Raw genomic sequence first — 70,423 nt, forward strand, 5'->3', positions numbered from 1 at the left:
TAATGGTGCACTTTTATATGGCTCTTTGTAGTATTACGTATTTAAAGCTAATGTACTTACACTTACTACTTGTCTGGAATTTGCACCTTCAAGGTTGAACGCACTTAATTGTAATTTGCTTTGGATAAAAGTGTCAGCTAAATGACATGTAATGTAATGTAGTATCTCACAAAATCGCCAAAAACAGTAAGCCATTTTCTGAAAGGGAGTTTAGTATTAAAGAGTGTTTGGGGGACTCTGCTGCGCTAATATGCCCAGAGAAAAAAAAGAGATGTTTGAGCAGAATTGAGTTTAACCTATTGGTCCGCGGCCCTCCACAACAGTCCCTGTTTCTCATGTGGCCCCTTGGGAAAATGAATTGCCCACCCCTGCCGTAGGACAACGTATGTAGGAGACTGGCTAAATTAATTCACATACATCTAATTAGCTCATACGGGCTACTTAGGTGTGTAGAAGCTAGCTGCTAGTCTGGGCTGTGAACATTAGGTTCTAACCTATTGCAGTCCTTCCAGAAAAATGTGTTTTTTTGTGATTGTCGCAGGCAAAAATCCTTGATTATGCGGTACGTTTTCTTAAAAAATGCGATGGAATATGCGGGATGTTTATGCAATTTTATGCGATGAAATTGCGGGAACTTGCAAAAACTATGGTTTGATGAAAAAGAGAAAAAAAGTGATTCCCATAGACACCCTGCTTTTCGATGATGTTCACATCCTGTAATTACGTCACTTCATAACGTTCCCATGGCAACAGGGGAAAATGGCTGCTCTTGTGGGACGTAAACGCAACATTTTTCAACTTTCTGCTAAGATATATGTGACTTTTTTGCAACGAAAATGCGGAGATTATGAAATCATGCAAGCCCCACATATTTTGCGCGGGAATCGGCAATTTATGCGGTGAAAGTGCGGCGTATTTGAAAAAATGCGGCCCCTGCATAAATATGCGGACTTTGGCTGATTATGCATTGAATTATGCTTTCGCATAATCACGTTTTTCGGAGTATGGAGTCAAAACACGTGATTTGGCCTCGATTTGCATTATAACTGTTGTTATGTTTGTAAAGAAAAGAAGGATGGCCCTCAGAACTAACAATGTATGGTACTTTTACTTTCAATTGATTGTTTGAAAACGTTTTATGGGATGGTCTGAACTAAAATTGCACATTATACCTTTCTAAGGGTCTTAAATGTAATGTGTGACATGTGTTATGTTGTTATTACATGTGTATACATTTGTATAGATGTTTATACATTTGTATAGATTTTTCTTTAATTAAAAACAAAATAGTTTGGGATTTATGACCCATTGTCCTATTTTCACTACATGGCCACAAGAGATCCCCCCCGTCCCATTTTTTTTTTATAGTAATAATAGTATAGTATAAGTAACTTTTACTTAAAGTACATTTTAAATGAACTACTTATTACTTTTACTTGAGTCATTTTTCAGATAGGTAATTTCACTTGTACTAATATTTCATCGAAGTATTGGTACTTTTTAGCCTAGAAATCTAGACGCTTGATGTGGGTCTGGCTTGTCAGGCTAGGTACTTTTACTGGAGTACAATATTTGAGTACTTTTTCCACCTCTGCTCCTACCAACACTTTTATCACTCAGTAATTAACACACGGTATCTTGTTTATGTGTTTTTTTATACGGATTAAACAAACCAGACAGCAACATGTTAATTAGCTTAAGAGGTGTTGGTGTTGAGCTGTTTAGGCTAGCGGTTTCCCCGTGTGCAGTCTTTAAGCTAGCTAAGCTAACTGTATTTTGGTTCCAGCTCTGTACAAACATGACAACGGCGTGGATCAAATCATCTAACTCTCGGAAAGAAAGTAATTTAGCATATTTCCCAAAATGTTGAACTAATAAAGTCATTTAATTAAGTCAAACTTTGCGATTACAGTTAAAGTTATTGGTCTATGAAATGCTATTCACTCAAACATTTGTCACATCATATTTTTTTTTTTTTTGAAAGGAAAAAGAGTTAAGTGCTGAGAGAAATAGCCAGTTCATCACAGGAAAACAAGTATGATCTGTATTAGATGTGGACAGTTCTCTGATCACATTACTGTAGGGAACACCATGTGTAAAGTGCCACAACAAAGTCTTTGCTTCTGCTGGCACCAGTTGTACAACCACATCTGAAGTCACTGTCTGTTACTGACTGTTCTCTTTAATGTGGGAGGAATATGAGGACTAGGGATTTTATTACCTTGTTTAATTTCTTGTCTATGTATCACGTTAAGAGACCTTCAGTGGTATAACAGAACATGAGCACCGATTTTAAAGTCACACAGTATTAGTTCAAGAGAACATGGCAGCATGTCACTGTAATCAAGTGAACTGCGAAGTAAATAAAAACAAGGATAAAACCAGGCTATCTGGACACTTCAGGTGATTTGTATGTTTTTGTTATTACCACGAACCGGTTAAGGCTACTGTAATGGAATTTGTCATTTTCAGATCTTTTGTTTTATCATCTGTTTGGACAACCCTCAAATATGAGAAGCAAGACTAAAGACAGAGTAACTTAAAATAAGCAGATGTTTTCCCTCTTTCCTGCTCATATGGGGAGCGTATGCACACTTTGTTTTGAGGCCTGTTTTGTGGCCATGACGGCTTGCCAACAAAAATGAACTAAGTTCAGCATGTCTGTAAGTACAAATAATAATGCTGCTAATCTCATCTTCTTTTCTCCTTTATGAGTCTTAAAAGGTGGGAACAAATGGAAATGCTTGTTCAGTGTTCTGCCTCTTTAAATACGATACACTATACTGGACAGGCCTATGACTTTTATAAACCCAGCAGTATTGGGAGCTAAGGATAATTATTGGGTGGTTGTTTGATCAATCTGTCCAACCCTCCAGGCAACCATTGGCTATATTAACACTTCATATTAATTGTCCCCACAGGATAGCAAATAAATATCAAAATCTAAAGGATAGCTATTTTCTGTGTAGATGCATGCTCCTCTGAGGTTGAACCTTTTCTACTTTGGAAAACCAGTTTCTCTCCAGCACTATACTCTCAGGCCAAAATGTCAACTTTGCATATACAATACCTCATAATCTAACAGGGATGATGTCATGAGATCTCCTTGATATCGAGCTCTATGGGACAAACGCTTTTGACTTTAATGATTCAAATGAAGGAATTAAATATTTGCTGCACTCTTGGTAAGGATCTAACAACTGCCAAATTATCACTACTTTTTTTGTTCTTCACATCTAGTACTTTTTTTTTGCATTTTGCTGGGTTTGATGTTCATTGCAACTCCAAAGGGCCTTTACAAATTAATTTGGTACAATAACTACAAAGCAAATACAGCTGTGCACTTTCTAATACATTTTACAGTTAAATACACTGCTACCAGTAAACAAAAACACACACACACACACACACACACACACACACTTTGTCATCCATGACCAAGTGGATAAAGCCAGCTCTTTTCTAGAGAAATTGAATACGTAATGCTCTCTAAGGTAATTAAGCAAGAGCATCGCAAATGTCTGACGTAGTCTTTAATGAACAACCATTTGTTTGAGACACACATGAATTCAGGATGGACCTCCTTAAGGCCAGCTGGTTGTAGTTTATGGGGGACAAAGCATCTGTGCAACTTTGACCCTTGAGACTTTTCCTCCCAGCTTGACATGTTGGGATAGGGCTGTAATGATCCAGAGGAGAGACCCGCTTGAGAGAAACTCAAGTTGTGAGGATCTCAGAAGGGTGGGAAAGGTTACTCAGAACTCTGTTATTCATCTGCTTAGTGAGTCAGAGAGCTCAGCATTTTTGCCTTTGGTAACTACTTATTGACTGAAACTGATCTATAAGGAGTAGGCCAAAGGTCTGATCTGCTAATTTGTCCTTCAATGCCACAGTGATTGTGGGGTTAAGATTTAATTCCCTTCGGTGGGAGCCACTTTTTTTGCTCCAGAAAAGGTAGAAAAAAGGACCAAAACAGTGTTGCATAGTAACTGTTCATGAAACATTTACACAGGCCATGATCACAAATGTTATCCAATAGGTCTGTCAGGCCTGCATATGATGAGATTTACATGTGTATCTGTGTGTATTTTTTGGCAAGCATGACATGATTTCTAATGGAATTAATGATCTGTTCAAGAGGGGGTGTGTGCATTCAAAGGCCTGAGGGGAGGTGGGGGAAGTGGCAGAGCAGCCCTGCAAGGTCCCGTGGTCCTGTCAAGAGTCCACAGGAGGTTTCCTGTTTGAGCACCTCTACCTCGGTTTTGTTCCAAAAACCCGACTCACCGCAGGACTGAGGTGGTATAGACGCACAGAGACTCAATTGTTCTACATTCTGTTCATCCTTCACACAGGTCTCACCCTCCGAGGCCTGAGACCACATCATGTAAAAGCACATTCAAAAAGGCTGGCGCTGTGCAACTGGACATTTTCTGTAGATTGCATTGTCTACATATGGTAGAGAACTATGTGGAAGCCAACAAAGAAGAACATTCAGTACGATGTCCTACAAGTGCCCTCTGCTGGGTTTGGTTTTATTTTTTAAGAAAGTGCTCCACCTACTGGCAGTAACAGGAAGTGTCAGAATTCATAGACTGGGGGAGTGGGGGGGGGTGAAGATGCATGTTTCCATATCAAAGTTTATTGCTGACGTGCATGTAGAGATTTGATGAAGTAGAAAAATATGTTATTTATACAAACGTGTTTTTCATCTGTACAATTACGCAGTTTTTCTGTATCTAGATGCCCATGTCTGACCAAGCAGCTTACAACACATTATCCCATTGGGTTTAAAGTTAACTACACCACATGTCATATCCTACACCAACGTTCCAGTTGAAACAGTCAGCAATATACTGGTTATATACTGAACACTTCGGACTTTAGAAGCAGGGTGAAAATCATCATAAAAACAAAAATTTTGAAAATGAATAAGATTGTACTACTCATCCAATTAAAGGGTATATCTATTTTTGCTTCCTGTATGAACCAAAAGGATTAAATTATCTTCAAATTCTCCATCAGTTGCTCTAGCACACCTTGCAAGTTTAAAATCATGCAACAGTCACATGTTTTACACAGAGTTACACCTCATACTATGTCCATGCTTTTCAGTCCACATTGCAGTCTACCAATACAACTCTGTTAAACAAACATTGAATGTGGTACAATCCACTAGCTAGGAAGTGAAACACTTTTTGATGTGGGGGGGGGACACACACAAAATAACATCTACATGAAGGCTCTATTGAACCTGTAGTTACTAATCTGTAATTGGGCATCATGGAAGATGGCGTAAGACACTTTCCACAGACAGATCACTTAAAGTCAGTATTCATCAATGGCTATGGTGTTCATGAATCACCCTTTTCTGATGAACAACCTAGACTACTACAATACTGCTGTTTACCCATGTAATTCACATTGAGGTGGGAGAATGCCAACTGCTCTCTTTATATATAATTTTAGCCTCTGGATGTGGTGGTTGATGGCCAACGTGGCCTATAATGCACGTCAACCGACATGTGTTGAGAGTTGGTATCTCACTGGGTGGAACTAAATACAAGATGACTGCCACAGTCATGATGGTACATATTTACATACTGACCAGAGAGTGCAGCCTTGTGTGGGGTAAATCACAGGAAAAAAAAAAAAAAAAAAAAACAGAAAAAAAAAAAAAAAACACACAAAACAAAAAAAAAAAAAAAAAAAAAACTGTCCTGTAAATCAAGATAATGTGCGAGTATCATTTTGTTTTCTGTAAAAAATATAACTATGCAACGTCAGTCTCGTTATTAGTGTAGCTTAAGTTGACCACAGACTTTGTGGTAAAATGGCAAGAAAATTATTTAGGGATCCAAAAAGTCAAACACAAAAACAGATGCTACGCTTTCGTAAATGTGGCTGAAAAGGATCAAAATGAGACCCACTGTTGGAGTTAACACCTTTTCTTAAAGCTGAGAGAGCAAAGAGTTTTAGGGCCGGTTTCACTAGCATAAGTTGTGCCTAGTCTGTGACACAAGCCCCAGTGGTTTGGGGAAGGGGGGAGGTCTACACAAGTGAATAAATAAATCAACATGAAATTACAAGGAAAAAACAAAACAAAGTAAAGACATTTGAAAATATTCCAGAGCCTATGTTCATGCAATCAGTTTGATATAAATAGGAAGAAGTCTAGATAGCATAAAGCAGGTACCAATATGCAAAGGCAAGTTGCAGTGTACAGATGCCTAACAGTCACTGGTTAGTAGCTTTGCCATGGTTTTAAAAAAAAAAAAAAAAAAAAAAAAAAAAAAAAAAAACTTTGATAAAAGACAAGAATGAATCAACAGCCAAGAAGACCCAGCAACTAAACATAAAATCTATGAGTCTGTTCTCATTTCTCTATTAAATATTACAAGTGTCGATTACCGGCCACCAGCTAGTCTCTCTGTATAGAGAGCTACATGGTGAGATAATACAAGCCTGTACAAGTTGAGCTGGAGAGAGGGCTTGAGAACGTCAATAGTAATAATAATAATGTGATATTTTTCAATCTTAAGAAAGCATTCCTGACAATCGTGACAAATCGCTAAAACATTCAGTCAAGCCCCATCCCAGCAAAGCCTGCTCTGGTTTTCACAGTGTCTGCCACTGAGGCAGGCCAGATAACAGAACACAAATGATTGGAGGATAGCTTAAAGGGTCTGTGGCTGTCAGAGGTGAACAGCTCGACAGCTCCGCAGACTCCGATTTTGCCTGGCCCAAAAACACACACATGCACACGCACACACTCTTGGATACTGCGGACTTATCAAAGTGTAGAATGACTGTTCACATTCATACTGAAAAACACTTGCCCCATGATCTGTCTTGATAAAGAGAAACAGGGAAGTCGGAATACCTGGAAGCCATTTGATTCTGAGTGAGGCTGTGTGTACCAGTTTCCTTGGCTAAAAGTATGTATAAGACGTGATTTTTGGCAATAGAAACGTGACAGTGCCCGATCTCCACTACAATGGCACTGAGGAAGCGTTACCATCAATATGCCTTGGCAGGGAGTATCCAACAGTGTTTCCCATTCATTTCTTGGCATTGACTTCCAGGTACCTCACACTAGCTGCCTAGATGCTAAAAATAGATTTCCACAGGGCTGAGCAAAAGCAGGAGACAATGCAATCTGCAAATATCAAAAGGATGCATGTACGCATACTTTGATATTCAGTATCTTCAAAAAAGGTAGGGATGAAATGCTACTTAAGGTAAATATGATGATTAAAAAAAAAAAAAAAAAAAAAAAAAGCTTATTCAGAGTTTTTTTTTTTGAAACCACTGAGGAAGTTTCAAAAAAGCATTGTCACTGACAGAAAACATTAATGCTTTATGTCACTGGTGGCATCAAGACTCCATTGTTACAATCCCTTGTCTCAGAACAGTGAGCATGGTTTACCAACAGAGAAGAGAGACAGAGAGGTAGATTGATTTGAAGTCAGAGTTACAGACGGGACCAGTCTGGATAATTTTTTCGGTGCGGGAGAACAGTAGAGGAAGAGGAAGGAGTGAGAGGAGGAGGGTGGAATGGAGGTATAGAGAAGTGACATCTGTGATCAGGGCTTCTGACTCGAGGCAATACCATTTACCACTTGGAATAGAAGGGGGTTGCTACATGATTCTGGTCCTGTATTGCTCAGGGGGTCCAGAGTTGACGGGGGAAGGGTTACGGTAGGGAGATCTCAAAAGGACGAGGAGGAATATGGGGTTAATGGTCTCTTCAACACTCCTGACCGAGCCCTGTGTGAGCCCCATGTGTGAATGTGCCATCAGGTTGGTTGCACAGTGAGATCTGACTGTGGGTGACCTGAAAGCAAGGAACCTTTGGTTCATATCTTCCTTTCGGGGCTTTTACAAGTTTCACTGGAGGATCCAGACACGAGGAGGGACGTCTTTAAACTGACAGTTTGTTCCGGTGCCCTCCTCACACCTGCTCCTCCTAGCTTGCCCAAAGCCCACCTACGCATGGGGCTGTTTGCACCCTGGATCAGGCTGGGCCTGCTGTATGCCAGTTCAGTTTCGGGGCTTATCCTCCTCGGTCCTCTCTGAACTCCACAGGTCTCTGTACTCCCTGGGGAGGTGGTCAGGGAGGCCGCCGTGGGTCGTTGGGGGACTACTTCCGGAGGAAACGCTGTGCCAGGATGGCAGCATCTAGCGGGCTGACAGGCTGGGCGTCATGGCCCAGACGCCTTACAGGTGGGATGCTGCCAAACTGGCGCTTGGTGAGAAAGCTCTTGGTCTCATGGATAGTGTTCTTCTCTTCAGCCAACAGCAGCTGCTGGCGCATGTAGTTCTCAAACTCGTACTGTGAAGACTCTTCTATCACCTTGGCCTGAGGGAAGAAAATGTAGTCTGTTCAATGTGCTGCAACATCTGAGCTGTTTGAAGTAAACCGGATCTCAAAGTGCATCAAAGAAGCAATGTAAAAAGGCAAAACCACAGAAATACATAATTGCATCTATATATCCTATATATATAGCTATAGCTATATCCTAAAGTAGCCGTATTTTAGCTTCAGGCTCCATATTCAGATCTGTGATGTCATGCTTCTCCAATAACTTACCTCTTGCAGATGTTCTGAGTGATTGACCTGATCGTCAATATCTGGCACCACCTGCAGAGGGCCACTCAACGAGGAAACAGACTGCCTGTGATGAGGAGAACACAACAAAGACGATGATTAACAACAGTGAGCTTGTCAATTTGAAAGGACCTATGTTGAATCATTATGGCTCTAAGTGCCTACGTAATCTAATCATAAATGTGAAGCCAACCAGTGGAAAGGTTTAAAGACTTAAGGCAGCTAGTAGTAGACATTTCACACAAAATTCATTACAATTATTTCTCAGTTCAAACAATTAATCATGACTTGACAATCCACACATTTGATGGCATCTTTCAAACATCCAGCAGGGGGAGCAATTACCATGATGCAATGATGCCACTGAGAGACTCCAGCACCTCTCCTGCAGTAAGCCTCTGCTGAGGGTCCAACACCAGCAGCTTTCGGATCAGGCACACAGTGTTGTCAGACACACGGCCGTCCCTATGAGGGGGTGAAGGAGAACAGGAACGGACAGTTTTTATTTGATTAAAATGTGACTGTAAGTCACAAAGCCACTATTGCAAGATTACACTCCATTTCTTCAGGTCCAAACTGAATATATATATATATATATATATATTAAATAAATAAATAAATATATAAAAATAAATAATGATATATATATATATATTTTTTTTTTTTTTTAATAATTATTCATGTTTTGAATATGCTGCGACTGTTTGATTCCATTGCTTTGATTGAAGCTCCACTCTCTTACTCACTCTGGGATGGAGTACTCTGCAGCCTTGATCTTGCGGAAGAGCTCCTGAGGTATGCTGTCATAAAAGGGGAACTGGCCATAGAGCATGGTGAACAGGACCACACCAAGAGCCCACATGTCACTGGGTTTACCCCGGTACGGCCGACCTGGAGACAGGAAGGAGAGGGGATCTGGATCAGCGTTTGATGAACATGATGTGGCATTTGAAATGGAGACCAGAAGTGCTTTGCTATACTCCAAAAATCTGATTATATATCAACATTAGTTTGTGGACAGTTTTGCTATGTGTGACTCAGAGGTGATCAACCCTTTAACAAGTGCAATTTGTGTCAGGTCACCAGGTCTAATGATAAACGAGATGAGCAAACACAAGCAATGACTCAACATCCATATTTCCTAGAAATTTCCAGCACAATGCTGACTTAAGAAATGGGAGCTAGGTACCGTTTTTATAATCAACCCTGAACCATAAAAGAAATCAGCCATACATTGGCAATGAACAAACTGGAGCTGTGGAGGGTGGCGCATCATGGCTTTGCATGACCATAGGCAGTGCTGTTACAGCCAACAACACACACACACACACACACACACACACACACACACACACACACACACACACACACACACACACACACACGCACACACACACACACACACACACACACACACACACACACACGCACACGCACACGCACACGCACACGCACACGCACACGCACACGCACACGGGAGTAGTTTCCCTCCAGTGAGTCATCAGTGCATGAGTCACTGAAGCTCTGTTTAATTGTGTGCCTGTCACGTTATGCTGATATACACGCCCGGGTGTTATCTACAGTTTGTGAGTGGTTGGAGCTGAATGATTTCGGTTTTAAATTCTTCTCAATCTTGTACACTGTCCAGGACACTGTTCTGGAAGTCAGTGTTTAAATGGATAGCATTGGGATTGCATTGGAGTCACCATGGAAGTGCATGCTCAAGCATCAACCTGCCTGGTGCGCTCAGGTCTGTACACTGACTGTGACAAATGAGCATTGTGAATCTAAACAATAAAAATGAATTTCTGCTTTTTTTCCAACAAAGAAAATGTTTCACAAAAAGAGGAAAGTAGCTTCCTCTGCACCATGAAAAAAAAATGCAAAATCACCGTGATTACACAAACAAAGACAAAAAAAAGAAGCTATTCCTAGCTTTTGCCAGTCCGAGATTGCAACATAACCCTTTTCTTGTTGCTTAATAACCGGAAAATCAAACACAAGACTGACTGCTTAACATTACACAACGCTATTTAAAAAGAATCTCAGGATCCCATCTGGACACATATCAACAAGGGGCAATCTTGTGTAGGCTAGGGCAGATATCACCATATTCTTGACCAAATACCTCAATATCGATATTGCAGCGATATTCTGGGGTTGACAATTGGTGCTTTAACAAAATATCTTCACACTTAGATTTTAGATAATTAATCATCAGTAATGTGGACATAATGTCTAACTGGGGAAAAGGCAAATAATAGAACAGCTAAAACAGTCTGGTAAGTTCAAAAAAGTACATCACTTTACTGTAATGCAGCCTTTAAAACCAGGAAAAGATATATTGCCCAGCTCTAGTCTTGTGGCATTTTGTATAGGTAAATACATTAGATAATTGTTTTTCACTTGCCAGTAATACATTTCACAACCCTATTTCACATCACAAGTGGACAGTGGCAAAATGTAGTGAGGAAGGTTTTCACACCTGTGCACAGTCACACATCTGTTGCTGCAAAAGCAGGTGCAACTGTTGGGTTGTAAGTTTTTCAAAGTGACAAAAACAGGCGAATTCTGACACCCCCACATATGACTGAATCACAGAAAGGAGCTTTAGAGATACATATTGTCCCCTAAAAACATCTTTTTTTCCCACTCACCACTTAACACATCAGGGCTGATGTAGGCTGGACTTCCTCTCTGGTCTTTCAGCAGGTCGTCCTCACTCACCAGGTGCTTTCCCAGGCAGAAGTTGGTGATGGTGATTCGGTGAGTCCTGGAAGTGCACACAAACATGCAAACACGTCCGATAAATAAACTTTTATACCTGAAAAATACTTAATTTTGAATCAAATGGTGACCCAACTATCCCCACTGGTAAGAAACACACCCCAGTATTCTCTTTAACTTGATCAAAAGCATGGCAAAACTGTTTCTCATCAAGTTTAGAATGTGAAACACTGCACACTCATTGCTCAAAGCATGAAGTAAACACAGGCTGACAGAGACAGGGAGAACTTGCTAGCATGCCTTGTTGTTTTAATACTCTCATGGCTCACTGGGCCTTAAAAATACATCAGTATCTCATGACTGCCAGATGCAAAACAGTATGCACACCCAGTCTTATTCTCCCTATGTTGTACCAGCAGTTAGGATATAGGTTCTTTTTTGTAAAAGCATTCAACCCAAGATTCTTAATCTCTCATTCTGACCAGCATCTTCAAACTGTCAGGAGATCTCCGTGTCCACACAATATCCCCACAATTTCCTCTGCAGCTGTTACATTCTCCATTTTAAGGTTTGCATGTTTATTTCCAGAAAAAAAAAAAAAAAAAAAAAAAAAACCTTGATCTTGATTGTCAGTGGTTAACAACTAAAAGTACTTGTTTGAAAATAAAATCTACTGTATAGCTATCCAAAATGAAAAGCTCAGAATTAAGAAAAGTAAACACCGATCTAAAACACCATTTACATCTATGAAAGTATGTGCGGACGTTTTTTTTTTATTTATTTTTTTTTTAAAATGTTCTCTTTAATGTGCTTCATGTTTTAATCTCGTCAATGTGTTCCTGTACCTTACGGTTAAGCTTTATGTAAATTCTAAATCTTTACATAAAGTTTAGTATTATCCACATCACGGTTTTAGCTGATGGCCATCATCCTACACCAGGCCCGAGACATATCAAGAACCAGACCAACCACACCGGCACTTCAAAGTCTGAGCAGACCCACTGATGTTACCAGCGATGTTTGATCAATTTGGTGTCTGTGGAAACAATGTGGCACTAGAAGATTTTTTTTTTTTTTTTTTTTTTTTTCTGAGTCTTTAAAAAAGGTAAATTCAGTTTGCTTGTGGCCGAGTGAAACCTGACAGTATTAAAGCCGAGGGACTACGGACTGTTCCATATCGTTGGGTTCTTTCAGCAGAGAAAGAGAAAATAAAAAGCTGCACTTTGACAAAACATATGAGTCAACTTGTGGCTTGGGATAATTGTCTCGATGACTAAGCCTGCATGGTGATGGGTTGGCAAACGAGTAAACGAAGATTTAAGGTATGTACACAAACGCACAACTCCAAGTGCACCCACACAATCACTCCCATGGTGAACACGCACACACGAAAATGCACTCAAAAGGAAAACGAGCGCACACAAAAGCAGCCACAGTCTAGAGCCTGGGACCTCTCTGGATCATGCTCCTCACCCACATCCGCTTTCTAAAAGGCCTGAGGTCAACAGCTTCCCCTATTCTCTCTCACTTTCACACCCTGCTCCAACACACACACACACACACACACACACACAAACCTCACTTAGAACATTCGGTACACATAATTCCCAGCTACTTATGTGACCCAACCCTTAAACAGCTTTCGTGATCCAAGTCTCTTCAATCGTGCAGGGGCCTTGTGATCTGCACAAGGATTGGCCAGAAAAGAGTGCAATGCTTCAAGGACCCTCGACATAAAAGCTTCCTTTATGAATAGGAGTCTGTTCCTTTGTCGGTGTGCATCACGACCCAGGCTTCTATTCTTACACCGGAGATTGGGTAAATTAAATTGCATGTTTGCCTCGTGAGGCAAGGGTCCCTGAGCACTGAAGGGAGACCACATCATCGCTGCTTCCTGGTCATTTGACCCCACATAAGTCAGGAAATCAGAAACCCAAACAGCCCATGATTTCTCCTCCCTTACCGCAACGTTTTGCTGAAAAGTCACCAGCTGACGAGAAGGGAGGTTAAACGCAGGGCAACTTCTTCAGATCATTTTCTCAGAATTGTCATGTGGAGGGTTATACTGGTACCCAAACTTTACAGTAGCAATTCTTTTATTTCTAATGTTGGCATGACTGAATTATGGCTACTGCTTGCATAATATCATTGCATATTTCAAAAATAGAAATGTAATATAATAATATTGATATAAATACCATAAATGACAATTACCGAAATACAGAATGCATTCTTTTGTGCCAGACAGCACACACACAAACGTCTAAGGCAGAAGGGTAAATCCAACATACAGCAAATATGGTGATGCAAACAGGAGCTCTATCGAACAAATAAAAAAACAAAACAGAAAGAACACCTTGCTACGGCGTGTCTCCATGAATTAACGTCCCCTTAGTAGTGCAACCAAAATTTAGGAAGTCAATTGGCTCTGACATACAACAACCCTGCAGATTGATTTAGGACATCCTGCTTTTATAACAGCTGGCTCTGCAAGAGGAAATCACATCATTCGTGCATAAACTGCTGAGCTTGTTGATGGCGTTGGTGCATTTCCGAGAGTGACGACCATAAGCAGGGGCGGAGAGGGGATTTTGGGATCGGTCTGCATCTAAAATTGGCCGCGTCCTTCCCATACAGACTTTGGACTTCATGCACATCCAGGGTGGAGTGACAGAGGAAACATGCAAGCAGGCAAAGTATGATGCATACAGGAGACAGGAAAAGTGAAAAGAAAAAAGGGGATATGACAAAGGGCATAAAACAGAAAGACAACAAAAGCAGGAAAAGTATTGGGGTGTAAAAGAAAATAGAGAAAAAGCAGAGTAGAGGGTAAATAAATGACTGTGTGCACGTGTATGTGTGACGTGCATTGCAGTGTGAGTCAGCTAGGAGCTATGGGGCCTTTGGCAGGCCTCCCCTTTGTCTACAGCTGGGACGGAGTGTTCCGCTCGTCTGCTCCCCCCCACCCTCCTCTGCTGGCCAAAACACTCTGTTTCATCACCACCATTACTACAGCTGCTGCTGCTGCTGGTGGTGGTGGTGGTAGTGGGGGGGAGGGGGGGGGGGGCAACAGGCTCTGATGTCTGAGATGTGTGTATGTGGTAAAAAGATAAGCCGAGGAACGTGACATCTCACTGCACGTACTTATGAGGCATGAGACTTACTTCCATGAGACAACTCCATGATTATGCTCACTCGTGCGAGATGCCAAGTATGCTCGATGTTTGGATTCAAAGGGGTGTGTAGCAAGCGCAGGAACAGAGAGCATGTGTGTGTGTGTGTGTGTGTTAATCATGTCCTTCCAAATGAAAAGGCCGGCTTTGTGGGATGATTGTAAGAGTTTCCAAGAATGTGCGTGCAGACCTCTGCTGTTTAGAGGCAACCTTCCATAGGTCCAATGCAAAATCTAGCTGAATCATCTAGGCTTGGACAAATTCAGTCAAAATACACACCCCATCTCTCATACACTCTGTAAACATGGTGTCGAAGAGTGTTTCACAGATGAGTAGTCTTCCATTCCACAGGGCCAATCTGAACTGCGGCACTATGTGACCTGAGGGTGCATTCACCGAGTCCCGTGTGCCATACAACATTGCTCACTCTCCAACCGAGAACAAAGCAGTAGCATATTCTTTGCTCTGTTTGCACCAGAGTCCAGTTTACCTTCCGCTTCCAAAAATCCAGCAATGGGGAATGACTCATCAGCCTTTACTCAACACACAGACATGTACCCAGTCTCAGGCACAAGAGAGCAAGGCTTTAGGTTCCTACAACTGATCTCACTCTTACTCTGAGAATGTGACCCCCGACTTGGGTCTAAAGCCAAATGCACACTGGATACAGGCTGCTGGGGCCAGCTGAGACCTCTCATACGCACGTGAGCGGAGACAGGATGACTTACTGGCAGGCTTAAATGACTGACCAGGTATAATGGGAGAGGTTATTGGCCAGCCAAATGATTGGCAAGGCCAAATGAGAGAATGAGTTTCATTTTACCGTTTGTTCAGCACCATGTTTCCCAGCTTGAGGTCTCTGTGCACAATATTTTTCTGCATGCAGGAAAGAAAGAGAAGAGAGGACAAATGTTTGGTCAGATCGCGTTTAGTGAATCATGGGGTATCAAAACAATCAGTTTGTTTTCTTTAAACTGGCCCACGAGCATGGGAGATGAGTAATCAGAAAGGATGTGCAACTAACAATAAAGCAATTTCTCGGACAACTGACAAAAACATTGTAGTATTCAAGCTCTCTTAAAATCGGGCAAATAGAAAACATGGATATTTTTTTTATTTTATTTATTTATTTTTTTTAGAAGAGAGCACTTTTTCTTCAGAGTACTCCACCAAATTCCATCCCTGACTCACCTTATGAAGGGCTTCCACCACACGCACCACATCGTAGAAGATGACAATGGCCTCGCGCTCGCTCAGTCGTTTTTCCTTTATAACGTAATGCTGGAGGTTGATTAGATCTGCCGTCTTGTCGCTGAAGTCATGAGCGCACAGGCAGTCAAGCACGAGGCAGATCCGCTTCTTCATCTTGCGCACTTTGTTGGCCTCCATGTCCTCCACTATTTCATAGGCTCGATCCTTGGGAGGAACAACAACAAAGAGAAGTGGGTGAGCAGCTACCTTGAGGAAGGCACTTACTTTGTAAGTGGACAGTTGTTGATGCATTTTAGAGGCACTTTCCAACAGTGTCTAATCAATATAAGTTGAGGCATCCCTCAAACTGAATGGAGTCCTGTACTATGCCGGCTGATTAAGCGGATTCATTCAGCTTAGACTGCACGCAACCGATGAATAAGACACACTCGCCCCTTCATCCACACCGGGCGGTGGGGGACGAATCACAAAAGGTCGTTCCTCTTCTTCCAACTACAGTCTTAGCAGAGTCACCACTTCTTATTGATTTCTGTATCAGGTTGTCAGATGCAGTCAGCACCTCTGTAAGCGTACATTATTAACTGGTTCTCTCACAGTGGAGATGCACTATAATAATCCAATCAATATTGCAGACCTAGATGAATCAGAGTGCATAGCTCGATGTTGCTATTCTGAGAACACCGGCTGAGTGGCACAGACAGGATATGAAAGAGAGACAACGAAGAACAACATAGATAGAGTGAGAGAGAAGGCAGATGGAATAATAAAGTTAGAGGAGGAGGCAGACGGGAAGACAGGTAAGGGAGGGGGGGTTCATTGTGAATGGATAGGAATGACTGCAGACGAAATGGCTTTTAAAGGATATCCCACTTCTCTCTTGAATGGGGCTGGGTACTGAATTCAATACTTTTTAGGCACCGACCGAATTGCCTCCTTTGTATCAAGTATTGAAAAATGCCTTGTCATTTTGTACCAAATTTCAATACCTACTCCAATAAAAAAGAATAAATCTCATCAGCGTCAGTGAGCCAATAAGTATGCAGCGTGTTTCTACCAATATCTAATAATGCTGGTGATTGGCTGGCTTACGTAACACGTCGTAGAGGCATGCAGCAAAAACTCCACGCTACGCACAGAGACAGGGCTCATCGTAGGAGGAGCTGAAAGATAAATCAAGAGTTTGTGTGGTAACAATGTTATTTATTTTTGTTAAAATGGATTTTATAAAATTGGTATCGAAAAAAGTATTGTTCAGGAATCGGTTTTGAAGTCACTTTGTTGGTACCGGTATTGAACATTTTTGAACGATACCCAGCCATACTACTAAAACAACCCTGATGAAGAAAATACAGCTGGCTGGACTAATGACAAGCTTACCTCTTCTATTACTGGGCTGATAAGAGCATGATGTTACTTATACTTACATAGTGATGCCATATTCTGAACTGAATAGAAAGTTACAGACACTTCTCCATGGTAACGTTGGTGTATTTATCATGTTGCAATTATACAGGATACTCGCCCACACAGTGCTGACTAATATCACCATACCATTCACTAAAAGGCACACTTCTTTTGTTTTTGGTCCATGATATTATCTATTTGACTGATGATATTCTTATGCACATATCAACAGACATGTAACTTAATTGCCGGCCTACCTGGAAGAGGCCGTGGTGGTGGACCACCCCGTCCTGGTTGTGCAGCAGAGAAAGGAGGGAGTACTCTGTGTGCAGCAGCATCTTCCCCTGCCTCTCCTCCTGAGTCTCCCCTGCAGAATCCACTCGCTCCTCCAGCGTAAGGATCTATTGGAACCACACACAAGAACAGAGCAAACAGGGGTCACAAGACAAGAGATGATACAGGATCAGTCACATAAAATATGTAAAAACCCAATAAACTATACACCCATGCTCAATGCGCCCTGGGTGCACGCCTTTACAATGCTAACCAAATGTGCAAATGAGAATCTACACACTATTTATTACATTCATGCGGTTATATCATTATTTCAGCTTGTCCGTTCCATGTTTAGCATATGCAGTAGCTAAGTAACACATTTAATGTTTTATTTGCAATTTGGTCTGTAGATCTGAGGCTTTGTGATAGCGGCTTCAACAGAAAGTTCCATATCAGCCAATGCCATCTTGCTTGGTTTTGATAATGCCTCAACGGCACTCATCTTTACAGTCATTATCTCAAACACGGCCCATATTAGATAAACGCTTTTGATTGGCACGGCAGTTCTTGAGGAAGCTGGAAATCTGTCCAAAGTGCAGGGGGACCAGATTTATCTGCCAGAGCAAATAAAACATGGGCTCGCAGATTCGTCCGGTTCCCAGGGAAGGTATAAGAGGTCTGCCGCTTTAAAACAGTGGCTAATACAATGTTAAGCAAACAAGCTGTGCAGCAGACACTGAGGCGCTGTAGCCACGGTATGAAGGGAGGGTCACGCACTGACTCACTACATGGTGGTGCGGGTTAAATGTCGACATTCCAGGTGGGGCACTACCTTCCTCCCTTCCTTTCCCCCCCGTCCTATAGCCCCCTCCCATTTGTAACAGACATTGGATAGCCCCAATAAACAGATTGCCCATATGAGGTTTTGTTGTTTGCACCAGACTGAAATAGGGGGCCATAAAATGAACACCAACAAAAGGAAGGTCAAAGGTTCATATGTCTGCTGGCACTTCATAGGTTTGTTTTGAATATTGATGCTCAAATTGTTATTGAACCATGTGCTTAATGCATTGCTTTTTGTGAGAAAGAAATAAACCCCCAAAAATGTGCTAACTCCAACAGACTTACTTTGAGCTGATAGAAGTCATCAGTGCCGTCCTTTCTGGCCAGACACTGCACTATGCTGGGTACTGGTGAGTTGCCCAGGCGAGGCCCTGCAAGGATAAGAAAAGGAACAGCTGCATGAGCAAAAGGCAGGCTACATGCCAGAGTGTGTGCTCTCACTGAAACTCATTAAAAGGCCGGATGTGCGCGTACCCATTAACACCCCTAGTGTAATGCTTTCCTTGGCACTCTGCATTGCAAATAGTGGAAGAGTTTTGTCGTAGAAAACACACAAGTTTGAGAGTATGGGAGAGACGCATTTTCCAGAGGGAGGTAATAACCTTGCTGCAACCCAGACTTTCTAGTCGATGTCAGGGGGATCAGCTAAATTCTTCACATTCTTCTCTCAGGCGTGCATACACACAGAGACACCTCACGACTTACAAAATTGCGCACGAGGGGCAATCTCAGCCACACACACAAACACACACATTTTTGACTACCATTTCCATCCTTACCAAGGATGAAGGGTCCGGCTCTCTTGGCGTTATTGCCGGATATCCCAGGACATTGCAGCTTGCTGGCCCTGCCTGATGTTTCTCCAGCCCCCCTTTCCGACGAGCGCCGCTTGGACATACTGGAGCTCTACAGGGGAATAAATCAGATTAGTACACTGGATGAAGACAGACAAGTTAAAAGAATAAATGCACACATGTGACTGCAAGGACACAAACGCTCAACCAATAACAAAAAAAGTACCATCAGGAAGCTGAAACCAAACAATGGTTTCATAAATAGTCGGTTTAAAAATAGACTATACCCAGAACTTTTTGCAGTAGTACTACAGGCTGGAGAAAAGTGCACTGATTAGTAAACAGAAGAGAGAGGAGGTAAACTTCAGGGCAGCTCCTCCCAGCCTATTTTAAATATCCCTCCCACACATTTACCAACACCTCAGTGTGAATGTGAGGCCATTACGGCTCCATTCAGAATGATGGCTGCTGGCGTTAAGGTTGACACCTCAGATTCATCTCCCCAACAGGCAATGCTAATGTGCCACAATCTGCAATTTAAATGGCAACACTGTCATGTAAACGCAATGCACTAGCACAGAATTCTTTAAACAAAAGCGGTTTTATTTTTGAGTCTCAGCAATGAACCACAGCTCCAGCTTTTCCGGATGCAGTGGACATGGGTTTAGAAAAATCCTTCTGCTCTTAATCTGTGCGTTTTATCTCAAAATCTGTACAGCCGGCTTATCTGCGCAGACCTTCCTCTGAAAAGGACATGCGTGTTCTAACAAGGCTTGAACAAAAAAAATGCCAAGCCCTTACACTATGATAAGGAACTAGATTCACATGCCAGAAGAACCAGTGACACATCATCATTACACATACTAACTGCCACAGCAGATCTACCTCTCAGAATTGAGAGCAAGAGGTATGCTTTGTTTACTGAAACTGAGTTCCTCTGTGATGAAACCCCATCCGTTTCCCGTAACAGGGAAGTAGTGCCTTGAACCGAGAGGAATGATTCACCCAGCTGTCGTACAGAGTTTTCATTGGACAGAAATGCTTAAATGCCCAGGTGATGATACAAATACGAGTGAGAGTAGTGTGCCACCAAGCCTCTGACATGTGCACTGCCACATCAACTAAAAAAGAAAACACCTTGCAGAGGTTACGTCCACAAGTAATGTCTGAAGTAAGAATGTCCCTGACTGACAGCGGCGGCGTGCATATTTTAGCAAACTTCACAAGAGAGGTTGATTCAGACTAATAAAATACAAAGCAACTCAAAAACTGCAAACTACACATCGAGTGGAGAGCTGACGAAGCCCAAATACACTTTACAATATGAAACCAGTTTTGCAAGTGTAACAAACTAGAGAAATTTTGAATGAAGTAGGCCATCTTCCTGTTCCAAAACTAATCGTGCGCCACTCGCCAGTTGGCGTTTTTGGGCAGAGAGGAGGCAGGACAGTTGGCAGTCAGTACGGGCTGATATGAATTCGCACTTCCATGAGGCTTTTTGTGATCCCAGACAGCAGACAGTGTCATCATCATGTCTCTCACCCATCTGTCTCCATCTCCACTAGTCATCACCCACTGAGTCTGATGAGCTGAGGTTTTCTGACAGCATTTATGGCACAAGCAAGAGTGACACCAAGTCACGCTGCCAATAGTAAGAGAGCATCTTACTCTAGAGCATGCAAGGCAAGCAATGGATAATCAGCTACTGCAGATCATGAGGCTCCTGGAAAGGATATTTTTTTACCTTTTTCATCCAGGGGCCAAAGTAGTTGGCAGAATCAACAATGAACATGCTGCTTCCAGTGCTGCCAGATTAAAATATTTTAAATAGTTTGTTGGGTGCTAGAAAGACTGCTAGATTGAGTAAAATAAGCAGACAGAGCCCAAACTAAACTAGGCATATCATTGGTTGCCATTGCCATGATCTGTGATTGTACCTTGTATGCATTTCCTTGCTCTACAGTTACAGAGTAAAAAGAAAAACATTAATCTGTGCACCTTGGACTTATGACACTAAACTGACCCAACACAACGCACAGCAAATGGACCCAAGGCCATTCATCTACCTACTAAACACCAGCCGTAGTGCTGTGGAGCCAACCCCTGACACATCTAAAAAGCAAAGGTCAATGCAACCAACTAATGCACACTGACCTAAATGACATCAGCGCAATGACAGCACACAGCTATCCTTTTCTGACACTGCTGTGCCTCTCTGCACAGCCAGTGATCTGGCAAGCACGACTGCCTCTGCCTCTGACTGTACCAGAGGGAGGACAAGAACAGATACAGCCTCTGAATCATATCACACAAAAGGAGGAGAGACACGCTGCCAGTGCCCACGAGAAATGTGGGCTCCTTAAATAGTATTTGAACAAAACAACCACGTAGGTGTCTCCAGATCCACCCACCCAGACTCCACGCCACTTGTCTGGCTCTGCAAGAACAGCTTTAATGCAAAATCAAGGTAGTATCAGGATGGACAAAACAAGCATAGGGACACTTTTGGATAACAAATCTGGAGCGATTATAAAGCCAGAAAGATAGTATGATCCAAATCAATGAGTCCACAAATAGATCAAACACAAAAGTCAGGACAGGTAAAGCAACTCGAAGGTCATAGAGGCTTTAAACCTGCTGCTTGAATCAAGTGCCAATCATTCATCTGAGCTCCGCTATCCAGCCTACCCTGTTACTGCAGTTGTTGAATACATTATTGCAATAACAATGTCCTGGACCGCACAGCAAGTCCGTGTACACAAGGTCACGTCAGAAATCACAAGACGAAAATAATTACAAACGCACACAGACTGTCACACAGCGATTGGTGCCATTTTGCGACCACAAGGTCTAGACATCGTTCAGTTCTGGCAGCGAGCAGTATAAACGAGACGAGTCGGAGAGTAAAACTATGACGTTATGCCTCACGACTTGTGCAAAACCACTCCACAGACAGCTTAATTTGAGTAACGTTAGCCAGGTGCTAATGTGTTTTGCCCACAACAATTATTAGCTAGTTGACCACCTAGGGATGTTTAAAACCACGCTCACTAAACTGTATTACACGGCGTGCGTTAATGTAACGTTAACTGTTAGGCAACGTCTGACTGAAGTGGTTATTTAAATAAACACACACATTATTTTACGATACGTAGCTAGGTTAGCATAAAACCAAGCTTAAGGGCACATACAAACTTAGTACGAAAACAAAGCGGTCTGAATTATTCGGCTAAAGACGTTGCCACAACTTCAGGCACGCCGGTTACTACACAAAGGGGCACACAACACAACAAGGAGTTGAGCTTTCGGTGCAAACTACACAGAGCAGCATTAAGCTTAGTTACGGCTACTTTAGCATGTAACGTACTTATGTGACAAAGATTTTTCCAATACGATAGTTGGCGAGCGACGTTAGCTAACGTCAAGCCGGATTCTACAGAGCAGCCGGGAGGCCATTCAAACAAAGTAACGCTATGTAATATTACAGCTGGCTAGCTTTGCCAGAAAGCTAGATAGCAGTGTAGTCACCATCTCGCTTACCTCGAACCAAAACCGCCGGGTAAAGTCTGCGTTGTCTGCTTACAACATGGATATTTCTTGGATAATCGCTGTGGTGGATGTGCGGAGCTTCTCGCTTGAACAGGAGAGACCACAGAGGGTTGGTTTCAGGTTGTTTAGCCTCTGTTACCGAAATGAGCAATTAAGGAAAAGCCTCCGCGCTTCGCTGATCGCATCTTTCCACAGCGACAGCGCCACCTGACAACGGAAATGACGCACACACTTATTTGATTGACAGCTGCGATCGACCAATGCCAACACTTGTCTGTTTTTTCCAAGTAAATGGTTTCGTACTGATGATGAAATTCTTCGCATAATAGAAGTTTATAAAGAAACGCATTACATCATTGTCTGCACAGGGACATTTTACATGAAACGACACCAATTGGAAATGTCAGTGTGGACATACAATACTAGAGTTATTTATTGTGTCATGCAAATAAATGCACAGCCCACAAGGACTTAAAATGCCACCATAACATACATACCATAGTGGTGAAACATTTGTCAGAACAGAACTTCTTACTTTAAACATTACATTGCAAACTAATACTTAGAAAAGCTTTACGAATAAAATCTGTGGGGAACAAAAGCTTTTAAAGCATAATTGAAAAAAATAAACAATCGCAGAAGAAGTCATTAGAAATGATGGAACATTTAATAAAAACGTGTAGTCCCTAAATTATAATATAACGAGCAATATGACATAAAATGGACTTCATATTCAGTCCCACCTAAATCACATAAACAGCCTTTCCCCTCTCACATGCAGCATTTTATTTTCAGGTAAATCATTAAACTTATCTCTACTGCAAAAGGCAATTTACCTAGATCTAACTGTGCACATATGGATCATTAACTGTTTGCTTCATAGATGGCTCTTCACTGTAGTTGCTTTTTAAAGAGACACATATCACTTTAATCACCATATGACTCAGTGAAACTATGTATCACTGAGTTGAATTAGTATTTCATCTGATAAAAGAATTGCATTTTCAATATTTGAGACTCATACAATTTCTGGACCAATGCTACAATGCTAAATTTTGTATTCATTTACTCAGCAAGCATTTAATGACAATGACAGTTAGTAAAGCCCACCTATGTTCCTAATTTAGATTCCCCGATTACACCCCCCTTAACCCCACCCACAGCTACCAGTTTCAAACCAGTGGGCAGGTGTGATAGAAAGAGAGGGCAACCTAAATGGCAGAAGCTTTTTTGTTTGGCGCTAGTCTTCTTACATTGACTCAGCAGAGCATATGCCCCCGGCCACATGAAACACTTGTCAGCCTGTGGCTTTACAGTGTCCTGCCCACAGTCTTTCAAGAGGAAACTGAATCATAACTCAAAATGCAAGGTGTGTGAGAGAAATATGTTTTAGTGGCTCTCTTGGCACTAAGGCTGCCTGGACTTTAAATACTTTTCTTGTTTGTACATTATTTTGTCTCTAATGGGACACAGTTGACTGTAATGTTGTTTTTGAATATGCCACTAAAATAGAATTATCCTGGTAATTAAATATATTAGCAATCTTGCACATCTTTATTGTTTAATGTTGTTTTTCTAGTGAGTTTGGATGACTCAAGTGAACAGTCTTGCAGGATGACTGGCATAGGCTCTATGATTTCTGTTTGTTTTACAGGGTTGTTTCCTCAGGGCATGTAGTGTTTCTTGCCTCTCCTTTGCCAAGATAATTTGGAAGACCTCACCAGAATCCTCCACCCCCAGATCAATTCAGAGAAATGTCTCAGCATGTTTTGCCTGCATGGTATGCACCATGTTCGTTTGTGTGCATCTGAGTGTGGTTGGCTGGGGGAGTGCAGACTATCACAGTCTCACTTTGGCCCGTCTGCAGGCAGACTGCACACAGCTATCTCGCGTACAGATAGCTGTTGCTATAGCAATTCTTATTGTAGGTCTGTGCTGGAGGACAGGAGTCTAATTGGGGATTACATTCAAGCATATTGCTTTTAAGGTTCTGGTGTGGTAGTTAAATATGTAAATAAAGATAAATATAACCAATCACACATTTGTTGTTTTACATTTCAGTGAACCCTAAGGCAAGTGAATTAATGAAGAAAAAAACCTGTCACATTTGTATCACATTTTTCTTTTTAAAGACAGCGTGACTGCATACTAAAATGCACTGTAGCAACATGTGGTAATCAGTTTGGACACACCACGTACAGTACATGTTGTTAAAAAAAAATCAGACAACTCCCCCTACTGTACATCTTTGAAACTACAACAAGCTGTTACAAGGTTCATGCCATTATTAACACTCTATTGCATCAGTAAGAAAGCCGATGATACATTTTTTTTCCATCTATTTATTAAAAATCCTACATCGCACATTCAACAATTTAACGACTGGAGCAATATGCACCTTCCTATACACAGATAATTATAGATTTAAATAAATAAAGTATGCAATGAACATATTTACATATTAGACATTACTTATATTGCATTGCTCTATATATCATAATAACATACTCATAAATGAGCACATTTCTGGGCCATAGCTTAACACTAGAGACATCACAGGGTAGTGAAAAATGTCTTACAAGTTGCTCTCATACTGTTTAAAAGGTAGTAGAGTGTGATGCAAGATAAATATATTTCTTACCAAAATAAAGATTTGAGGGAATTTGAATCACATTAAAAAAAAGAGCACTTGGGTTTCCTGCAATTCCCCCACGATATCACAATTTGTTCATCAAAATAGAGCACTGTGGAACACGGAATTATGGACTATAAACAATCAAATCAACTACAACAGAGATGTATTAACATTTAAGATAAATTACATTGTGTAAAATTAAAGGAACGCATATATTCTGTACGGCAGCGAAGTCTGACGGATTTAAAAAAATGCATCATGACATTATACACAGATGTTTTGCTATTACCACATACACTAATATAAAGTATGCCCACTGTATATTTTGATTCACTGAAACTTTGCAGTTGGTCATTTGACAACCAATTGAAACACCTGCTCACATCTCCATTTTAAAAGCACCCAAAAGAAGGTTTTCTGACTGCATGTCAGGTTGCTGCAGTGTATACGCAGCTACAGACAGAAGACTGGTCTACATGAAAATCCCGTCCATCATGGCCAGAAGGTCGTCTCCTTTACTGCTGGAGCTGGGAGATTGTTCTCCCGACTCTGAGAACTCCCCCATGATCTTGGCCAGCTCTGCATTGACTTGCTGGTCCTGAAAGACAATGTTATCCACCAATCACAGTGCCAGAGTGGTCATCACAAAGACTTACGCCCCATTACAGTAAATCCAGTTAGACTGGCAAAGCCTCACATCTCTGATCATTGACTGTAAAAGCCTATCATTGAGATAAGTAACATTTGGCCCCAAGTCAATAATAAAAGATAGCATACTTGTTGTAAGCTGACAGATTGGGCCCGTGCAGACTACAAGATTTTTTCTCCATTTGCCTGTCCTAGACAAACTTCCTAGATTTCAGATAAAAGCCCTTGAGTCGGGTGGTTCTGTGATAGGTCCTGCCCACGTCGTGAGCTGTCCCAGACGATATGTCAGTTTTTGAACAAGTTTTGATTTCATTACAGCCAAAAACGAATGCACTTGTAGTTGGGGCACCTTCGAGACGAGTCTGAGATGGGAGGAGAGCAGTGTCCTATCAGAAGGAAGTAGACAGTCCAAAGCAAAACAAAAATCATAGCTACAAAGAAGGGTGAATCTGGGGACTAGCGTTCGGCAGATTGAGTGGACACAAGAGATGGAGAGGGGGCTTAATGAGCTGGCCCCATCCAGCTCCATTACTAGCCGGATATAAAACGGACATCATTTCCGGTGAGTAACTTTTTGTGCGTGTTTGGCGACTACCGCATTATCCGCTCCTGTCACAGATCTCTTAAAATGGAGTAATCTTGAAATCAATGCACCTTGTCCGAGATCACTTATGTAGACGTTAGAGTGCAAAAACTACACGAGTACAGTCAGGGACAATAAATGTCTTGTGTTTTGAGAAGCACAGCAACTCTGAGATTTTCACAGTCTTGTACTCTGCACTTGCCCGTAGATGATAGATAGCTGACAGTATGATCAGACTTTTTGTCACTGAATGTGCCTTAAAGTTTACATTTCCATTAAACAAATACTGGACTGGCTTTACCTTTGTTGCTTGGATGTTTATAACTTCATATGAAAGGTCACGTGGTCTTGACATTAATGCCTCTCTGTAATAAAAGTCACAATGTTAGTTTTGAGCGATTAAAACAAGTTAAATAGTTTAATTTAAGTAGAGGTTTCATTTGATCAAGTGCCATACAACACATTGCCAGTAGACACACAAACAGGGGGACTCACTCTTCCTCCTCATCAGTATTGAAGAGGTTGACACGGAAGCCGTTGTCTGCATTTCCTGATTTCGGAACTTCTAGCCCTCCCATTAACTTGGACAACATATTTAGCTCCTCTTTGGCCAGAGGGTTGGGAGCAGTGTTGACCTGTTGACACACAATGGCTTGTTTACGTCAGTATATTCGTGCTGAAACTGTTGTTCTCAAGATCCTGCTACTGATGATTATGCACCAGGAAGTAGAGTATGGTTCTGGACCAGGGTCACTTCACCAAATTCCTGCTCATGTTATGTATTGCGAACACCGTAAAGAGTTACAACATGTCAGAACCAGTCTTAAAAATGTAACTTGTGTGCATGAACTTCATAAACATTGTATGCATTAATAAAACCATTCATGTTTCCAGTGCTGACGGTTAAGCGATTTCACCTTAGTGTGCTGAGCAGAATTTTTAGACGTTCCTGACATGTGTGTTTCCACTGGGCGGCTTACACTGTACCTGGATGAAAAAGAGAAAATGAGCTCTTCAATGCAACATAGTGCGGAGGATGATGTGTCTACTCGTCCAATAGGCTTCATACTTTTTACTGACTGTGGGCAGTCCCATGCATTTAATCCTCTTTAGGTTGTTTACACAGTAATGTGATGAAATTATGTGACATCAAACCACATAAGTTTAAACACCAGGGACTCTGAAGCGTCATCAAGACTTCACCATAAAAAACTTTGACTTAGTACTTCTAAATATCTCATGACCTGGATAACAGAAAATCATCATCAATCCACTGCCATTGCATAAATACAGTACCACCAAGTCATGTTATATCTTTTGTACTTTGCAGTGTCTTACATGTTTGTGCCTAGTTTGGTGACCCTGTCTCTAAATAACTCAAAAGATCCCTCCCGGAGAGCCGCGGTATAGTTTCCTCCATTATTGAACTGCAGCCTGGTCACCTCTTCACCAGTACAGCTAAACATCCTGAAATAACCAGATACAAAAACACAACATATTATAGACAAACATGCTTTCAATAATTTTTTGTATGCACAGCAATTTCTTTTTTAATTTCTTTCCTGTGATAAAAGAAGTTCCCTTAAGTGGAACCCTTAAGACCTCTGTTGCTTTGAATACATTAACACTGTTGAAGCTCAGATGTTCTACATGTGAGCTTGTTTCCTCAATGTATTAAATGTTTCACTGTGCACATACAATCCTTGAGTAATTTGATCCAAGCTCAACATACAACGCATTTAAAATTAGAATGTAAATGCTTCAACAAAACCTCTGTAATGCTATTAGCTACAGATAGGCCTACTTAACTTAAGATTACAGTGTCTGCGTAAGATCAGCAAGCTTATGAAAGGCAAACATTAAAGATCATTGAAAGGACCAAAAGGTATGTTTTAATATCCAAGCCACTTTTTTTAATTTCAGTTATGTCCATCCTTCTTTAAAGTGAATATTGTCTGGGTCTGAGTGAAAACAGCTGTATACAGTGGTACCTTATCAAGCCAGGGACTTGTGTTCCATAAGGCACAGGACCACTGGTGGGAAGCACAAAGCGCCCATTGGAGTTCTGCACTTTATCCTTGAGGAAAATAGACACCTGGCATAGAGGAAAACATAGCAAAAGGCTTGTGAGGAAAATAAAACACAAAACAAAAGATAACATAATATTATTGAGTGTATTCTCTCTCCATGATTTAATTTGCCAACATAATGCACTTACTCTTATATGCATGTCTTGGAAGAAGATAAGGAGAGTTTGTCTGATCAGCTGGAATTCCCCACTACACAAGGTTGTATACATCTAAAAATAAAAATTTTAAATTACTTTAAAAAAAAAAAAAAAAAAAAAAAAGTAACTACATACGGAATGTATATACATTTTTCCTTTATTAATGTTAAACATTATCCCATTTAACCTAACCATACAATAACAAGCAAGCTTAAACAACTGTTGCTGCTGACACTTGACAGAATGTGTGCCGTCATATTGTAGCTCAATGTATGTGATGATAATCCAAATGGTTTGTAATTATAACAGCATAGTGTGCTACCATCACTGACCACATTGAATCAGGAAAGTAGATAAAATAAATGTTAATGTATACAACAAGCCATGTGTAATGTCGCTACTCCATAACAAATGTGAGGAGAGTAGAGAGTAGTCACACATGCCATACCTCTATGAGCTGTTGGTACGTTTCATTAACTTGGCTGAGAATGCTGGGAGTGTCTTTCACAAAGTCTTTGATTGCATCCATGTGGTTAAAGGAGATGAGGAGGATGTCCTTAGGTCGAGGACAGAGAAGCACCTGGTACTTGAAAGCCATGGTCATCAAGTCATAGAGCTGTGAAGAGGGACACACATGCAAAGCAAAATAAAATCAACTGCTATTGTTGTATAATAAACAGCAGAGGGAGACACATACAGCAACATACCGTGTTTGAGATATCTCAAATCACTCTATACTTGAGAATTACTGATGCAAGTCAACTAAATGAGCCAATATGTACACACTTGTTATACAGCTATAATGCATTGATTGCTGTGTAGATGTATCTAATGTGGCTCTGAAGCAGGCTTGACTAATCTAGTAGTCTGTATACCGAGGATGCTGTAACCCAAACTGGCATCACTGTGCAGTTGATGAGAGAATGTGATTAATGTATGGAAAAGCCTTGTGTGCTGAAGTGAAAATTCAAAATAGACGAGAAAAGCAACAGAATAATTCAACATGTGCATGATACAACACAGTATACAGCTGTACAGGAGGGCTACATCTGTATACATGGAGGACTTACCTTGTCCATGCTAGCTTGATTGAGTCTCATTATTGAGGCGTGGGCCAGCCTGTCGAACACAGTCCGCAGGGCCTTTTTGGAGTAAAGCTCCTGTGGCTTGAAAAGCTCTTCTAGGAACTTTTTGTTGAACATGGTGGTGATGATGTCATTCATAACTAGTCAAGCAAACAGTACAACAGAAAAGTCCCCAAATAGTTATAAGAGGTTAGACAAATATACTTTCCACACCGTAGGCTCAGAAGCAGGCAGCAGTCTATACTATATGTTGGCCAAAACCATTTCATCCTATATCCAAACGGCACTAATCAAGCAGCAGCGTGGAAAGCCATCAGCATATGTCTTACTTGGTAGCAGGGCAATTGCCAGGTAGGACATTTTTTATTTGCTGTGATTACTTCCATCAATTACTGTTGCAATTGGCAGAAGTGATCACAATCACTATAATATATATAATGCTGAAGCTCTGTAATACCTCTCCTTCTGTCATCCTCTATCCAGCCAGCTATTGTGGAAACGTTATGATTTAAAAGGAGATAAATGAAATTATGTTCTGAAAACCAGATTGTTGAATGGCAAATGACTCAAAGCTTGACCAATGTTGTTGTATACATAGATATAAAACAACAACATATGTTTTATATCTATGGTTGAATACTAACGTTACATTTGAATGATACAATTCTATATAGTTTAACAGATGAAGCAGTTTCTCATTATTTACAGACAATGGAGCATTGAGAATTAGCTAAAAATTGACATTTGCTCTGGGCTCCTAATTAGTGTCCCATGCAACAGCAACTCCATTATGATTTCAATAAAATATGCGAGTTTACAAAACACAACCAGTTGAGTCATTAATGTTAACTCCTAACTTGGTTTTGTAGTGACATTCTATGAATCGCCGAAACATATTCTAAATTCACCAGCTAGTAAACGGACAAACCGACTGAAAGTCATGTGCAGTTATCGCAGTTACTGCAGGGTGACATTTGTGTTGTCATCTGGATAGTTGCTAAACTAGCTAGCTAGCTACCTTTCTTGGCTTTGTCAGCAGGGATATTCTGAGCTCGAAGCCGCTGGTCCAGGATGTACAACATTTCTCCTCCGAGGTTGATGAATAGCAGAGGCAGAGTTCTTGAAGACATGATGGTATTTGGACGGTTGAATGTCTCCAGAAAACGTAGGACGCTAGCTAGCGATTGTAGCTAGCTCGAATGCTTGCTCGTTTGTGGGGGGTTCTGTCTGTTTGGTAAAGCCTCTTCTGGTTGCCAGGCCACGAAGCAAACAGCCAATCAGCGCGTTGTGCGTTATGACGTACAAGAAAGGGGAGACGTCAGGCGCAAACGAAACTTTCATTTCAGACTTTGTGCCCCAGTGCACACTGTCTATGAGTGCACATGCAATTAAATCCCACTATTCCAAATTAGACTTTAATATTAAAACATAAACGTACAAACTCAATTAATTTACCCATTGTGTTTACATCATGTCCAAATAAACCCTGCACCAGTATTATTAGTGTAAGTTGCTCCAACCCAGGTCATAAACTCTTCTGTTAAACACAGTAATTAATATATTTTCTTCTGATTTTGCTTGATAGGTCTGGCAATGTTAGACTAGTTATTGTGATATACTGAATACATTTAGCTATACAAGCTTATAAAATAATTCTGATAAAGACAAATAAGGAAATGACTCTGTGGTTGAAATGCATACAATTGTCCACACTAAGACTTGTGATGGAGTGTCTCAAGTAAAGACATTATATTAAAGGAGTCCTGGTCACAAGCCACAGTGAACCACTGGTTTAAGAAAGGGTTTATATCACCAAAATAACCCACACAAGACAGGTTTTGTCAGAGCACCATGTGGATCATCACATCAAAATTTCCTACATTAAAATGTATATGAAATACCATTAAACAATCTATTTTTTTTATTGACAATGTTGTACAAAATGGTTCATGCTTAAATGTAATTAATCATGTTGTGAGTGTGAAAAATGCAGTTTATTTACAGTAATGCAGATAGTACTAACACTGTCAAACAGACTGGTACGTATAAGGTTACAGGTAAAATATAACATCTAATACACTGAATTGCATAATTAATAAGCTGCTCATTCTTTGTTGCATGCACGAAAGCTAGGCCTGCTTCAAGAATGAACAAATTCCTTCCACAATAGCTGGACATCATCAACAAACAGAAAATACCGTGGACCAGAATCCTTTATGCCTTCTTAAGATGAAATGTCTCCATTTCTGATGCGTATTTCTCGCGCCATCCTGCACATCTCACACAATCCGCAGAAAAAGGTCATCAAGGCATCATTTGTTATGGTTCCCTGTGGTTAAAAAGATTGCAACAAAATCACAACAGGGAACACCAACCCTCTATGAGGAAATGATCAGGTTTCTCATTTGCAGGGAACACCCAAGATTTCATGTTTGTGAAATCTGTCTTTCATAAGAGCCAGGTTGTTAAAAAGCGGTCAATCTCTGCCTGTGTAAGATTTACGGAACCACCCAAAACACGAGCATGGGTCTTTCAGCGAATCTGGAATATCCAATAATTTTATTTGTAACTTACCTGAATACCATAAGTCAGTCTCATGTGAGTCCTAATGGCTGTGGAACCTCCTGGCACACAACCCAAGCAGCAGTTTTCTCCATACTTATTTGCTGTGTAGCAGCTCAATGCAAGTGGACAGCAGCAACCAAGAGCACCTGCACAATAGAAGTGTATTTCATTGTCAATATTTGTAAGATAAAAAGCATGAAAACGTGCCTCTATGGACAGAATTATATATCGAATTATAAAATCAAAGCATCTTGAATGGTACTCACAGACAAACAAGTCACTGCAGCAGGAGCACAGGCCCGTGCTCCACTCTCCTGTTTGGACATTTGTCCCATAGCCGCCTGCACCTGGTTGATGGGTGACCACTGGGTTCGACATTTTTGGATTACTGAATCTGCTTCTTGCTCTTGATTTAGTTGCCTAGTTAAGAACACATTCAGCGGTTAGCACTGGAATGGAGCATATGTGCAGTTTGTTGCAGGTGGAAAAGCTGCAGGAGAAATGACCTACATCAATCTTTCCAAATGTGCCACAATTGTTTTCACATTTGTACATATGTACTAACATGTGATGCAATTCATTTCCAGAGTATAAAATGTCATAGTTTGACTTTTCATAGAATAATTTAGAGGTATAGGTAAATGTATTCAAGTGCTTTCCATTAGAGAATATCTAAGACAAAATTCATGTTATTCATACTCTACAGCTCATCACCATTCATGTAATGTATCAACAAATGTTTCACAGATTTCTTCCATTAATACAGAACAAGACACTTAGCTTTTGTGATTTTGTTCAAAGCTTTTGTGAAATACACTTAAAAATATTTATAAAAAAAATCCTTAACTTAGTCAGTTTGTAAAAAAAAACTCAGCTATGTTGCTCAGAAAATATTTTTGTTTTAGAGTTTCAAATTTATAAGACCTGACTTGAAAAATTGCTAAAATAAGCTGTTCCTCAACCTGAAGTACAAACGAACATGTCAAAAAGAGTAAGTAAAGAACACCATGATATAAAATAAATAAAATATAAAAATAAAGTATAAAGTTAATCTACTGTGAGAGGAAAATAAGTTGTCACTTACCAGAAGAGTCTGTTAAGCGTGCACTCCTCCTGATCAAACTGAGAAACTGTGCACCACACAGGAAGCCGTGACGAGCTTGAGCTGTGAAATGCTAGTTGGCCAACAAACTGCTGTTTCTGAAAATGACAAAGATCTGTGGTCATTGACTGATGAAATCAGACTATTAACGAGAACTACTGCTTTGCTTTGAGGCTGATATTGGGTATAATCACAAACAGCTACAGATCATTGGAACACGTATGTTAGGAATTGAAGCCTTCAAATTAAATGGTTTTCCAATCTCACATTAGATCAAAGTATAGAGAATGCACGCAGTTGTCGGAACTGTTTAGAACATGCTTTCGTCTAACACCCACAAATGCATCATGTCCCTGTTAACTTGAGGTTTTAACCAACCAACATATACTATGTCACCACTGCAGTTTGCAAAAAGAAGGCATGGGTTTTTTTCAAGATTTAAACCAGTACAATATTACACTAAGGTGTGAAATAACTTGGCATACACTATTCATGGAAACCTTTGATATACTTACAGAGCAGTCATACAGTAATGATGCAGACATCTCTGAAATTCATTGTTTTGTTATCAGTATATTGTGAACCATAACTAAGTGTTTAATTCCTTGGGGCATTGTTTGATGTGTTGTATTGGATCCCATTACAGTAAGATAATTTTGGTATTTGGACAAAATATGAGACATGCTGCAAAATAAAGCAGCATCTTGACCTATACAGACCACAAATATTACCAGTTTGATCAACACCTCTTTGGCAGTCAACAAAAAATGTGACATTTTCAGCTTCTCAAATGTCTTATTTATTGCAGAAATTTTGTAGTGGCTTTATCATATTGTACAGGTAGTCATGTTATTTTTCTTAGCTCATGTATTATCAGCAAACACCTGACCTAAAGCCCATCAGTGTAAGGTGAATCATATTGTAATGTCACCAGATGCTCTTAAAGACACTAAAGGTGTTGGCATAATGTGAAGTCAAATATTTTGCACAGATCCTAATGAAAAATGTCAAAGCAGTACTAAAACTGTTAAGAGTACTGATATTGTGATTGCTTATTATTTTACCATTATGCATCATTTGTTGTAGTCACTTGTGGAAAAATGTTAGTTCTGAAGTGCATGGCCAGAGGTGCAACAAAGTAGACATGTTCAACCCATAGAGAGCAACGCAGCAGTAGTTTTCTGTAACCTGCAGGCTATAGTGGAAAATACAGTAAAATAGAATTGTTCCGGTTTGATATCAGTGGTTGCCTAACTTGTTTTGTGCAGATAAATCTAATATGAAAAACACATCTAATTGAGAGTCATATATTTCAGTACAAATACAATTCCATTATAGAAGATGTATACATTTTGACACCTTTTTGGGACATTTTATTTCCATTAACTTCGACATCACCATAAAGGCAAAAGCAAATAACATTGTATAATAGTAAAACATGAAAAGTGGAGCTATTTATCCAAATGCCACGTTTTTGAAGGTGAAAAATTAAAGATGTTGGTTAAGACAAGTATTTAGAATCAATTGTTGTAATATACAGAATATTGTCTTTTATCGGGTCTAAACAGCTCTTGTCTTGGCTGCCTCTGTGTCGGTAGAGGCTAAACTTTGCTTCATCTTCAGCCTCTGCTCTGCTCTCTGCTTCTGGACTTCCTTGAAGACCTGCGAAGAGACACACATGCCCAAGTGTCAGTGGGGGTACAAAATAACACCTTCAACATGTTAGTCAGTTAGATAGGTGTACACATCACACCTACAGAAAGCTTGAGTGACGCTTTCAGACACAATATGCACTTTGGTTTCACATGTGGAATTAAAGTTAAGGGTGTAAGGTCTAGATATTAATCTCCAATTGATACCATTATTATACACTGCAAATGAAAAAAAATGATATTAACAGAATAATGTGGTCATTTGTTTGCTACCTTAATGCAGAAGGCCTTCTTGGCCAGCCAGCGGCGAGTGGCCCGTCTGTAGTACTCTGGAGGGAAGGTGTAAGTGATGCCTAGCTTCTCGCACACTTTCTCAAAGGTATCGTAGCTAACCAATCTCAGGTTTTTCAAAAGCTTTTTCCTTCGGTCGATGGCCATGAGCATCCGCCTCTTGTTAGCTTTGTCCTGGAATGAAATAACACATAAAAGAATGGGGTTGGAGTAGATGGGATTCAAAATGGGGACACCAACTGAAGCTCAGTTTATACACTCATCAGCTTATGGGGAGATACTTAATTACAAATGCAACTGAGAAGCAGTTGAACAGTTACAACCTCTATTCCCCTTCTGTGTCAATTTCAACGGCAAAGTTTAACATAAGATGTAACGTGGAAATTTCCAACCATGACTGTGCTAGGTATGTTATTTATATATTTAATGTGGGTGAGTACACAGGATATCCTGTAGCACACGCATGTCACACACCAGAGGAAGGCAGAGAGGAAATGTGGAGAGACGTATTAATACAAAAAGTTCTTGTGGTGCAAGACAAGTGACCTATGATGATGACGTCATCTAAGACGAGCCTTCCTGTTTAGCTTGCTAGAGAGAAAAAGGATGCTAAAATGATGCTGATTCTACTCCTTCACTCACCTTGTGATGTTTTTGCAAGTGCTCCTGATAGTTTCGAATTCTTGCAGTCAAAATAGCCACTGCGGAAAAAGACATTAAAAAGGGTGACTGAAATCAGTGTACAGTTAAAATACGCAATATAGTAAAGCCGCTTTCCGACCGGAGGGATTTTTGCAGTTCCTAGAACATAAAATTCATATAACCCTTTTTTTCTCGTGTTCCAACTGGACCAATATGGGGATTTTTAAGTTCCTCTGGCCTGTGGTTCCTGTAACTCTTTCAGCTCCTACTTCAGGGCTGGGTCTTTTCGCTGTTCCCTTTTCAGCATAGGGACCTAGGTCAACAAGGGTTGGGTTTCCGGTACAGACAGACCAACAACAGGACAATTTTAACAATTTTCGCCATCTTATTCATCACTAAATTCACTTCTGACAACGTTTTAGGCGAGAAATGAACTGTTTAGATTTCGAATATAGGCATTTTTGCGAAAATGTATGCCGAATTGACAATTTGCTTCAAGGTTTTCTGAGTTGAGAAGCGCCATGAAGTGAGGCAACAGCCAGCAGGTGCCTGCCCCAGCCGCTAGCTCGTCGCTCGGACATTCACGCTCAGAGACCCCGCTGTAAGCTGGAGGTCTCTCAGACCACTCTCGTAAATATGAGGCTTTTATTTCGCCATCAACGGTTCGTTTGTATAAATATCACATGTCCATCATAAGATTAATGGGAACCTGTGGTTAACGTCTTTTTTTGGAGTTAAACTCCACACACACACACACACACACACACACACACACACACACACACACACACACACACACACACACACACACACACACACACACACACACACACACACACACACACACACACACACACACACACACACACACACACACACACACACTTCTCTTCAGGAGACTTGTTTAAATTGTGACAAATATGCTATATACATTAGATGTAGTTCATGCTTTTTTTGGTGTATTTGTTTTCTGATTTTAACGCTATAAAGACCATTGCCGTGCTTGCATTCCTCCCTTACCCCTCCTATAGTCCCTATGGCCACTTGGCCAGTGCGAATGCAAATGTAAAAAAGGGTTTTGGGAGAAGAGTAGTTAGATCTGCTTAGAAGTGGACTTTTCCTATAACTACGTTCCTGTAACTACTTGGTTGGAAAGCGGCTTATGTTAGCCTTTTGGTGAAAATGCTATGTACAACATTGAAGAGACACGACTCACCCTGGACTCCCACTGAGCTGCGGTCATTCTCATCCTTCTGGACCTTAGCAATCAGCTGTTCCTTTTTCAGCTGTAGCTTTTCCCTCTGAAGACATGAACACAGATTATTAAACTACCCGTTTATGACTCTACTTTCTGAAAGTGGCATGTCGGTGTACTTTTCAAGAAACATAATCATTATCATCAAACATGTTGTAAAACAAGAAAGCAGAGTAAAACATGACGAGGCGATCTGTCGGGAGACATGAGCACTCACATGACTGGCCAACTCCAATGACAGAAGTCTTTTGACAAGATCATCAGTCCTATTGACAGAAAATTAACTAGTGTTAGAAGAGATATAACCATAATAAATATATGAATGCAGATTTATAATGAATTGTGAATATACATTTTATTTGTACTCATTTTAATGCAAGTTACGGTATAAATGTATGTTCACGTTTGAGCGAGGGGCACAGCAGTGTAGTCCATCTTCAGCATTGTTGGAGGAAGATCACTGAGCTGGCTCTCAGGGCCTGGAAGAAGAAAAGTGTTTGGATGAAAAGCGAGCATTTCAAAATGTTAAAGCCTCATAAATGTTAAAGCCTCATACCGGTCTTTTTTTTCTTTGCAGCCCGAGCATAATGTCTCACTGGTGGTGGGACAGCAAAGCTACCTGCAACTGAGAGAGAGAGAGAGAGAGAGAGAGAGAGAGAGAGAGAGAGAGAGAGAGAGAGAGAGAGAGAGAGAGAGGATAATGAAAACACCAAAAGTAAACAACCTAGATAAATGGATAATTTGAGCTCAGAAGCAGTCTAACAGGTGAATCACTAACAAAACTTGTGGTCCAATGATGCAAGACAAAAGGAAAACATGACGTATGCCAGACACACAACAAACTCAAAGGCTCAGAAAAGAATCCGTGGTTGCTAGTCAATGCTGACTGGAAACTTCACAGAATACTAAAGTTACTACAGAAGTGAATCACGACTGTGACACAGTTTTAACAAGAACGCATGTTGTGACCTTCACAAAGCTGGTTTGTATGTCAAGAATTCTACAAAGAAATCTCGTATGCACAAAGACACGTAACATAGAGCACAAAAGCTGGAAGCTGATCATCTCAATACAGTAACATGGTCTGATCATTGGCATTTTAAAACAAGCTTTATATTTATATACAACCAAAGATAGCATCACTGCTCAATTTCTTTTACATGTTGTTAAAGTGCTCATATTATGCTCATTTTCAGGTTCATAATTGTATTTAGAGATTATATCAGAATAGGTTTACATGGTTTAATTTTCCAAACGCACCATATTTTTGTTGAACTGCACATTGCTACAGCTCCTCTTTGAGCTCTCGGTTTTAGCTACAGAGTGAGGCATCGCACTTCTGTTCCATCTTTGTTGAGAGTCGCACATGCGCAGTAGCTAGGTAAGGACTCCTAGCCAGTCAGAAGCAGAGTTTGAGAGCGTGCCACGCTAGCAGCTAGGCAGGCATTCTAACGTGTGTTACAAAGTGACGCGCGGTCGTCACGGAAGTAAAGACTGGACTACAATAGAGCTGTTTGGAGCAGTTTGTGAACAGTGTTTTCTGTTGGAGATGGGGTAGACTTTGGGCTTTTTCACTTTGTAAACCTATAACATGCACAACAAAGATATATAACACAATAAAGGAAAGGGAAAAAGCCAAAAAGCATAATATGAACACTTTAAAAAAAGTGGTGAATCTGTAATGATGCTGACTGACATCTTTTTATTAGGTCTGATGAGTCTGTTGATATACAGTATAATAGCCAAGAAATATAGGCAAATACAATGGTCATTTACTGGACCTAGACCACAGAGGCCTATATTCCAAGCTATAACTGGCCTTTTGTAGATTGTCCACCTACCACACCTTCATTTTTTTATTTTTTTTATTTGCAGCATGCCACTTAGCATGAAAAGGGATTCTGTCTCCATTGCTGCATGTAAAGCATTTCTATTCTGTTGTGTTCTGTGAGAGTAAAGTTGCAGAATGATGATGCAACTGATTCACAAGTTAAAGATGCATGATTTGAAGAGCGCAACCGAGATAATTGGTGCAACACGACAAGATAAAACACAACTATGCACATATCAGATGGTGAGAGGAAAGCGGTTTTCCATATCAGTATCATTAAAACACCAAATTATGTCATTTCTTCAAACACCAGTGTTTCATCCCTACAGAAATCCAGCCACATGTACAATTAACATGAAGGTGCACTGCAGCTACTCTGGTTTCTCAGTGCGCTTAGCACATTAGAACAATTTACAACAAGTTTTCTTGGCGGTACAAGAAACATTTCAAGTTGCAAGGAAAATGATTCACTACTTTTCTTTCAAGCTACTTTTTATTTAGTATGACACTGTCAGTGATTTAATTTCTGTCAGACAGTACTGCTAATGTTTTTTTCTTAGACTAGCAACCGTATACCCAACCAAATGAATTATGATGTTGGATTAAAAACTATGTCATCAAGTTGAAGATGCCAACTTGTTGCTCGGCGGGCCCGTTAATCAAGATGTGGTACGTCTGTGACTGTCAGCGAGCCGAAATTAGGATGCAACAGTGTGAAAACGAGCTATCACATTCTAATAAGAATAAAGGGGAAATGAAAATAGAACTGATGGATTCATGATGAAGCAAGATGGCGCATCAGATTAAACAGACATCCATACACATAAACACTATTGGGTTAAGATTATTTGTCGACCTATTTAAAACCACATATGTCCATATTTAAACACTTTAGTTAGTTATTGCTGCTGTAGCGCCACCATCAGAACTATAAACCCACAAAGCCAGTTGAGGATGTTAAACATAGTACTGGACCTATGTGCAAAGTTTGGTGAATATCCATGCATTGGAAGGCAGATTTCATGGTAGGAAGAAGAATAAAAAGAAGAAGAAGAAGAATATCTGCAAATCTAAGAGGGACAAATCTTGGTGCCCGGCCCCTAAATGTCAAACAATAATTTTGTGGCCCCCCCTGCAGTAACTCTGAGGACCCCCTGATCTCAGACCTAACTCATTTGAAAGCTAGTTAGTCTGAAAGTCAGCTTTAGTGAATCCACTTCCCTTGTTACTGATCTAATTCCTCTAGAATATCTTTGGTTTTGCATTGTGTAAAGCACTTTGAATTGCTTTGTTGCTGAAATTTGCTTTACAAAAGAAGCTGCCTTGCCTTTGCATGCTACGTAGAGGTATTTCTAATACTTAGTCTACCTACCCTCACCGATATAAATGAAAGTAGACTATAAGTACTCCAATCATGTATTTTTAAAGGATTGTTTTCTAAGCTAGTACGCTAAAGTTAGCCACGGCGTTCCACAAGGCTCAGTGCTTGGACCAATTCTATTCACCTTGTATATGCTTCCCCTAAGCAATATTATTATGAAACATTCAATTAACTTTCATTGTTATAATGACACCCAATTATACCTATCAATGAAACCAGTCAGTTAACTAAACTCCAAGCATGCATCAAAGATATAAAAGCATGGATGAACTACAATTTTCTGATGTTAAACTCAGACAAAACTGAAGTAATTGTGCTGTGCACTAAACACCTCCGAACCTCATTATCCAAAGATATAGTTACTCTGGATGGTATTGCCCTGACCTCCAGCACTACAGTCAGAAATCTAGGAGTTATTTTTTATTAGGATATATAATTTAACGCCCACTTAAAACAAACCTCAAGAACAACCTTTTTTCACCTTCGTAACATTGCCAAAATTAGGAGCATCCTATCTCAAAATGATGCTGAAAAACTAGTCCATGCATTTGTTACTTCCAGGCTGGACTATTGTAATTCCTTACTATCAGGATGTTCAAATAAAACCCTTAAGACTCTCCAGCTGATCCAGAATGCTGTAGCTCTTGTTCTGACAAGAACAAAGAAAAAAGATCATATTTGTCCTATATTAGCTGCACGGCTTCCTGTAAAATCCAGGATTGAATTTAAAATCCTTCTCCTGATCTACAAAGCTCTAAATGGTCAAGCACCATCCTATCTTGAAGAGCTCATAGTACCTTATTGCCCAACTAGAGCACTGCGCTCCCAGAATGCAGAGTTACTTGTGGTTCCTTGAGTCTCTAAAAGTAGAATTGGAGCCAGAGCCTTTAGCGATCAGGCTCCTCTCCTGTGGAACCAGCTCCCAGTCTGGGTCCAGGGGGCTGACACTGTCACCACATTTAAGAATAAAAAACTCTTAAACTTCTAAAACTCTCCTCTTTGATAAAGCTTATAGTTAGGGAGTGAGGAGTTGCAGCGTTCGCCTAGGTCGGCGGGGGAGGGTGTATAGCTACAGACAAGGCACCCCTTCTCTTCTCTGCTTCTCTTCGTAGTCGTTAGACTCATCTACCATAAAATCAATGATATAATCAAAGTAGAGGGAGGCAGGCCAGTACAGCCCAAACTGGCAGGGGAGAGTTCTAGGCCGACCAGGCTCCTCTCCTTACCCTGTCTCTCTTAATTAGTTATTGTTTTAGACACACTGAGCTTCTCTCTCCTCTCTCTTTCCATCTGTGTGCCTCCATGTTCCAGAAATGCTTGTTACTAACCTAGCTCTGGGGAGCTTATTCCCTGGAGTCCATATGTTTCCTTGAATTAGGGTGGCCCCTAAATCATGGTTGCAGCCTGTCGCCGTGGTCCTGCTGCACGCCCTGCTATGCCCTGTTACACCTGCTACGCTCTGCAGTGCCCTACTACCTCCTGCTGCATTCTGCTGCATCCTACTACGCCCTGCTACGTCCTGCTACGCCCTGCAGTGTTCTGCTAACTTCTGTGACGCCCTGCTTTATTTTGATTTTTTCTTTATTTTACCAAGTGATGTCCCATTGAGATAGTCAAATCTCTTTTACAAGGGAGCCCTGGAGCAACAGTACACAAGTTACACATAATTACAAAAACAGACACAGCAAACAAAAAACATTTACAGTACATGTAAAACAATTTAAAATAACATAAAAGGGTTTATTGAAAACATGTGCATTGTTCAAATTTTGTTTGTTTAAGTAATTGTTTAAAATGTTTAAGTGGGATGAGAACAGAAATCTTCAAAACATCTTGGAGTAAATTCCAACACCAAGGAGCAGCATAACTAAAAGCAGTCTTGCCAAATTCTGTTGTTACACGTGGGATATTCAGAGCCAAAATGTTAGCGGAGCGGAGATTGTAAAGGTGATGATTCCTGGTCAACAGACTAGTAAGATAACTAGGTAAAGTACCATTAATTGCTTTAAAAATAAAAAAGTGCCAGTGGAACCATCTATGCAGACCTAAAGAGCTAAAACCAGTTTCCTCATAAAGAAGACAGTGATGAGTGCGTGACTTGGCATTAGTAATGAAACGTAATGCACTATGGTAGACTGTGTCAAGTGTGTGCAGCGTGGTAGAGGCAGCATGCATGTAAATAACATCCCCATAGTCTAAGACTGGTAGGAAAGTGACACTGATCAATTTCTTCCTAGCTTGGGTAGTAAAACAGGATTTATTCCTAAAATAAAAACCAAGCTTCACTTTCAGTTTTCTCACTAATTTTTCAATATGAACCTTGAAGGTTAGCTTTTCATCAATCCACAGACCAAGATATTTATAAGATGAAACATTTTCAACGCACTTCCCATCTAGTGTGGAAATGGCTAGAGGGGTTAATGCGGGTACAGTCCGAGACTTTGTGAACTGCATCACTTTAGTTTTACCAGCGTTTAATACCAGTCTAAGTTCAATGAAGATGGTCTGTAATAAATTAAAAGACTGCTGTAGTGATTGATAAGCTTGAGCTAGAGTAGGTGCGGAACAATATAGTACTGTGTCGTCTGCATAGAGGTGTATTTTGCCTATATCTGCTACAGAGGCAATGGTGTTAATGTAAATAGTATCGGACCAAGGATAGACCCTTGAGGGACACCTCGCCGGACCCCCAGTGGGTACCCTGTTACGTCCTGTGACACCCTGCAGTGCCCTGCTATGCCATGAACTACTACAACTACTATTTCTAGTCACTGATCAATTATCGCCACTGTTGTGTGTTATGAATTGATACTATAAATAAATTGAATTGAATTACACTAGGGTGTAAAACACTAATGGACTTTAATTATTCTGATCTGTTGTGATGTCATAGTTCTATCTTAAAAGCATTGGCTGTTTGTTGTTGTTGTTGTCTAACGTTACAAGTACATAGGTAAAGACTAAAAATTGACATTCTGGGATAGAAATCCACATATCCACAATAATTAATGTTCCCAAATGAAATTCATTATTAAACGTCTTCCACAACTGCAGATTTTTGTCAGTTGTTCCCACTAGTGCTGCAAGACATGAGGAAAATATCTAATTGCGATTATTTGGTTGACATTGCGATGTGATTCACGATATTGGTGGGAATGATCATTTTTGTATCATTATTCTCATTTTCACTGAAAAACATTCAGAAAACGTGTAATTTTTGCGACAGATCTTACTTTTTTGATACATATTTCGCATTTGACAAATATTGCGCCCCCTCCTGCGATTTGGACATTGCACTAGTCCATACTGGGATTTCGATTAAATTAATTGTGCAGCCCTAGTGCCCACTTCTGTTGGTGTTAACATGCTAACGTTACTAACTCACGATGCTCTAGTTAGGTAACTGTTTTTGATAGACGGGCAGTGTTCGGCACTGTAAACAGCCAAGTTTAATTAAATGCATTAGCCAGCGATCTTCTAAACACATGTAGTCAGCTCCTTTAGGCTCTTCCTGTCGTTTACACTTACCACAGCTGACTTTCGGTCCTAGTAAAGCCGAGCTGCATCTCCAGGGTTTCGCTGACAGAGCAGAGCACAGAGTTCCACTTTCTCGCAAAACACCAACTGACGTTTTCAGAACAGTTCGCAGAGCTATGTTTGTGAACATGTTTGTCAGGATAGCTCACAAGGTAGATAATAAACTCCCCAGAAATGATGAAAATGTGACTGGTAATCACACTCGACCCCTATGTGAGGCTCGCCATTTTGACTAGACCAAACTAGCCGAGTGATGATGGGGGTTCTTTTTTTCTAGGCTATGCTAACAATGTTAGAACACATCGATAGGACAACATGTGTTTCTCTCATGAAAAACAAACACATGAAATACAAAAAGTGAACCGAGCTTGGGAGTCTTTTCGTTGATGAGTATTTTACAGGGTGAGGCCATAATAAGAGAGAGCTCCTCTCAGATGAGTCTGCTGCCTGCCAGGAGTGACATGTTGCTACACTAGAAGAGTCAGAGGATGTTGGAGATGTGAACAATTAGCTGTGTGGAAGAGTGTAAAGAAAAGAAGAGCAAGCAAAGTGCTACACTGTTAGGGAAACCACTATGCAGGGTGTCCAACGAATAAGTGAATAAGGTCAGAAAAGTAAAGGGATTGTCATATGCTAGCGCTCTGTGGCTATAGCATATGATAACTTTTCTGACCTTATTCATTTTCATTTCCTTTGACGCTGTGCTGACCTTGCATGGTAATTTCCCATGGACATATAGTGATTTCCCTCACAGAAAAATAAGGAAATGGTAGGAAAGAGATGGAGCGGATCAGAAAATCTGCATGGACAGAAAAAAAGGGGTTGAGGCATTCATTTCCATTGTTTAAATTGTCCTGTCTAGATACAGGGAAAATCAGAAAGAAACAAGATGGTGCTGGACGCTGCCAGGAGATTTCCTAACATTGTGGACACATCTGGTGAAGACCAGATACTACACCAATGGGGGGATTAAGACAATTAGGTCTGGCTAATACTATGGGCAATGTCATGAATGGGATCACCAATTAGGTGGACATTGTAAACAAAACTCACAAGAAAAACATGGTACGGTAAATGACCAGTTTCATAAAGTGGCAGCAATGCAACTTTACAGATGCTAGCTGCTGTAAAACTCCATAGATCTGTAACTTCTGCTTTGTTTATTGTAATTTCCCCACTGGGGGGATTTTTTTTTTAAATTAGTATTAAAGCTAGTTTGCAAAATAACTAAATCATTTTATTGACTGTATTTGAGAAGGTTTTTTGTGAAGAGCGGCTTAAGTTGTCAGGGACAATGGGGTTTAAGGATGGTAAGATGTGTTTAAAAAGCAACTCATCGCAATAAGTGAAATCATCAAAATATATAATATATAATAATGATTTTACAGTTAGTGACTTGATTAAATATATAAATGTGGGCAAATTCTATACCAAATTGCAGTGGTAGCTTATGTTTTACATTACTGATCCTAAAAAAAAAAGGCAAATTACAGAGAGGAAGAGGAGAGAAAGCCAAATGGGATCAAAAAAACAATATAATTAAAAAACAATGGTATGAAGGAGAGATGTTAGACTGTATGTATAGGGTTTAATTATTTTATTCAAAGATAAATTCCACATATAAGCCACAACATCATCATCTCAACAATATTGATTTTTTTCTTTGAAAAGGAATTTTCTATAGAGGTGATGTATCTACAAAGTCAAATCATTAGATATCAAAGTGATTTTAGCATTAAATCTTGCATGTATTTACAGCTGTGTGCTCTGCTCAATCAACTTATCACAATCAGCTTCTTACAAACTCAGACCTACATGAAAATGTTTGCAAAGCGGCTACTCTTATAATCAAAGTCAGTGATTTTTTTTAGTCATTTTGAGTATCATTCAAGGCTAATGCGCGTAGAAAAGGAAAGTCATCCCACAGAATGCCTGGGTCTGCCCCTTTTTCAGGTACACAATCATGGCTTGGCCCGAAAAAGCATTGATCACTTGGCATCCTATTTCTCGCCACATTGTGGTAGCACTTTGGACTGAAGGATTCTTCAGTCTCCAAGAGGGGCTGCGTGGACTCAGACCGCAGGTAGACATGAGCCTCTTTAGGCGTAGGGCTGTTGCATGGACCAGAAAAGATCACAGTGGCGTAGGGAACAGAGTCGCTGTTTGAACCAGAGTAGCCACAGATGAATGGTGAACCACAAATGGACTCTCCCAGGTCACTGGTGTCCTCTGCATTGCTTAACCATGGGTCATCGTCCTCTTTACTTAGTTTTACAGGGAGGTCTAAAAAGCTCAGGTGGGACAGGTACATTGGATCAGGCTCCTCATTGTCCCAGGAAAGATGGGAATCCTGCAAAAGGAAAATAAATGAATGTCTTTAAATATAATTTTTGGCCTGTATTTGGTCATGTATATCACTTGGCCTTTTGCATGAATATATGTTAATCAAAGCAGCCTTAAGTGCCCATATTATAAAAAAATCACTTTTTCTGGGATTTGGGGTGTTATTTTGTGTCTCTGGTGCTTCCACACGCATACAAACTTTGAAAAAAATCCATCCATGCTGTTTTGATTGAGATACGGTTTCTGAATGTGTCCTGCCTTCAGTCTCCGGGTGAGCTGGTCAAAATCGGCACGGTTTTCTACATCACTAGCCGAAACGAGCTGGCTAACCGCAACCGTTAGCATGGTAGCGCTAGCATGCTAACGCAAGCATGCTACCTTGTTCTCAATGGCAAAGCACTGCTACAACACACACAAGTTCACCATAATCTACCAAAGAACTACTTACATGTGCACCTTCATTTAGAAGTCTCCCAGCTAATCCTTCCTAGCTGACATGATCTACGATCTGAGCTACTGCGCATGTGCAGTGCAATCAAAGATAGTACAGAAGAAAAGAGGTCTCACTCTGTAGCTAAAACAGAGACCATGTGAAAAGAGGAGCTGCAGCAGTGAGAGAGAGCTGTGCAGTACAACAAAAATATGGTGTTTTTTGAAAATTAAACCATGTAAACTTATTCTGGTTTAAAATACAATTATTAACCTGAAAATGAGCATAATATTGGCGCTTTAAACGCTTTTTTTGCCCACTTGGGGGCTGTGGAAAAAGCTGTAGACACTACACTGACATCCAAAGTTATGGCAAATGTGTTAGCAAGCAGTTGCTTGTTTACACATACTGCAGACATGGAGCAACATTATCATCAGCATTATCATCCTCTGCTAATATAAAACATTGATTATTGCAACTTAAACCTAAAGGGGGTTATTGCATAAAAGTATTATATGCTTCACAGGTTTATTTCCAGCACCTGTGTTGATTCTGATGTCCATCTCCTGATGCTGCTATTAGCTGGATCAGGAACAGCTGGCCAAAACTGCCCCTTCAGCCTGCAAAAGAAAGAATAATATCATCAGAATAAATAACATTACATCTTTATAGCTTAAGACAGCATGGCAATGATCTCACCTTTGTTGGTTGGAGAAACAAGTTATGACTATGAAGATAATCAACAATGACAGTCCAACACCAGACACAGTTACAATCATCACAACAGCAATCGCATCTGAGGAGAGGAATACACATTCTGAGTGAAATATCTGCTTTGGGCAAACACACTCTCTTGATCTCTTGTCACGTTTCTAGAAAGCCACTGCCAAATGATAATACAAACCGAAGGCCTCAATTTCGAAATGAATTGTTGACCCGTTGAGGCTCCCACCGAACGTGCTAACCATCATGAAAGCTTTATAGGGAGACACAGCGTTGAGGTCTTTGAGGACCACTCTCCTCTCTTCCGGGTCAGCATTCACAACTGAAAAAAGAGTCAGACATCAAAATGCTCAAGTACAAAAGGAAAATGTTTTAGAAGAGTAAATTTAAGGTATTTCACCTACCCTTAATGGGTCCCTTCTTATCCCAGTAGAAGATTTTGTAGTTCTGGATAATTCCGTTCCTTTGGTCTAGTGGCATTTCTTCCCAGGTAAGCTCAATATGTGACGGCCAGATCTTATTAATTTGTATTTCTGGAACCATGGATGGAGCTTTGAAAACAAATATGGTTGTGAGTGGTTTTCACAACTTTAATGAGCTATTATGCTCATGATTTGAAACCTTCAGGCCAGCAAAAAATAATTATTCATTTCTATCCACAAGAGGGCATTATTCCATCATGTATCAGCTGTGTCTGATTGATTGCACCATTCTTTTTTTTTTTTTTTTTTTTTTTTTTACCCATGTGGCAAACTCTTTTCTCACTTCTTCAAAGTTGAGGCTGCCCCCACTCTCACACCCCTGCCTGCTCTTTGTGTGATCCTCTCTGTGTCTTTGGTGACTTACCCTTTTGTCTTGAGTAGGCATTAACAGTCTGAGGAAGGCCTATCCCATCCTTAAACCTAGGATACACAGAGATCCCATAGGGCTTGTAGGGCTCAAAGCTGCCTATTGATGAGAGTGAAGAGGTTAGACTGTATCAGTGCCCATAAGCTCCTAACAGTGTGTACAGGCAGGTTGTGCCCAGGGAAAAGAACGCTGTGTATAAGAGTGAATCATCTAGGTAAAGGATGAAGACTAGATTTGGAAAACCCAAATAAAAGTTGAAATAAGAAGATGTACAATAAAAAGCAAGCACATGGATCTTAAAACCTGCAATACAAATACTATAAAACATACCTGTTGTAAGAAATTGTGTCTGGTTTCTGTCAGTTATTTCAAACTGGGTGAGAGAGAGGTCTGTTTCCAACAAAGGTCTCCATTCCACCACAAAACCAGTGAGACTGGAAGAAACCAGGCTTCTCCACTGGACCAGTAGGGATCTGTCATCATGAGGAAGGACTGTGACGTCTGATATCACTGAAGAAGCTACAGACACAAAACACATCATGTACATTGTGGGGGAAAATGTATTAAACTCTATCATATTTGAGCTATTTTCTAAACCAGTTCAATTAGGTTTAAGTTTGTCAAATTTTACCTTTAGGTAGGTAAATCCTAACTTCAGTGGGAAGGGATTTCCCTGCTGCATTTATAGCACTCAGATACACTTTCTTTGCTTTCCCGGGAAGCTTGAAAGTACAATAATTCCCCTTTGTAGAGCACAACTTTCCCTTTTCACCTGGCACCTTTTTCACTGAGACAATATATGACACATTTTGGGCATTGGCACGGAATTGTTTTGATGGCTATAACAGAAAAAAAGAAAAAAGAGAGAGGGCATTTTAAAGGCAGACCGCACACACCAACACACACAACCAGAGCTACAACAGAAAATAGAATCATCCTGTGACAGGTGTCAAGCATCATGTGATGTGTGTACCTTCCAAAACAAGTGTATGTTGAGTTGTTTGTGCATGTGATCCCCAGATGCCTTCATCCACGAGTCTAGGCGTCCAGTGGGAGCTGAAAAGAAAGAGACAGCTGTCTTAGAGGCTCGTCAAAATCCCGCACTTCTCTTCTCACCCTTTAAAAAACGAAAACTTTCCTATACAAGACAGGTCTATGGATTCACTGCCAGAGTGTGCGGCTGAACTCAATACATCAATTCAGCCTGTGCTATAGAGCAAAGCAATGAGAGATGTAGAATATGGCATTAGCATATGTTGAAAAGACCAGGAAATGGAAGAAAAGGCAATAGATTGGAAAATGTTAGATTGACTGATTGTGTCACTCTGAGTTGATGAAGCCTTACCACTCTCCAAGGTGACTCCAGACCGGCTGCTGCTCCATTCACTCCAGGGGCCCTGCTGGTATCTGAGTCTAATCTGGACGAGATACTGAGTCCCATGGAGAAGACGGCACTGATCCACAGATCTGGTTGGTCTAACACGGCTCACCATGATCTAACATTTGTCCCAGAGCACGTACAAATAAGACTCCAGGCACACACATTATGAACTTCAAGCAGTTTACAGTGTGCTACTTTATGGGTGCTTGTAGCTACTCTATCAGCAGTTATTAGGTTTTTTAGTTTATATTGACACAACATGAATTTTACTCACTGGTTGTTCACTTCGTTGGCTGTTGTCAGCAGTCTTAAGTTGGACTTCCAGGTTGAAGCGGTAGTCGCGCATCCAGACCTGCTGCTGAGATAAGCTCCAGCTCAGCTTCAGGCAGCCGTACTTTTTAGGCACCACTTGAACCTTCTGAATCGTTGGTGGGTCAAATTTAGCTGAAATAAAAGCAAACAAAGAAAAAGGTTCTGATGTAAAATGTCTTTTTTTTCTCCTCTCAAGTCTTTTAGGTTTTCTAATCTGTGCACATTCAATTTATTCATTAGTCACAGAGCTAAGCATCCGCTTTACCAAAAATAAATACCATGGGGACCTTTAAAAGATCCAGAAGGTCAACACTCAGAGCTGGTCTGAAGGTATTTCCACAATCCTCAGAGACTCTTTTAACCATCTCAATAAAAAATATTCCGTTTGGTGAAAAATATATATATATATATATATATTTTTAGAGATTTCTTTTTTTGTGGCATTTTTAGGCCTTTATTTGACAGGACAGCTTAGACTGAAAGGGGAGAGAGAGGTGGAATGACATGCAGCAAAGGGTTGCAGGCCAGAATTGAACTCGCGACCGCTGTGGCAAGGACCGAGCCTCTGTACATGGGGCGCACGCGCTACCAGGTGAGCTACCCAAGCACCCCAGACAAATATTTTTAACCCATTTCTCAAGTTATAAATCAGAAGTTGTAAATATATATATAGTTTCGACCGAGGTCAGTAAGATCACTTCTTTCTAACTACACACCCCTGGACTTTTTACATTTTTTGTCTTCAGCCTCAATCAGCGCCGACTTATGTGACATCACTTGAGGAAATGTATCAGATTTTACACGCCACCTTCTTAAGCCAGAAGGGGCTTTATACAACTTTTATTTCCATGCAGTAGTACTCCCCGACACCTGTGAAGATACTTTGATGTGTAAAAATCTGATTATTCAGGGCAATATAATAAATGTATTCATACTGGATAATGGCCAATAAATGACATGAAATGTATGGAGTCAATCAAAGAAAGCATGCACCAGATGCATTTCTCACCTGCACTGATAGGTTCCAGAATGATAGGTGCTGAGGCTGCTTCTCCAAGTTCATTTACCGCCTTCACGTATATTTCCATATCTGAGAAGAGAACAAAACCAGAGCGAGGGATGGTGTAACGGTGGACTCCTGGCAGTAGTTCGTAAGTGTGGTTCTCGTTTGAATCCCTGAAATGAGGAAATTGTAATGTGGGAAACGCAGTTGTGCAAACTCACAGACATATTTTGTAAATGACACATTACATATTGTTGACACCAAAGTGATGTTTGCTTTCTGGTAACTGCTTCACTATGTTACAGGAAGATAGAATTTACAGGCAGTATATATTACCGTATCTTGATGTGGAGGGTGTACTTTGTGCGCAGGTGGGTCTCCTGTTGCCCAGGGTCCCAGCTACAGGTCAGGGTTTCAGGGGTGGTGAGGTTTGTCTGACAGCTGAGGTTTTGGGGTGCTTCTGGTGGATCTAGAGAGGAAAAAAATAAGGTGAAGAGGATTTTTTATGGAGTTGTTAGAGGAGGTCCTGTGGGACTAGGATCTCTGCATCACATGGGAATCAAGTGTGAATGAGTATCTATTGCAGTATATATACTATATATATATTTCTTTTTAAGATTATTTTTTGTGCATTTTAGGCCTTTATTAGATAGGACAACTGAAGACAAGAAAGGGGGAGAGAGGGGGAATGACATGCAGTAAAAGGCAGGAGGTCGGAATCGAATCCGCGGACTGAGCCTCTGTACATGGGGCGCACGCTCAACCAGGGGAGCTACCCAGGCTCCCGGGATGTATGCAGTTTTTATTGCATTTTAAACTTTTTGTATTTGTATTATTAGTAAAGTGTGTGTACTGCAGATGGAAATAAGTGTATAGCTAAATCTTTTAAAAAGCATCTTTTCTTTTTGTATGAGATTAATCTTGTTGTACATGGTCGCTGACCTTAAATGTAATAAAACTAAACATCGGCTGAGTTTCTGCACTTTTTGTTATGTTTTCGATTCAAATGTGTTTTGGGGCAAAGGAAGTTTAGAAGTAGTCGAAATTAAAAAGTACTGATGTGATGCATCAATCTTCTGAGAGAATACAATGATACTTTGCTGCTTTTGCTGTGAACTTCTAAAACGTGTATCCATCAATAGATCCATTAAAATGTGCCAGATATCTTAGATGGGTGGACAAAAAAAAGGTACTTTTAAGTTAATTAAAGTGTTCAACGTTAAGGTTTTACTTTCTATTGTTTAATGTTGAGCTCACCCAAACAAAGGAAAAGTTACCCTTGCTTAAATAAACTTAATTTACTAAACTTTCACAGGTTTTTTTATTCCTGGTTTTCACTGGTGGAAACAGAACAAGCGACATATTTGATTATAAATGAACAAACATGCACAAGAAGTTTAAATCTTCCTCACATCCGGCTCTGATCTCCACTCCTCCTACTACTTGAACTGGAGAGGCCCGGACACAGCAGGTGAGGAACTCCCTGGTGTGATTGAAGCTCGGTATAACAACCTCGGAAAACCTGCCGCTCTCATTGGCCACCTGGCTGCCGGGAAGAGAGTGATCCCCAAGGCGCCACTCTATATGAACAGCTTGTCCAATGACCAGATGACAGCCGTCTCTGATGACACAGCTGGCCGTGACAGGTGACCCCAAAGGCACCACTGAGCTTGACGTCTGGACCTCTGCACACGGCTGTATGTCATCCTCTAACAATGAGAAAAGTAATTTAGATGTGCCATGTTAACTGCTGGTTAGGTATTTCCATTTAGATTTGCTATTTCATTCTGAGAGCAACACTTACCATTTCTCGCTCCATTCACGAATGCCACCAGCATGACAATCACTGACACCCATGTGGATATCATGATGCTAAAACCTGTTAGGCAGCCAAAATGAAATGCATTATTCTTAAATTACAAACATTCATGCCCTATCAAAATGATATTTGAATTCCGTTCCTGAGGGAGGTATTGTGAGTGATCACGTCAGTCGCTTCAAAAGACATCGTCAACGGTGTGCTTCAAGTGTTTGGTATGGCAGGGTGATATGAGCAAGGACGTGATCTCCATAATGCATAATACTTAATATATAAACAGACAGCTAGAGAACGCATCCGCTGTTTCCCAACACAATAGTAGAGAGAAACCTGCAGCGCTGCTTGTATAAGGTGTTTGCACAACAACCCATGCACTGACACATGACACACTCATGAATATTAAAATCAACATTCACGACAGCTTGGGTCCACATTTATGTAAAATGATCACACAAAGGATGGGACATTCAAGCAGTTAGAAAATGAAATTGAAATTATGTGTACACTGTAAGAAATGATTCTGTGGTCATGTAGATTTGAATTAATATATTAGGTAAAATATATTCAATATGATTGTGTTTTTGATTTTGAGGCAAATATTTAATTCAATTTCAAATAAAAATGTTTGGAATAAAATCCACCCGTTTAGTTAAATAAAACATAAGCATTATATTTATCTAATCTCAAATAGAGAGAATATTGAGTTAATTCAAATCAATGTAATCAGGCAAATTTTAATTGAAAAGCACTTCCTGTCAACCTGGCTAGCTAGCAGCCATAATGTTACCCAGCATGCCGTTCGGCTGTGTAAATTTGTAGGCTAAATGTAAAATTATTAGTGTTAGAAATTGTTAAAGTCACAAATAGTTGTGTGCTATGGTGTTTTATCCTGTTAATGAGAGTTAGTTGTGGGTTATTAATTGTTGCTATAAATTTACAACCATGAGTGAGAAGGGTACGAAGTTAACAAGGCTCCCGTTCTGAAGTCACTCATCTGCCGTAGTGTTCTCTGCGGCATTGCACCGGTATTACGGTATATGAAAAATTCATATCATATGGGAAATTAATACTGGTATACTGCCCAGCACTATTACAATGAGTCAAACAAAAGTGAATTGTTAATAAAATTATTATTTTAGTATTTGTTAAGTTCTATACTTTCTGGGCCATAGACTAGTTATTCCTAAGAAATAATATTTAGATTTAATTCATTGCATTGATTAAATTCAAATCGATGTGCATATTAATGTTGATGATTATTATTCAATTACATATCATTGATATGTACAATTAAATTAATTTTTATTAGTACTATTTACACATTAGGGAGTTTATCTTTTTCAAATCAACTCAATATTTTTGTTTAGGTTATAATTAATTCAGTACTGTTTTCTATTTGAATATACTCATTAAATGGATAACTATTAAGTGTCTCATTTAATTAATATTTACTCAATACCAAACCATGTGAAATTTTATTAATAACATTACTTGTAATCTGCTGCCTCATTTTTATTGAGTAGATATGGTGTATCTTTTCTTACAGTGTAGACAGAATAAATAAGGTATGCTAAATCTCTCCTCGTATACCATTCTATAAGAAGGATAAAACTCCTCTGAGCAGACAGGGAGATTGTACTTGCCGGTTGTTAGAAGGTAACAGAAGGCCTTGTTGGGCATGCGCTGTGTAGCTGATTGGTCACGTACAATGAACAGAAGATGGGAGCTTGTAAGCTAAGCAGATGGGAGCAATTATCCAGCATATTGTACTGATATTAATTCAACAACCTGCTTCTTAAATTTGAGAGTCATTTGGGACCTCACATTTACTGTACAAGTACAGGTGTTGTGAAGTTGAAAGTCATTTTGAGGACTGTGTTTTTGAAATACTCACCATAACACAACCATGAAACGTTAAAATTCAACTGAACTCAGTTACCGGCTCACAAAGCAACACCCTCGAGGCCCAGTCATACCTTCACAGCATTTCTGTGTGTCTGTGTGGGAGGAAAGACAAAGCAGTTACTAATCTGGAATAATGCTGAAACAATTTGGTTAATTGAGTGTATGAATGTGTTGGCTGATTGACAGAAAGCTGACAAATAGTATAGGCACATGTGGTTTATCACGTGTGAAACACCTTTTCGTGTGATAAACCAAATATGGTTTTTAGACATTTCACAACTTATTTTACAATATATGAAAACATGATTTTTTCCCCCTGTAAGATAAACAAATTGTTTCAGTGATTTATCAAGCATAAAACCACTAAATTGTTGCTGATTCCTGCCTCTCAAATGTGAGGATGTGGTTAAAAAAAATAATCACCACATTACTCAATTATGAAAATGCAGCTGATTAACAGGATAGCTGGTAAATGTGTCACAGCCAACATTTCAAATGCTACTTCATGTATAGAATCAGGGACATTGAAATACATCTTTTAACTTTATAAATTTATAATTTTAAACTTCCTCTTACAGTGTAGTGAATCAAACTTGCAATTCATTATTTAGTGGTTCCAATAATTCTAACTGATAACAGTACTCGTATGTTACCAGGAGCTCAGCCGGGAGCAAAGCTCTCATGTGTTATCTGACAGTGGGGCAGATGCCCCTTATTGATTTTGCCACCACAGATGAATTTCACACACGCAAACACACACACAGACACACACACACACACACACACAGTCACGCACGCACGCAGGCATGCATGCAGGCACGCACAGGAACACACAAACACACACACACTAAGTGAGACAACAGCATTGAGAAACTTCCTGTGGTCGTGTAACACTGTGTCTTGGTCTCTCTGACGGATTCTGGTGAGAAATTTGAAGTCCATTGTTCCTCAGGCCAATACATGTTTATTGTCAACAGACTTTCAAGTATACTGTATCTAGTACAAGTCTATACCTCAGAAATGTTATGTCTAGACTGTCAAATTAGACGAGGATGTATTACTTTAATAATTTGGAACTATCACTCAAAATCAAAGTCAGATCACTGCTCTTAGCCCACAATAACATGCTACTTGGTGAACACTGCGTTAAAGCGGTGTGAGAGAATTGAAATTTCTCCCTGTTTCTTATCAGCCATGTGCATAAAGGCCTCCATTTTTCCCTGCTTCCCTTTTTGTAATTCCTGCTTACTACTAATAGGTACTTGCCTGTGGCTCTGACAAAAGGCAATCGAGATGGAGAGGGAGGGAGAGAGAGGGAAAGAAGAGAGATGCTATTACATTTGGAGTGTATTTTGTCAACAAGCACAATTTCATACAAGACAGTGTAAAATACAACTGGCTATTTTTAAGGTGCGTTGGCCAATTTTGTTCCCTAATGTATCGCTGAAAATATGTAATCTGGATTCATTTTTGTTTCTCAGTGAGTCACTATGTGTAAAGGTACATTTCGTTATAGCCACCATATGTTTCCTTTCCCGTTGCTGTTGGGTGTTACTTTCAGGATTTGGCAACATCCTTGACTCAGAGTGCAATAACAAATTTGCCACAATTTCCCCTTTTTTCTCACACCATGTATTGTGCTTTAAATAAGGAATGTAATGTGTTAAAGTAATCTTTTGTGTATTTTGTAAATAGAACAGCTCCTTTTAAGCTCAAACATAGTGAACATTTTGAGTCAGCAGTATGTGAGCTTAGAATTATAAGGTTCTATCTCCACTTTTGGTTGAAATTGAGTTTTTGACATAATCTGATTAGGTGTTTATTAATGCCTGTGTGGTGTTATTTTTGTAAACAAATATTTTGTTAGTTAGTTATTAATAAAATGATATTCTTTGCCAGCAGGGATGTAAAAACTTAGATGCTCAATATCTCAGAACTACCATAAACGGAGATAGAACCTTATAATTCTACGCTCACGAGTTGTAAAAGTCCAAAAAGATAAAAAGGAGGAAAGCAATCTGTTTCGCATCCTCTTTCTTTAATGGATGACCAGAACATAAATATGTTTACCAAAGCTTAAAATGTTACTTCCATAGCGACACTGTTGCCATTTTGACAAAACAGCTACGATCCTATCTTAAAACTCTTTCATAAGTTTTAAACGTTTCAAACATTAAACTTCAAGTATATTTACTTTAAAGGCATTATCTTATCTTAGAATTCCTCTTTAAATCCTAAAAATTTGAAGATCCTCTATCTGTAGTATTTCATGTTTGTTAAAAATGAACTGGCATTATTAGAAAGGAAACTACAAAGGATAATAAATGGCACAAGTACAATACAGAGCGGCCAAAATAAATCAATCAGATGAAGCAAGAGTTTTCAATGAAATTAAGTTGAGCGGTCTGTAAATTGGATCAGGATGCAACTCTCCAGCCTGAACCTGTGTCATTCAGAAACAAGTTTTGGGAAGTTTCCCTTTTCAATCTGGCACATGTATCAAAATGAAAGGAGCGACAAATCGCTTGATGTGAAGATAAAGGAGAGCCATCAGAGAGGCTTGCCACTTACCACACAGCAGCTGCAGCAGACCCAGAAAGATGAGAGGCTCTCATCAGCCCTGATAGCACCAGATGAAACAGTGTGGCTCAAAGCAGCTCAGACTAGAGGACATATGTGCGTGTTAGCCAAGCAGCAGCAGCAGCAACATCCTTGTTTTGAATTTTGTGAAACTTCGCTGTTTTCCAGGAAGAAACACATGACTGATGGGGCCCAGTTGTGGGAAGAAAAAGTGGCCTGTTTAGTCAGGGCTTTATTCTTTCTTTTCAACGAAAATTGTAGAATAGTTCAACTAAAATTAATCAAATCTGGAACAAATTCAATAATTCTTTACAGGGGATATTGCACGTTTATATTCATTATATTATATGTCGTTGCTATAAGTCACCTTTTACGTTTGTCTGTGGGTTTTACAAATATTTAAACAGTGACAAGGCGATTCCGTCTGGGGGAAATAGCTCAATAAAATGTTTCCAAATTGGCCTTTTTTTTCCATTTCCTGAAAAACAACGGTTTCGGACATACAAGGTTTTCAACCAACAGCAACGATATTGTCTTTGTGATTGCGGATGCACCAATAAGAACAAGTCATTACACTTCAATTTGAAACAATTAAAGGTCAATCTCTTTTAAAGGTCCCATGCCATGAACATTTCAATTTATGAGGTTTTTTTAACATTAATATGAGTTCCCCCAGCCTGCCTATGGTCCCCCACTGGCTAGAAATGGCGACAGGTATAAACCGAGCCCTGGGTATCCTGCTCTGCCTTTGAGAAAATGAAAGCTCAGATGGGCCAATCTGGAATCTGCTCCTTATGAGGTCATAAGGAGCAGGGTTACCTCCCCCTTTCTCTGCTTTGCCCGCCCAGAGAATTTGGCCCACCCATGAGAAAGAGAGACATCATGGCTTTCAAACGAGCAAAGTGGTAGTTGGTCAAGGCCACACCCCCACCCTCCACCTTGTCCCCCCTCTCTCCTCCTCAATAGGATTTAAAGCTACAGACACAGAAATTGCACATTCTAAGGAAAGCTCATTTTAGAAGTGGTTCTAGTGGCTGTAATTCTGCACCAAGGCTGAATTTCGGGAAAGAGACTCAAGATACAGTATTAGGGGACCACTAAGGCCTATATAAAAGCATCCAAAAAGCAGCATGTCATGGGACCTTTAACTTTACTTGATGGTGTTTTCCCACAAGGTGTTAATATGGCGGCTGTCAAAGGCCCTTCAATAAGACCCCAGGGAGCCGTGTGGAAGAATGCAATAAGTCTAGTTAGTAAGTCTAAGAAGTAGCAGATCTGCTGTATCACAGAGGCTGCCTCAAAACGCAGTCCTCTCCCTCTGTGAGCCTGTCCATTTGTCCTTTGTCAGCATGGTAATAGAACAAGCTCTTAAATAGGATTGTAAACTGTGCCTTGACCCTCCCCTCCCCCCCCCACGTTTATTAGCTTATTAAATTGTAAAATTATTCTCTGGCGGAGGCCTCATTTCAAATGATGCGCGAGGCGCGGCAGTGAGCTCACCCACTCAACTTTTAATCTAGCGGCTGCATCCCTGCTCGGTCACTACGCCGCTCTCAAAAAACAGAATGGTAGCTAACTGTTCATCAAGGGGCCGCTGGAGGAGGAATTAAATGAACACAGCGGTAGGTTTGTGAATAGGAATCAACAGTGGAAAAGAAAAGCAGGCACTAATTAACAATACATTAACTGGTTATCACGCGTTGACATAATTTGCTTGGTCTTTTTTCCTAATCAGCAGTAATGAACAAAGTGCTCTCCATCCACTGGGTATAACATGATCCGTTTCAGTGAGCAGTAAAATTAGCTGAGGGCCCCGAAGCTTAGTTGAACTGATGAAGCTTTGCTAGGTTTGATTACAGTTCTTGTACTCTACTTAATAGAATGCTGTCTCCTCTTTAGATTCTTATTCACATTAGAATGTGACTAACCCCAAATTAGTCACTGCTGGGAATATCCTCTCATATCTATCTACTATTATACAGAGAATTACAGTTGTTAACTACAATCACAACTGCTGTAATCATGGCTCCTGCTAATCATGGATGCTTGTATTCAAATGTAAAAATATTTAAAGCCTTCTGTTGAAACAATGCCAACCTACTACTCCACTCAACCCCATACATCAAAATCTATAAACTGTACCCAAGGTTTAATAGTAAAGAGAATTACAGATTATTTTTCTAACATGTCCTGAAAGTGTTCTCAAATCAGCCCTATAACCTCAGATGTATTTATGTGCTGTTAGATACTCACAGAGCCTCACAGCTGAAATGTTTGACACCAGACCTGCTAGAACTGCAAAGTGTTTAATTTTGAGTACTTTAGTGCGTTATAAGGTAATGACCCTTGTTGCGAATATTGGGCCAGTATATCAACACATTTTAAACTTAGAAAAATATAAATTGCACAATGGCATGTTTAGATTAGGTTGTTTGTAAATGTGTCTCACTCAAGTATAAAAAAGTTAAACTTATAATAAGTGTGTGCAAGTGCTAACCTGCTAGTTACAAAGAGAGGGGGGGAATTAAAAATATGTGCATGAAATATCAACTATTATATTTTCTTGGTAATTATATTTACACTATGAACATGTTTTCATTTATTTTATCACCCTGTAACGAAATTATCCGATGAATGAACTAAAGCTATATGCTAACGTCAACATGCTAACAATGACAATGACATACTGATGTTAAGCATAGTTTTTACCGTGCTCACCATCTTTTTTTTTTTTTTTAATTGTTTATTTTCACTTTTTTTTTCTCACCATAAACATAGAAAAACAAGAGAGCAGGAAAAAAATAAATAATAAAAAAATAAAAAAAAGGTCTACTACGCCTTTGTTTAGTTAGTTAGCAGTGTAAATTTTGTACTTCATGTATACACAGACATTGCATATATATACATACATTCTCTACACAGGTTTTATACAGACCGTAGACCATATTTAAGTACATTATTTGGGGGGGTGGGGGGGGGGATTTCTTCTTCTCAATCCATATTAATGCATGTTATTGCTTGCCATTCATGGCCAAAATAATCTTTAAGGGGAGACCAATCATTTACAAACGTATCCAGAGTTCCATCCAGTACATTATGTCTTCTTTCATATGGTAGCAGTGACAGAAGTTTTTCGCGCCAAAGAGTTAAAGTAGGAGAGTGTTCTTTAATCCAAACATGAAGAATGGAAAGGCGAGCAGCATATAGCATTATAGACATTATTTTTGTTTCCGGCACACAGTTATTTACACCAAGGATACACAAGCTGGGATCCAGTGGCACTTTAATCCCAAAAGACCAGGAACCGAAGACCAGAATGATACAATTAAAGGACAGGACCATATTAAGTGGAAATAGGTTCCTGTATCCTTTTTACATTTAAGACAACATTTTGTACATGTGTCGTATTTACTTTGAGTACATGCAGCTTATTGATAATTTTATATTTTACTTCATATGATTTGTTTGATTTAGTAATTTGTCTTGCATAATTTAATACTTTGTTCCATATCTGGTCTTCCAGTGTAACACCAAAGTCAAGTTCCCAGCTTTGTTTAATATTTATTAAAACTTTATTATTTGCTGTAATTTGATCATAAATATATGTCATTGTTTTATTTTTCAATGCAGCTGCCTGTAATAAAATGCTATCAAGCACATTTATTTTCCCGCCTTGTTTATAGTATTCAATAGAAATAAGACAGCTCCTTATTTGTAGATATCGAAAAAACCTGACCTGGACCTGAGAGATATTAAACTCATACTGTAATTGTTGGAAAGACTTGAGAGCATTATCTGCATAAACATCTAATATTCTTATGATACCAGCTTCTCTCCACTCATTAAAGCCAGCATCAATACAGGTATGTCTAAAATCTGGATTATTAGCAATAGGAGCCAATAATGAGTATTTGTCAAGCCCAAAATATTTACAAACAGCACTGAGAGACCTAAAGATATTTTCAGTATATAATTATGCTTAATCTTGGTATATACTTTTGTGAAACATATAAAACGGAAGGTGTTCTAACTGAACCCCATCCAGACCTATACCTTTTAAATCTGGAAAGCAGAAATGACTTTTTTTAATCCACTCTGCCGTGAATTTTAATTGTGCGGCCCAATGATAAAATTTGAAATTTGGAATGCCAAGTCCTCCTTTTTTGATTGGTAGTTGAAGCTTTCAAAGTTCCATCCTTGGCCTTTTATTATTCCACACAAATACTCCTACCGCACTATGTATTTTTGTAAATATTTTGGATGGAATATAAATAGGTAGCATTTGGATAACATACAACAGGCGAGGGAGAACATTCATTTTAATTATAGCTATACGGTCCAAAAGAGAAAGTGAAAGATTAGTCCATCTTAGAAGGTCAGTTTTTATTTTTGCTATTACAGGTAAAAGATTATGTTTAATCAGTTTTGAAAAATCTGCACTAAAATATATACCAAGATATTTAAATCCTTTTTTGGTCACTTTAAAAGGATGATAGCTTAATGAGCCTATTCTTTCGCCAAGCGGAAAGGCTAATGATTTTTCGTAGTTTATTTTATATCCTGAAAACTTACTAAAGTTTTCAATCATTTTTATTAGTGAAGGGATGGATTTATTAGGATTCTTCAAAAATAAAAGTACATCATCGGCATAAAGCGATATCTTGTGGGAACGGCTCTCTGTTTCAATGCCCTCTATCTCCTCGCTCGTTCTTATCAATACCGCCAATGGTTCAATAATTAAATTAAATAAGAGAGGGGACAAAGGGCATCCTTGTTTTGTTCCTCTCTCCAGCAAGAATGTCTCAGATGTAGTTCCGTTAATCAAAAGAGCTGACTGAGGGTTTGTATACAATAGCTTCATCCAGTTGATAAAACTTTCATTAAATGAAAATTCTTTTAAAACTCTAAATAAGTATTTCCATTCCACACAATCAAAAGCTTTTTCTGCGTCCAATGCAATGACCACTGCTTTTTCTTTTTTATATGCTACATACTGTAATATCCCAAGCAGTTGCCTTACATTGGCGCTAGACTGTCGCGTCTTAACGAAGCCTGTTTGAGCGCTAGAAACTAATTTATGCATCACATTGTTTAATCTTATTGCCAAAACACTTGCTAAAATCTTTGAATCTGTATTTTGAATTGATAATGGTCTGTATGATGCAGGGTTTTCTGGATCCTTGTGATCTTTTGGTATTAACGAAATAATAGATTGTTGCATTGTCTTTGGCAATTTCTTCTCATCATAAGCATACTGAAACATTCTTGCAAGCAAAGGAGCTAAAATGTCCACAAAAGTTTTGTAGACCTGGATGGAAAACCATCTGGACCACATGCCTTTCCATTCTTTAAAGAATTTATTGTCCTTTTCACGTCATCAACTGTAATTTTAGCACCAAGTGATAAATTATCCTGCAAGTCAAGTTGAGGTAGCTCAAGCTTCTGAAAAAACGAAGTCATATACCTGTCACTATCTGTATTATCAGATTTATACAAATCACCAAAGAATCCTTTAAACACATGTTATTTCACCTGATGTATAAACCATTTTACCGCTTTTATCTCTTATTTTCGATATTGCAGACTTACGTTTTTTATTATTAATTAAACTCGCTAAATATTTTACAGATCTATCATACTGTTTATACTTTTGTAAAAATATTTCTCTTTCTGTTTTTTGGATTTCCAATGAATTGAGTGCTGTTTTAGCAACCACAACCTGATCCCAGCTTTCAGCGGAAAGACTATGCTTATGTTTAGTCTTAGCCTCTTGTAACTTTGACTCTAGTCTTTTTTGTTCATAAATAATTTTCCTTTTCCTAGCAACATAATATGAAATCATCAAGCCTCGGAGATAAGCTTTTGTCGTTTCCCATACATTTGCCGGATCAGTATCATCGTTATCGTTAATTTCTAGAAAATGCATTAAATTTGTTTTAGTTTTGTTACAAAAATTAATATCAGATTATATTGATCTATTACATTGCCAAACATTTTTATTCTTATATAAACAGGTGAATGCAACCTCCATTTTAATTGGAGCATGATCTGACAGATGTATATTTCCAATGCTACTTTGTTTTATCAATTCCAATAATATTTTAGTAACCAAGAAAAAATCAATTCTTGTATATGTTTTATGAGGATTTGAAAAAAAAGTATAGTCTTTCTCTTTAGGGTGCATATGTCTCCACACATCAACTAAATCAACCTCATCAACCATTTGTTGCAAAGCTCGCTGTCTAGGAGTTGGTTTTGCACTGATGATGGTGGGCCTTTTATCAAAAATATTATTCATTACAACTTGGCGATAATCGGCCTCGGTCTTTTACCAGCAACAGTAGCAGCAGACACACGGATGGGGATGCGATGCACTCTTTCGATGTGCAGGGTGTCCTGTGGCAGATTCATCGTCTCCATCATGCTCACCATCTTTGTTGCATGCTAACATTTACTGACTAGAGACAAACACAAACAACAGCTGAGGCTGATGGGAAGATCATTCGTTTTGCAGGTATTTCATCATAAACCAAAGTAATATAACCAAATTAAAACCTTTACCTGATGGTGATCCACACATTCATGGGACAAACAGGTGTTTTTCATTTAATCAACCTGACTGGGCCTCCTTTTAGAATTGTTTGGGTGTGTACAGAACATAGAAATGAAATGAATAGAAAGGATGTTTGCTGAGTGAGGAGTAGGGACAGTTAGACCCAGCCTGCTTTTCGGCTAATTTTCTGTAACCAACGCAGCATAAAAAAGCCCAGCGAAACCAGCAAGCCAGCCAGCTAACCAACAACGACAACTGGCTAGTTAGCTAGCTTGCTAACTCTGCCATGCCCCACGCCACATGGGTCACAGAAACGAGACGAACAAAGTTGTCACTCATCTGGAGATAGCAACGTGCTTTGTGTGGATGAAGCATTACGTTGTTAAATTTGACTAATTTAGCGGCTGTCTCTGCCTCGTAATGTTAATACTCCACTGCTCATTTGACCGTTACTACAAAACCTTGCCTCCGTTAATAGGGAATAAAAATGGCCACCGCCCTGACCATTCTGCTATAGTGATTTGAATGGGAATTGCCTTTCTATCTATTTTATTTCTATGGCACGGACTGCACTTAATTCACTGACTTTCTTGTTAACATCGTTTAGAGCAGGACAGGGCGTGTGGGTATGCAGCGCCTTAAAGGTATGACACAAGTTATTACTTATTATAAAGTTATCATAATTATTTTTTTCTGAGACATGAATATCTCCATGTCCATCTGCTGTTGGCAACAGAGAAAAAGACGTGGGATTACCAGGGATATTCGTTGGAGTTCATTCTCTGGCTTCTGGAAGCCATGGACATCTAGACCAAAATTCAAGGAAATCCATCCAATAGTCGTGATATTTAGCTGAAAACCAAAAATTTCAACCTCATTGTGACCGACTGACATAATGTATACACTTTTGAAACTGAAACTGTATTCTGCAGCAAAGGCTCAGATATGTTCTGTACTAGCTGCCCACATTATCAAAACTCCCAGATGGAGCGACCATATGTCCTGAAAAAGTGAGCGTGTGCAAGGTGCATGTTCCTATCATCACTGCTATAATCACATGAATGGATGCTGTTTGCATATGTGCTGAACAAAGTGTCCTGCCATATGCATTTAATTCACATAAAAGAAACATACTTATCGTAATGTGTGTGCGTCAATTAAACAGGTTAGATACATGGATAGATCATAGGGCTGGACAATATATCGATATTGTAATATGAGACTGGATATTGTCTTAGATTTTGGATATCGTAATATCGTGATATGACACAAGTGTTATCTGTCCCTGGTTTTAATGGCTGGATTACAGTAAAGTGAATGTAATTTTTTGAATTTACCAGACTTTTCTATTATTGCAAGGTGTATGGTGGGGGTGTGGCCTTGACCAACTGTCACTTTGCTCGTTTGAAAGCCATGATGTCTCTCTCATGGGTGGGTCATATTCTCTGGGCGGGCAAAGCAGAGAAAGGGGAGGTAACCTTGCTCCTTATGACGTCATAAGGAGCAGATTCCAGATCAGCCCATGCGAGCTTTCATTTTCTCAAAGGCAGAGCAGGATACCCAGAGCTTGGTTTACATCTATTGCCATTTCTAGCCACTAGGGGACCATAGGCAGGCTGGGGGAACTCATATTAATGTTAAAAAACCTCATAAAGTGAAATTTCCAATTCATGGGACTTTATTCTTTATTTCAGACCCAGGGGGATCCATATCACAATAAAAAACACACAGAGGAAAACATAAATAGAAAAAATAAAATAAAATAGAAAAATACAAAGCCTTCCACAATGTTCAGTGTCTAACTTAGACATGTTCGCCAATGGTTCCACAGTCTGGAAGAAAATCTGATAGAACTGTAATTGTCATTATAACCACAATTATTTGTCATATTCAACATTAACACGAGATTGTGCTTAATGTGTCTACTACATACCCCTGAATTGTTGTACTTGGTCGAGCGAGAGAGTGTGACACACTGAAAGAAAGAGCAGGAAAGGGAGGGGGTCAGTCAAGCGCTGACACAAGCTCCTGCTCCTTACATGCACCTAATCCACTCCTATCTAGTACCTGTCACATGCTGGCTGCAAAATGGAATTGACTATTGATTTCCCCCTTACCACAGGTCAGTTGTGCTGGCAGGCTATAGTGGGTTCACAGAAAGCCTCGTGCGGGACAACAAGAGGACAGGAACACCAGGAGGAAACACACACACACACACACACACACACACACACACACACACACACACACACACACACACACACACACACACACACACACACACACACACACACAAACACATGAGCACAAATACACGTTATTAGCCACCACTCTCTGGGACTGCATAGAGGAAGAGGCAGCAAAGGTTGCTTTAAAAGAGGTGTGTGTTACGACACGTGTAGCGTCACACACTCAGGACATGGCAGAACTTTGATTAAACTGTGGTGAGATTTGTTTTGTGAGGCCAAAAAAAGTTAAATAAGATTTTAAATTGGAATTTGAAAAATAAAAGCAACGTGTACTTTTACCCTTCATCACAAGTTATTGTGATTGTGGACATATGGGCAGAATAAGAGAACAACTATTTTAATCATTTATTGACCCTTCGCCCTTTTATCTCTGGACCCCTTTCCCTTCCCAACCCCCAGGCTGGGAACCATTGAAATAGAAGACTATTAAAAACGTTGTGGAAGGATTGCACGGAAAACCTCGTTCAAACAGCACATCCCTCTGCTTCTAAACAAAACAAAAAGTACACTGTATTGATCTGGAGATAATTAATATGACATAAAAGGTATATGTTGATGTCGTATACGACCCCAGGGTTAAAGGTTTGTTTTTATTAAGCCTCTACTTTGGTAGTTAACTGTGGGGGTCGAAATTGTTGTTCTTTTTAAAACAGCAAGAAGTGGGCTTTATCACACTGTGGTGTGGCAGCTTAGTTTACCTCTGACACAGACTGATGTATTTGACATCGACAGGTGAAAAATAACTTTGATATGTGTCAAAAGCACAAAGGCTACTATTGATTTTCAAAGTGACAAAAGCACTGTCCTACCTCTCAGAGCAAGTTAGTCAGGGTTATTTTTGAACCCATGGCTTCATTTTGGCAAACAGCAATTTATAAAGAATAGAGTGCAACTACAACTTACAGTGCTTCATAACATTTACACCCACAAAAAGCACCAAATCATGGCTTGTGGGAAGGTTGGAATGGTAAGTTTACCATCCTAGTTATATTTTGCATGCAATTTGTTATATTTTATTTTTGGGATGTTATACTGATTACATTTTTATTATTTATAGACCAATATTCACTGTGTTGGTTTGTTGGTAGCATGGTGTCGCCAAGTCTGCTTACATCATGAATCACAATGGGGAAAACGTGGAATCTTGGAATCTTTGGCATTTTTGTAGTTGTGTGTTCTTCCTTCTCATTGTGCCATGGCCAATAAACTTAACTAAAACTGAACGCACCACCAAAGGAAGGAATGCAAAACGGTCTTGGTTCTGAATGACCATACATTGATGAAGTATGCATGGGTTGTTGACCATTTAAAAAAGGACATTTAGTCAGTTTTTGAGAAAACGCTTGTTAAACTTTGCAGCCTAAAGCTCACAGCATGAAATGTACATGCTCCACTGACTACTAAGTTGAGTGGCACGACTTCCTCTCTAGGATCTATAAACTTTTTCTCTGTGTTGGTCTGTGGACAATGATCCGGCTGACATCAAATCTAAACTGGTCTGTGGACCGTTTTGTTGAATTCTGATGGGGATGCCAGCTCACAGGGAGTACCAGCATGTGAAGATTCCTTAAAACTTAATTCAACGATAAACTGAAACAACAAACAGGAACCATAGGGCTTTTAGATGTGCCCAGTATATCTGCTAACAAGAACTATTTTGGGGCTGTTCATTGTTCCAATTGCCCTTTTAAAACTGCACAAAAGTAGCCATTGCTCAGGGTTGTAAAGAAATAAGCAATGCCTCAACGTTAGCTCATTTTCTAGGTAAGCATGAATTCTTTCTGTAGGCAGACATGATAAATATCATAAACATACAGCCAAAATAGTATACACACTCTCACTTCCCATCTAGCCTAGTCTGGTTCACAGAAAAAAAAAAAAACTCATAAAAATCGATAGTGGTAGGCAGTAAGGAACAGATGTTGTGAGCATATTAATTTTGTAATAGTGCACATAATTACAGAGTGTGTACAGTAAAAAATGTGTGAAATATAAAGCCCTGTAATAAATAAATCCTTTTCAATATTTATTGATGTCTTAGGGCCTTACCACCTCAAAATATAATACCAAATAGGTTGACAAAAATAGTTTGAAATTTACTAGAATAAGTAACAGAATAGCAGTGCAACACCACAAACTACAGCCTAAAAAATGACAGTAATATTAAAACCACTGCAGGTCCTCCTAAACATCATAGTAAAACTGTTGTGTGGTTTGAGTTTCAAATTGCTGTTTTTCTCCAATTAAACTGACACTAACATGGACAAACTGCCATTCCCTTTGTTCATGTATCTGTTTTCTAGGCCAATCAGCTCTCCATTTCAGATTTGTTGTCGACCATGTTATCTTTTGAGATGTTGAGTTAAACTGTATTGCAAGAGAGAGGTTCTGATATAAAGATATGTCAGACTTATTAATAAGTCACTTTCTGTTAATAAACATCTCCTAGGTCCTCCCGATGATGTGACATTAGCTGCTAGTCTAGGTTTAGGTCTAGGTTCATCTTAGGTCGCTACATCCCACATGTTTATACAGGAGTTGATTCTCTTACCTGCTGATTGTACAAGGGGTCATTAAGTCATTGATCGAGGGTAAGGAGGCAAAAAACTGCAAGGTGTCTTAGGTGTATGTGTGTAGAAAATTTTCCCCATTCACTTTGTGGTTCATGTGATATACATCCAAATAATTCATGCAAGATGCTTCTTGGTTTTGAATTTAGCCTGCCATCACCAAATGTGTGGCGTCCGGGTGGGCTTCAAACTAGCGGCCTGCAGCTGCTGCTGAACTCTCCTTTTTTTCTGCCCAACCTGACATTCTGTATGATGTGTGGCCACTCTTCACTGCCTTCCTTCCTGCTCCCCATAAACAGTTGATTGCTTTACTTTGTTCTGTCACTCATTTCCTTATACACGTTCCAAATGAGTGCTCATAACCCGACTCTTTCTGGCTCCTGATTGATTGATTTATGGGTCAATCAATGAATAACCTAACCTGCCTACCATTACACACACACTCAACATGTCTTTCAGTGAGGAATAAATGCAAGGGGTTGACATAAGAAGCTTTTCTTCAATTAGTCTCGTCTAGAAAATCCAACTTTGCAAGGATGAATATATACATGGGTAGTTCTTTATAGGCGCCTATAGTGTTCATGAAAATCACATGACACCTATATATATTATGAAACTATGTCTATGTCTAAGATTATGTTAAAAACATTTTATAACTCTGTGGTTGCGTCTGCAATCTTTTATGTAGGAGTCTGCTGGGGAGCTGGGAGCACAGAGAGGGACAGAAAAAGTCTAAACAGACTGGTGAAGAGGGCTAGCTCTGTTCTGGTCTGCCCTCTGGACACCATAGAGGAAGTGGGGGGAGAAGAGGATATTAGCCAGGCTGGCATCAATCATGGGCAACACCTCTCGCTCCCTACATGAGACTGAGTTCTCTGAGCAGCTCCTTCAGCAGCAGCCTGCTAAACCCTCAGTGCAAGAAGGAGCGCTACCATAGGGCCTTCATTCCAGCAGCAGTTAGACTCTTTAATGCAACATCATAATGTAGCACTGCTAGCCGTTTCTGCAATATGAGCCATAACTGGACAATATCCTGCACTATGCACATGTATTTATCTATCACTCTTTGTTACCTCCAATTGTGCAATAGGTCATTTCTATTCATCTGTAGATATATACACACACAGTCTGTTTCTATAATTTTTTTTGTAAATAGTTGTTTTATTACTATTATAACTAACTCTACCATTTACGTTTCCTCTACTTTATGTATAGGTTTTTCTCCTATGTCTACTTAATGTGTATTTGTGTTATTCGGATGTGTGCACATTTCTTTTTTCCTTTTGAGCTGCTGTAGCACAGGAATTTTCCCAGTGTGGGATTAATAAAGTCTCATCATTTTAACTATATTAGCCTTCATATTATTACCATTAGCATCATGTGTAGCTTTTTATTTGCAATTACATATTATACTTAATATAATAATGTGTACAGCTTATCCTTGCATTTTTTTGTCCCCCAGTGACCAATGATGTTTTGAATTGAAATATTCAATTTGCTGACACAGTTACCAAAATTCCAAATTGAGGCTGCATTTTGCATGCCATCATGAAACACAAAAGTTATTTGAATACATTAGCATAACATAACCACTAGTACTTGCAAACAACAGATTGTAAACCAATTAAGGGATTTGTCAAAAACTGACCTTCTGCTAAGCAGCACCAATGCTCAATGTGAGCCTAA

The 70,423-nt window shown here is 39.7% G+C and overlaps 5 protein-coding genes across 8 annotated transcripts; all 5 read right to left on the reverse strand.

Moving 5' to 3' along the window:
• Positions 1 to 6,046: 6,046 nt before the first annotated feature.
• stk40 (serine/threonine kinase 40) lies at positions 6,047 to 22,781 on the reverse strand. The gene is made up of 11 exons (XM_028581429.1): positions 22,578 to 22,781; positions 19,023 to 19,149; positions 18,529 to 18,614; positions 17,382 to 17,525; positions 15,700 to 15,924; positions 15,332 to 15,384; positions 11,266 to 11,381; positions 9,355 to 9,499; positions 8,954 to 9,073; positions 8,591 to 8,675; positions 6,047 to 8,359 (listed from the first exon to the last, which is right to left on the reverse strand). Exons 2-11 carry the CDS (start codon positions 19,138 to 19,140, stop codon positions 8,141 to 8,143), a joined length of 1,311 nt encoding a protein of 436 aa, XP_028437230.1. The 5' UTR covers positions 19,141 to 19,149; positions 22,578 to 22,781; the 3' UTR covers positions 6,047 to 8,140.
• Positions 22,782 to 24,908: 2,127 nt separating this feature from the next.
• On the reverse strand, positions 24,909 to 31,013 carry oscp1b (organic solute carrier partner 1b). Its single transcript, XM_028580577.1, has 10 exons — positions 30,783 to 31,013; positions 29,750 to 29,904; positions 29,128 to 29,295; positions 28,671 to 28,751; positions 28,444 to 28,547; positions 27,791 to 27,919; positions 27,370 to 27,439; positions 26,948 to 27,087; positions 26,754 to 26,817; positions 24,909 to 25,819 (listed from the first exon to the last, which is right to left on the reverse strand). The coding sequence occupies exons 1-10, from the start codon at positions 30,892 to 30,894 to the stop codon at positions 25,694 to 25,696; spliced, it is 1,149 nt and encodes a 382-aa protein (XP_028436378.1). The 5' UTR covers positions 30,895 to 31,013; the 3' UTR covers positions 24,909 to 25,693.
• A 657-nt stretch (positions 31,014 to 31,670) lies between these two features.
• LOC114557680 (cornifelin homolog) lies at positions 31,671 to 33,750 on the reverse strand. Of its 3 annotated transcripts, none has more exons than XM_028581291.1 (4): positions 33,414 to 33,750; positions 32,596 to 32,745; positions 32,339 to 32,475; positions 31,671 to 32,093 (listed from the first exon to the last, which is right to left on the reverse strand). In XM_028581291.1, the coding sequence occupies exons 2-4, from the start codon at positions 32,705 to 32,707 to the stop codon at positions 31,989 to 31,991; spliced, it is 354 nt and encodes a 117-aa protein (XP_028437092.1). In that variant the 5' UTR covers positions 32,708 to 32,745; positions 33,414 to 33,750; the 3' UTR covers positions 31,671 to 31,988. The 3 variants fall into 3 exon arrangements, with proteins under 3 accessions (XP_028437092.1, XP_028437091.1, XP_028437090.1); XM_028581290.1 differs by having other exon boundaries at positions 32,596 to 32,819; positions 33,414 to 33,749; XM_028581289.1 differs by having other exon boundaries at positions 31,737 to 32,093; positions 32,596 to 32,749; positions 33,414 to 33,746.
• A 1,027-nt stretch (positions 33,751 to 34,777) lies between these two features.
• On the reverse strand, positions 34,778 to 44,450 carry mrps15 (mitochondrial ribosomal protein S15). The gene is made up of 8 exons (XM_028580555.1): positions 44,012 to 44,450; positions 37,828 to 37,896; positions 37,675 to 37,750; positions 37,489 to 37,537; positions 37,233 to 37,317; positions 36,017 to 36,075; positions 35,357 to 35,548; positions 34,778 to 35,093 (listed from the first exon to the last, which is right to left on the reverse strand). The coding sequence occupies exons 1-8, from the start codon at positions 44,148 to 44,150 to the stop codon at positions 34,992 to 34,994; spliced, it is 771 nt and encodes a 256-aa protein (XP_028436356.1). The 5' UTR covers positions 44,151 to 44,450; the 3' UTR covers positions 34,778 to 34,991.
• Positions 44,451 to 45,602: 1,152 nt separating this feature from the next.
• csf3r (colony stimulating factor 3 receptor) lies at positions 45,603 to 57,496 on the reverse strand. 2 transcript variants are annotated; one of them, XM_028580845.1, is made up of 17 exons: positions 57,357 to 57,496; positions 54,775 to 54,877; positions 52,866 to 52,940; positions 52,474 to 52,770; positions 51,398 to 51,530; positions 51,068 to 51,234; positions 50,021 to 50,190; positions 49,711 to 49,861; positions 49,339 to 49,421; positions 48,997 to 49,204; positions 48,696 to 48,884; positions 48,363 to 48,464; positions 47,921 to 48,067; positions 47,698 to 47,838; positions 47,493 to 47,589; positions 47,335 to 47,413; positions 45,603 to 46,370 (listed from the first exon to the last, which is right to left on the reverse strand). In XM_028580845.1, exons 3-17 carry the CDS (start codon positions 52,927 to 52,929, stop codon positions 45,888 to 45,890), a joined length of 2,511 nt encoding a protein of 836 aa, XP_028436646.1. In that variant the 5' UTR covers positions 52,930 to 52,940; positions 54,775 to 54,877; positions 57,357 to 57,496; the 3' UTR covers positions 45,603 to 45,887. The 2 variants fall into 2 exon arrangements, with proteins under 2 accessions (XP_028436646.1, XP_028436645.1); XM_028580844.1 differs by lacking the exons at positions 54,775 to 54,877; positions 57,357 to 57,496 and adding an exon at positions 54,524 to 54,753.
• Positions 57,497 to 70,423: the final 12,927 nt, after the last annotated feature.

Source organism: Perca flavescens, chromosome 6, assembly GCF_004354835.1.
Source record: "Perca flavescens isolate YP-PL-M2 chromosome 6, PFLA_1.0, whole genome shotgun sequence".
Taxonomy (NCBI): Eukaryota; Metazoa; Chordata; class Actinopteri; order Perciformes; family Percidae; genus Perca; species Perca flavescens.

What these genes read in the sequence shown, in the direction of transcription:
- mrps15 (XM_028580555.1), bottom strand. Translation starts at nt 44,150, where the DNA reads ATGTTCACAAACATAGCTCTGCGAACTGTTCTGAAAACGTCAGTTGGT. An exon ending in AGGACCGAAAGTCAGCTGTG is followed by an intron (nt 37,897 to 44,011) that starts GTAAGTGTAAAC and finishes TCTCTCTCTCAG; the next exon opens with TTGCAGGTAGCTTTGCTGTC. An exon ending in CATTGGAGTTGGCCAGTCAT is followed by an intron (nt 37,318 to 37,488) that starts GTGAGTGCTCAT and finishes TCATGTCTTCAG; the next exon opens with AGGGAAAAGCTACAGCTGAA.
- csf3r (XM_028580844.1), bottom strand. Translation starts at nt 54,560, where the DNA reads ATGCCCAACAAGGCCTTCTGTTACCTTCTAACAACCG. An exon ending in AGTGGAGATCAGAGCCGGAT is followed by an intron (nt 51,531 to 52,473) that starts GTGAGGAAGATT and finishes TTTCCTCTCTAG; the next exon opens with ATCCACCAGAAGCACCCCAA. An exon ending in TGTTTCTCCAACCAACAAAG is followed by an intron (nt 47,414 to 47,492) that starts GTGAGATCATTG and finishes TTTCTTTTGCAG; the next exon opens with GCTGAAGGGGCAGTTTTGGC.
- LOC114557680 (XM_028581291.1), bottom strand. Translation starts at nt 32,707, where the DNA reads ATGTCGAACCCAGTGGTCACCCATCAACCAGGTGCAGGCGGCTATGGG. An exon ending in CTGCAGTGACTTGTTTGTCT is followed by an intron (nt 32,476 to 32,595) that starts GTGAGTACCATT and finishes TCTATTGTGCAG; the next exon opens with GTGCTCTTGGTTGCTGCTGT. An exon ending in GACTGACTTATGGTATTCAG is followed by an intron (nt 32,094 to 32,338) that starts GTAAGTTACAAA and finishes TTTTAACCACAG; the next exon opens with GGAACCATAACAAATGATGC.
- oscp1b (XM_028580577.1), bottom strand. Translation starts at nt 30,894, where the DNA reads ATGTCTTCAAGAACTCTGCCTCTGCTATTCATCAACCTCGGAGGAGAA. An exon ending in ACCAAACTAGGCACAAACAT is followed by an intron (nt 27,440 to 27,790) that starts GTAAGACACTGC and finishes TTTTTCATCCAG; the next exon opens with GTACAGTGTAAGCCGCCCAG. An exon ending in AATACTGATGAGGAGGAAGA is followed by an intron (nt 26,818 to 26,947) that starts GTGAGTCCCCCT and finishes CTTTTATTACAG; the next exon opens with AGAGGCATTAATGTCAAGAC.
- stk40 (XM_028581429.1), bottom strand. Translation starts at nt 19,140, where the DNA reads ATGTCCAAGCGGCGCTCGTCGGAAAGGGGGGCTGGAGAAACATCAGGC. An exon ending in GCAGAGTACTCCATCCCAGA is followed by an intron (nt 9,074 to 9,354) that starts GTGAGTAAGAGA and finishes ACCCCCTCATAG; the next exon opens with GGACGGCCGTGTGTCTGACA. An exon ending in ACTCAGAACATCTGCAAGAG is followed by an intron (nt 8,360 to 8,590) that starts GTAAGTTATTGG and finishes TTCTTCCCTCAG; the next exon opens with GCCAAGGTGATAGAAGAGTC.